The sequence below is a fragment of the Trichosurus vulpecula genome, chromosome 8 (assembly GCF_011100635.1).
Source record: "Trichosurus vulpecula isolate mTriVul1 chromosome 8, mTriVul1.pri, whole genome shotgun sequence".
Classification (NCBI taxonomy): domain Eukaryota; kingdom Metazoa; phylum Chordata; class Mammalia; order Diprotodontia; family Phalangeridae; genus Trichosurus; species Trichosurus vulpecula.
In genome coordinates this window covers 168,416,671-168,488,759 of record NC_050580.1, presented here as the reverse complement: position 1 = coordinate 168,488,759, position 72,089 = coordinate 168,416,671, and the positions used below count along the sequence as shown (strand labels likewise).

The following is a 72,089-nucleotide window of genomic DNA, read 5'->3' as shown; positions in this document are numbered from 1 at the left end:
TACATATGAAATAAACTGGAGGTGATCTCAGAGGGAAGGAGCTAAGATTAAGGAGTTGGAAAGACTTCTTACAGAATTCCTAAGTTGAGGTCCAGAGCTCTAGACACTGTACCACCTATTGGTGAGAGACTTGAGATAGAGACTACAGCCACAATGCAGATGTCCTTGTCTTAGGTAGTGGGGTGGAACTACAGTAGCCAAGAGCAACAGTCCATTCCAACCACCCATTTCTTCTCAGGGATTTGAATATGGGTGAGTCAGAGGGTTCTAGTTGCATCAATACCTCTGTTTTAATCTCCATCCAAAGCATGGACTGTGCCATTTCTATATTCCAGACTGTTAGGCCAAAGCCTGCCATTGCACTCTGCTCCCGTATGTGCTTCTCCAGAAACTGAAACTGAATCTCCTGGTGTCTTAAGTTCTTTGCTGTTGAAGTAGACTTACTCGTTTTGGGCTATAATTGCTATGTTGAATTGGAGTTATTGGTTTTGATATTTGATCCTCTGGTGTCTGAATAAATGTTTTACTTCTTCTGCCTTCTATATGGAGAGTCTCTTATATTCTGTGATACAGAACTATATAGGTATATTCATGGTCACCATCGCTATTGTGACACTTGCCTTACTGATATACCACACTGGTGAAGGTCATATGCTGTATAAAAATAGGTTAAAGGAACTGGTGGTAGGTAGCCTGGAGAAGAGAACATTTGATTGAGCTTGGCGTTGGCAGTAAGAGGGCCTTGACATCTGTCTTCAAGCATTAAAAGGGCTTTTCAGTGGAATAAGGAATAGACTTATTTGGATTGGTCCCAGAGGGCAGAATTAGGAAAAAATGAGTAGAAGGTATAAAGAACCAAGTATAGATTTGATTTAAGGACATTTTCCAAACAATCAGAACTATCTCAAAGTGTGTTAGGTTGCCTAGTTAGGAACTAGTTCCTAGTTAGGAACCAGAGGCAGCCGGTTCCCTCTTACGGGAGCAAATGCTGAAGGACCAGTTGTCAGATGTGTTGTGAATCAGACTCTTGTTCAGGTGTGGTTTGAATTAGTTGGCCTCTGAGGTCCTTTATGAATCTGAGATTTTTTTGAATCTGTAAATATAGAGGGATGTGTAGGAGATTAATGGAACACAAGACTAGAAAAGAAAAAAACAAGGCAGCTTTAATGGAAATGGGAGAGGCAAAGCCATAATTTTTTATTTGTTGATAGTTCATTACATTGGTCAAAATACATTCACAGAAAAGATAATGGTCATGTACACTGATAGTCACTGAATTCCAAAGAATGGCATTGGGATTTTTAACACACCAAAACTACCATTTCTTTCACTCTAAATTCAAACATTTTCACAACACCTGATCATAAAAGCGCAGTAACAACAGTAGAACACCATATTTTTAGGTAATTGAATACATACCTATCCTAAAACTTCAAAACACTTTTTAACCATTTGTAAACTACTTAGAGGACCAAGAGAATAGCATTTTTTTTTAAAAAAAGGAAACAATTTGAGACTGACTTTTATTGTACAGATTATTGTACAGATTGGGTATGTCTATACATCAACCCACCCCATGGACATGGGGTGATATTGAAATGAAGAAGAAATGTCAGCAGTCCATGATATTGTGAACCTCTTTGATCTTGCTGCCTGTGTAGATATAGCCTTGGACCCAAAATTTTTTTTCACAAGTTTTTATTTGGCACAAATTGCCTTTATGGTAAAGCACCAGGTACAGAATAACACTATCAAAATACCAAGAGAAACATGGGTCTGATCTAGCTACCTACCATAGCTAGGCCAGTTTCTCACCCAATTAACCAGGAAGTAATCCATTTTCAGGAAGAAATGAAAGATCTTGGTTATGTAGGAACAAAGGAAACTTTGATGACATTAAATGCATTTTCAATAGGTATTTTCATGATTTACTTATTTATGGCAAGAACTCAAATTCCAGCTTCTTCAGAAAAATAAAGTGAAAGAAACTGATTTGAGGACCATCCCTGGAACACATTCATTCAAACAAGGGTGAAAGAAACACTAGACAATTGTCTAGAGCAGTGGTTCTAAAAGAATAGTCTAGGGACCCCGAGAGTCCTTGTGACCCTTTCAAGGGGTCCACAAGGTCAAAACTGTTTTCATAATAGTAATAAGATATTTTAATTTCTAACATGGCAAAAATAGCTAGATATAACCCACACAAACAAAAGGTCTCATGGGAGGAGGGCCTCAAAAATTGTTGAGTGTAAAGGAGTGCTGAGACCAAAAAGTTTGAGAATCACTGGTCCACAGAATTTAAATATTGTACCTGGATGATTCTGACCATAAAACTCACATCTTTTGTGTATTTTAATGTCCATCTGTTTGGGGTTTGACATTGATTTGCATGTCTGATCGTGCACATGTGATTGAGCAAACAAAATAATGACATGGCCCAGAATGTGCAACATGTATTGATACAGAAGCCAAGACCCTGAATAACCAGGTAGCTAGGACAGAGACATTGAGGGTAGAAGAACTTCAAGACACTGCTCCAGAAGCCACCTCCCAACCTCCTTACCCCTCCTGCCATTTTCCTTTCACCTTCCGAGGGGGCAGCTAGGTGCTGCAGTGGTTAGAGTGCCAGGAAGACTTGTCTTCCTGAGTTCAAATCCAGCCTCAGGCATTTACTAGCTCTGTGACCCTGGACAAATCACTCAACCCTGTTTTCCTCAGTTTCCTCATCTGCCGAAGGAGCTGGAGAAAGAAATGGCAAACCTCTCCAGTGTCTCTACCAAGAAAACCCCAAATGGGGTCATGAAGAGTCAGACCTAACTGAACAACAACAAACTAGTTCCAGCCCCTTGACTTTGCCTTTTCTAATCACATATTTCCTTTCCTTCCTGTCTAGTCTGGAGGCAGCTCTGCTGTCAGATGACATACAGGAGAAGAAGCTCTAAGTTAGGCACAGGTGACATGAAAGGAGATGGCAGGGCACTGAGAGAGAAGGGAGAAGTCTAAATGAGTAGGAGACCAAGGAAACGAAAGACTCCCTATACACACACATATCAGAGGAATGGGTTATTTTATGACTGATTTCAAAACTAGGATTTCCTGCCCTTATTTGTGTCTGATGAGTTCTTCTGGTTACAGTGCTTATGTCTGAACTAGTTAAGGTCTTATGGGTCCACAAGCTACTGGTATCTATAAATATGCCAATAGACCACTTTTCCTAATCTCTTCCTAAAAGAATAAAAAAAGTCCTAACAATGTGATTTCATTGGTTTAGGAAGGTCCTGGTGACTGTGGAAATTCTAACAAATGTAGCTGGAGGCCTACTGGCCTTGGGGTGCTGACATTGTTAAACCACATGTCCAGATTCAATTAGCCAATATTTGTTAGAGACAGGACTCAAATCCAGGTCTTCCTGATGCTGAGGTGGTTGGCTATCCATTCCAGGAGTGGGGAACCTGCGGCTGCAAGGCCACAAGTGACCCTCTAGGTCCTCAAGTGCAGCATTTTGACTGAATCCAAACTTCATAGAACAAATCCCCTTAACAGAAGGATTTGTTCTGTAAAACTTGGACTCAGTCAAAAGGCCGCACCCAGGGACCTAGAAGGTCACATATGGCTTTGAGGCCACAAGTTCCCCACCCCTGCATTATACCACACTGCCTCTCAACAACAGGGTATTTTTATTGGAATATTTTGACTGTCCCAACTTTTGAATTGACTTTGCGTGGGTAGATACAAATTAAAATGGATTCTTTTAGGCCATCTATTATTTAAAAAAAGATATATTTTAGCTAGATGAGATAATATTCATTTCTTGAATGATCTTTCTAGTCTCAATTTCCCTATCTGCAAAATGAGAGGGCTGAACTAGATAGTCTATCCTATCAGGTCCCTTCTCATGTTGGTTCTATGATCCCATGACCTACTTTCTAAGAAATCACACAATACTTTAGGCCTCTTTAGGTACATCTGGAAAAAACATCTCCATTCCAGGTGTTGGTTCAACTCTCTGAGTCCCTGTCTGTTCTGTATACCAGTCTGGGGTAGCAATGGTTGTGGGAAAGGCCATCTTAAAAAAACCAGATGTGTTTGAAGCTTCAAGATGTCTTGATTAAAAGTGCTGTGGAAGACTATCTATGCCATTAGATCTGAGGAAACCTGCAGAGGAAGACTGTGTGTTAGGTATAGTGGAGACAATGAAACCAGTAACTTATCACAATGGTTTTTTTTTGGTAGGAAAAAAATTGCCTTGGCTATTGGGCTTACTCTGCTCTTTGTTCCTATGGGGTTCTGTAGAAACAAAGGAGGAAAGTTAGGCATGGAGGTATCAGCAAAACCTTTGCACCTATAATAAAAGAAAGAGGCAAGTGGAAAAGACCCTAGAGACCACTGGTGAGCATTAATGGGAGTGAAACTTTACTTTAGTTCCCAGATCTTCCAGGTTAGGTAGACTTATCCTTGCCTCCATTGTTCCCTTCTTTCCTTTCCTCTTCTTTTCTTTCCCTTCTCCTACCCTCCCCTTCTCTTCTCTCTTCCTCCATCCTTCCTCTTCTTATCTTTTCTTTCTTCCTCATTTTATACTTCTCTCCTTTCCTTCTTTTCTTTCAGACACTCCTTTGGTTCACTGATAATCTGAAGAGAAATTATGGTAATGGATCTATTGAAAACAGGTTCAGTTTTTTATCTGGCAAAAACTCACTTAGTTCCCTTCCCCAAAAGCCTGAGTAATGCCACAGTAGTTCTCCTCTTGTAGATGTAGAAGATACACACACACACACACACACACACACACACACACACACACACATATGAATTGAAAGGCAGAGGTGAAGCAATAATACAAAGATAACTCAGCAAAATCACCAGCTACTGAGGAAAAGGGTGACTAGGGAGGGGGCAAGTCTTGAATTATCTAGACTAGATATCAATAGCAATGGAATCCATCAGAAGAAAACTCAGATCTCTATTTCCCTTTTCCTCTTAAACAAAGATTATGATCATATCTCTATGTTGGAAATTTTTTTATGAACCAACTGGAGAATATTGATTGCATCTCTAGTTCATCATTATTTCACTACATGGTTTAGCTATGGAAATTACTATAACCATATCAGTTCCAGTACAATCAATAGCAATTATTCAGAAACTCAAGGATAAATGAAAAGTGCTGTTAAATCCTTGTTCACTATTTTTTTCCATTGTGAAAGGAAGTGGTTACATGCACTTATGTACTATATACACATACATAAAAATAAACTGAGAAACTAAAGTAGTATTAACTAGAACCTTCATATGCTAAATCTAGACATAAATGGTACTCTCCAATGAAATGGAGAACTGAAGCAATTAGTTGAGTAATTCAGGGGTACGGTGAAGTAAGAGACCAGTGTCTTTTCTTTCTCTTTATTTTGACTCGCTAGACAGTGTAAAATGTTGATTCTCCTATCTGGGCTCTGAAAGCTGTTAACTCTGTCATTCTGGGCCCAGAAGGATAAGAAGCTACCGTTTAAAAAAAAATCTGTGATTTAATTGATATAAGAAATTCCCAGGTATGGAAACTCCCTCCATTCATGTAGGTTGGCACCTTCTCTGTAACCTCTAGCCTTAGAGAATGGCTTTGGGGAGCCAAGATGGCGGCTGGAAAGTAGGGACTTGCATGAGCTCCCCACCACGTCCCTCCAAAAACCTTTAAAAATTGGCTCTGAACAAATTCTGGAACAGCAGAACCCACAAAATAGCAGAGGGAAGCAGGGATCCAGCCCAGGACAGCCTGGATGGTCACTGGATGAGGTCTATCCCGCACAGAGTGGAGGGGAATGGAGCTCAGCGTGGGAGGCAGCAGCACCAGCCAGACCAGGAGCCGGGCAGAACAGGCCCTAGCACCCTGAATTAGTGAGCTGTGGCAGTTACCAGACTTCTCAACCCACAAACACCAAAGACAACAGAGAAGGTTAGTGGGAAAAGCTGCGGGGGACAGAGTTCATGGTTCGGCCACTGCCCCAGGGGCAGTGGGGGAGGTGCAGCTACAGAACTACAGCTGCAGTTACTTCCGGTCCCAGGCCTATGTGGTGGGAGGAATTAAATGGCAGATCAGAGCAGGCGTGAAGAGCCTGCTGAAGATTTGTGTCAGGTCCGGGTTGGTGGTTCTTGAAGAAGGAGGAGTGCTGGGGTGGAAGAGCTGGCTATGTAGAAATAGCTCTGAAATCAACGGCGCATCCCCTCAAGCTTGGAACAAAGTACTCTTTGCTCTACAAGCAGTCATACCCCGACGAAAAACTCAAGGGTCAAGTAAGTTGGCTGGGAACATGGCCAGGCAGCAAAAACACACCCAGATTCAGTCTCAGACTTTGGAATCTTTCTTTGGTGACAAAGAAGACCAAAACATATGGCCTGAAGAAGTCAACAAAGTGCAAGAGCCTACACCAAAAGCCTCCAAGAAAAACATGAACTGGTCTCAGGCCATGGAAGAGCTCAAAAAGGAGTTGGAAAGCAAGTGAGAGAAGTAGAGTAAAAATTGGGAAGAGAAATGAGAATGATGCAAGAAAACCATGAAAAACAAGTCAATGATTTGCTAAAGGAGACCCAAAAAAATACTGAAAAAAATATTGAAGAAATCAACACTTTAAAAAATAGACTAACTCAAATGGCAAAAGAGCTCCAAAAAGCCAATGAGGAGAAGAATGCCTTGAAAGGCAGAATTAGCCAAATGGAAAAGGAGGTCCAAAAGACCACTGAAGAAAATACTACCTTAAAAATGAGATTGGAGCAAGTGGAAGCTAGTGACTTGATGAGAATGGCTTTGAACACTGAGGGGTTAAATACCTTTCCCAAGGTCACATAGCCAATATGTGTCAGGGGTAAAAAGGTTGAAGATACAGAGATATTGTGCATATTCCCTACCAGTGGCTTTCTCTTATACATACCAATGCTGAAGCTGACACCAGGGCCCCACAACTGTTGGCAGCTCTAACACAGATGGAAATAAGCCAGTAATTGGTCATAATAAGAGCAAGAAAATTGGGTTCATAACCAGTTGTGTGATCTTGGACAAGTCACAACCTACATTGATAGAATATTAAAGTTGGAAGAGAGCTAGTGCAACCATCTCATTTAGGGTTAAGAAATTGAAGACCAGAGAAATTAAGACAAACATCGAGTTAATGACAAAGGAGGGTCTAAAAATCCAGTTGACTTTTATGTCCAGTGCTCTTTCTATAATAACTCACATTAATGGTTTACAAATAATTTTCCTTGCAACAACCCATGAGGTAGTAATACAAGTATCATTATCTTTATTTTATTGTTGAGGAAACTGAGGCTTAGAAAGATTACTCAGCTGGTAAATGACAAAGCCACGACTTGAACCCTGCTTGCTGTCATGATTCTAGGTCCAACATTCTATCCATTATATGTCTCCTATGTGTCATATATGTCTCCTACCAGTAATATAATATACATTATCTGAGGTTCCTTCCCAATTCTGAAATGCTAGGATTCTATATAAATATTAACCATATCATGGCAACTAAAATTTCTGAGAAAATATTGATATAAATAAGAAAAAACACACTTGTTATATTCTATTCTTGTTATATTGTTATGCCATATTTCATGACTTAAAAATGAATTTATTTTGGAGGTGGAAGTTGAAAGTTATATACATTTTAAAAATTTATCTTCATTGATGTCACCTTTTAAAATTACTAGACCTAGTTTACTGTTTTTGCTGGGTATTTTATTGAGTTGGGAATAAATATCATAACACACTATAACTTTTCAGAAAAAATAAGCATTGATGATTCTTCTCTATGACACAGAATAAAAAGCAAAATGCTCCATAAGTGATTAATTTCAGTCTGGCATTATTTAATGTAAAATCAGATTGTTCCCTGGTACCGAATGGCATGAGAGCTTTGACATGCTCCATCTCCAGCCTGGGCTAGTTTGCCTCTCCTTAGCCACCCCAGTGCCCTGTCCTCTACCCATTCCAGGGAGTGACTGTATTAATGTCAAGCTTCATGCAGAAACCCCTCACTGTAGTTCAGAGCTCCCAAACTCAAAAGATCCTCCAGCTGCAGCCTCCTGGTGACCAGGATTATAGCCACAACCCACCGTACCCAGCTATTAACCATTTTTACCCTTAGGTAGAAACAACTGTTATTTGTAGAATGCTTTAACGTTTGCAAGTCACATTTGAGGTAGGTAATGACAGTATTATTATTCCCATTATATAGATGAGAAAACTGAGGCTCCCAGTAGACCTTTACAGCTTCGGTAAAGGTTAGGTGACATCTATATGACTTGGCTGAATCAACCCAAAAGATCTAGTGGGTCTAATTTTCTCAGTCTCATTAAACCAACTATTCTATATGATTCCAGAAAATTCTGACCCTGTGCCTTGTAGGATCTCAGTAACAGCCTTCAAGGGTTTAGAGGGATTTAGTCTGTGTAATAACAGGGCAAAAAGAAACCAAAGATGATATGTTTCAGTTTAGGAGATTCACCTTTGAATATTAATTGTTAGAAAAGAATTCCCAGTTCTAAGCACTGTGGAACGAACATTTGAGTGCAACATTCAGGAAATCTGTAAAATCTCTTGTCTGTGGAGGTTTTAAAGGTGACATGGCTATTTACAGTTATAAGACAAGAAGAGTATGGGACTATGAGAAGCAAAGGAAATGACTGGATCTCTTAGTCCTCTAGTTGCGGTTTGGATCATGGTGAAAGGAAGAGCGTAATGTTGCCATATTGGATTCTGCTTATTTCAGACACTGCTTTGGACGCTGAGGCCAACTCTCTGCGGCACCCAGTGAAGGGGAGGACTGGTAATTACACTAACCAACTAGGAAATCCAAGCTGGAAATCCTATTTCACCCCCCTCAGTTATCTAGGTGACTGGAAGAAAGATTTTGTTAATTTCTCCCTCAAATCACACGAGCAACTGTGGTTCATACTCATTGTGTCAACGTGAGTTAAACCTATTTTAATAACTCCAAGCACTCAGATAACAGCTAAATCATCAGAGGTTAATGTATTGTTGAGAAAAGTATTTGAGGTCTAGAAAGTAAGGAGATAGAACCATGGCTCCCAACCTGGGATATGTTTACCCCTAAGAGGCATGAGAGACTTGTCAAGGGAGCACAGAGAACCTTTGGTAAATAATGATAGTATCCTATTGAAACTTTTCCAAAGCAATGGGGTTAGTGAAAAATGCCATGTGCCCAAATGCACTTTTCTTTATGAAAAACATGTCTATTTTATTTCCTATGTGCAGATGCGTGGCAAACTCTAGAATTTATTTCTTTTCATAATGAATGGGGGTATGGGAAGGTTTACTGAAAGATAAGGGGAACAGGGACTGTAAAATATTGGGAACCCTTGCCATAATTACCTCTGATAAAATTTGGATTGAGTAGAATCTCTGCAAAATTTCCACTATCCTGTAATAATCAAAGGGAAGGAGGCAATATAATAATAATGATGATGATAGTTAGCATTTTATAGCATCTACTATGTGCCAGGCCCTGTGCTAAGCACTTTACAAATATGATCTCATTTGATACTGTTGGGTCAGCACAAAAGCAGGGATAAAAGACCAGCAGGGTCTATCTAAAACACTCTAAGGAAACCACTTCGTGTTATAAGAAAGACTGGTACAGTAACAGCAACATTGTGCAATGACTAACTTCGATAGACTTAACTCTTCTCAGCAATGCAAGGATCTAAGACAACTCCAAAAGACACGTGATGGAAAATGCCATCCACATTCAGAAAACGAAACATGGAGTCTGAATGCATATCAAAGCATACTGTTCGTTCTCTCTTTTGTTTTGTTTTGTTTCTTCTTTCTCATGGTTCCTCCCATTGGTTCTAATTCTTCTTTACAATATGACTAATGTGAAAATGTGTCTAATATGAATGCATATATAGAACCTATATCAGATTGCACACCATCTTGGGGAGGGGGGAAGGGAGGGAAGGAGAGAAAATTTAGAACTAAAAATCTTATGGAAGTGAATGTTGAAAATTAAAAATAAATTTAAAAAAGAAAGAATGGTAAATAGGGACTTCTGGGAAGAAATAGAGAAAGGTCTTAGATTTATAGCTCCAAAAGGGCTAAAGAGGTCAATCTCCTCTCTTTATAGATGAAGAAACTGAGGCCCAGATGGGTTAAGTGTCTAAGGTGATAGGTGATATATGTAATAGCATAAGGATAGTTTTAATCTAGCTCCTCTGACTCCAAAACCAACGTTCTTCATTGTATGCACCACACTGTCCTCCACAGAAAAGGCAGATTTCATGAAGTGAAAAAAAATGACAGAAGGTGGCTAGGTCTGAATGATAGGCACAACAAGAAAACATTAGGGAGATGACAACTCTCGTTAAGGAAAGGATACAGAACATTCCTGCTTCAGAGGAAAGAACTATATCTGAGATGATATAGTTCATTCATTGAACAAACATTTATTAAGCATCCACTATATGCTGTTTTAGAGTGAGATCAAAATTGAAGGGAGAAGGGTAAAGACCAAAGATGAGGATGACAACAATCTCATAAGAAGAACCCAAGAAAACTTATAGGAAGTAGAAATGTAGTAGGGGGGCAGTCAAATCAATAAGTATTTATTAAGCACTGACTATGTGCCAGGTACTGTGCTTGGTGCTGGAGTAGGTTAGGCATAAAGACAAAAGGAAGGAGAGAGAAAGGTATTTTAAGGAAGTTTTGAAGAACTAATGATATACAGCACAAATAGAAATAATAATAAGTAATATGAATAGCATGAGAATGGAGATCTATATTTTTTAGGGAAGAACATAGTGGACAAAAGTTTGGCCTTAGAGACAGGAATATCTGGGTTCAAGACTTGTGCCTGACACGTACTAGTTGTGTGACCATGGGCAAGTCACTTAAACTTCTCAGTGCCTCCCAATCTACTCTAGAAGACTTCAAATTACCTGGGAATCATCGAGCTACATCTTGGTAGAGGGGTTTCCATAACGGAGGTTTCCTAAATTGGATAAAATCATGGATCTAGAACTCCTCCAAATATATACATACACACACACACACATCCTATCCAATTAAAAAAAAGCCTGTGAAGCTCATGTGCATGTGGAAGTACTTTGAAAAATGTAAAATACCATATAAATGTCAGTCAATTAGTTAAAAAGCATTTATTAAGTGCTTACTATGTGCCAGGCACTGTAAGGGATAATTACTATGACAGCATGTCTACTAAAAGATGGCACTAGGATCAGATATCTAGCAGGAGGTGCATATGTGGAAGCCAAAAAAAATGGTTGAATAGTCTGATCATAGAGTATTGACATGTGGTCATTAAGATAGCCAAACCTAGGAAGTCAGTGTTTATATTTAGATTCGGCTCAAAGTGATGCCAGCTGACAAAGCCAGATTGTCTCTCTCCACCCCCTTACCAAGAACAGCTGATCTTGAGACTCTTTAGCATGGATGAACAAATATGACTAGCTTAGCACTTACCTCTCTCCTACGTACTGACATAGGTCACTATTAACTGGTGGTTAAGAAAGCTGGAGCCTTAGTTCATTATATTTAATAGGACCATGGTATTTAAAACTGGAAGGAACTTTTGGAGATCATCTTCTCCAGCCTTCTCATTTCACAAATGAGGAAACTGAGGCACAGAGAGGTTTAAGTGACTTGTCCAAGGTTACACAGGATTTTAAACTCCATCCTCTCACTACAGACTTTGTCCACTATGTCACAGTTGATGTTTTCATATAAGGTTGACAAACCTGACTGAAGATAGGAGCCAGAATTCATCAGTCTCTTCAGCAGGGGGTTGCAGTCATACATCTTCAAAATTTTAATTCTGATTCATTATGCTAAGTAGAACAGACAAATGTTTCTCAGGGAACTGCCAATCATAGTGTGATATATGAAGAGGTAGAAGGGGACTCAGAAGCCATATTGTACAACCTCCTCATTTTACAGACAAGGAAACCGAGATCTAGAGAAGTAAAAATGGCTTCCCAAAGAACACAAAGGTAGGAAGTTGGGGAGTCGGGATTTGAACCCAAGTACTCGTTCTACTTTACTATGTTTTTAAACATAGCATCGCAACAATTGAAAATGGCATTTGTTTTCTGTTTGAACTTGCTCAGGGATATTCTACCCAATGCCAGGGCTATGGTTCAGCCATCCCTGTTGTCTTGGCTTTTCTCCTTGAAGTCATGGCTTTTTTCCCCCATTGTGTGTGAGTTTCAGTGTTTTTGAAGAGTCTGTAAGCATCTGCTCTAGAAGCAGGAAGGATGGTGCTGAGGTGAAAATATCAAGAGGCAGGGGAACATACCAGTGCCAGCAGAGAGAGGTGAGACTCATATCTTAGTGACTTAACTGGTTTGGCCATGGAAGTGAGGGTCATTTGTATCGGTCCTCATTTGCTGCAGATGAATTCAATCTATATTTTTGCCCCATACCTTCCTCCTTCCCCATTTCCCTTGCAGCTGGGCACAAAAGAATCATTTCTGAAGTACCATTTGAAATGTCTTATGTTGTGTATCCATAGCCAAGCATCACCCTACCATAGCAAGTTAAGAGATCTAGAGAGCTGTATACTTCAGGTCAGTAGGGTGCCATCTGAAAGCTATTATGGAATAGTGACTCACGTGCTGCCTTTGGGTCAGGAAGGCCTGAACTCAAATCTTGCCTGATACTTACCAGCTGTGTGACTATAGACGAGTCATTTAATCTTTCTCAATTTCCTCATCAATAAGATGGGGGTAATCATACCTGTGGTATCTACCTCATGCGACTATTATGAAGCTCAGATGAAAATGCTGACTATAAAGTACTGCGTAAACTTTAAAGCATTTTATAAATGTTAGTTATTGTTATTACTTGGTACCATTTGGCCCAAATCAGCAACTTGGTGAGCAAATGACACCTTCTATGGAAAAAGTTAATGTGTCCCCTTTTATGACTAAATTCCTACCAAAGTAAACTTAGATATGGCAAAAAAATTTATCCATGTTTCTAAGGAGATAAAGTAGGCTATGTAATGCTGATATTAATGACTAGAAAGGAATTATAGTATGCCCCTGTGAATTAAAGCACCAAACCCTGTAGCTTTGAGAGAATCATTACTCTAACTTCCAGACTTAGAATCAGAGAATACGAGATAATCTAGTCTAACTCAGAAATAAGCCAGAATTTCCTCAATAATATTTTTAAACAAGTGGTCATCCAGTCCCTACTTGAAGACTCCTGGTGACAGATTGCTCAGTACTTGCCTAGGCATCCCCTAGGGAATTCCACTTTTTGCTAGCTAACTGTTAGGACAATTGTCTTTATATTTAGCTAATACCTGCCCCATCTAGAGCTTTCACCCTTTGCTCTTACTCTGCCCTTGGCTGCCAAACAGACAAGCAAAATTTCTCTTCCACATGACAGTCCTTCCAAGACTTGAAAACATCTAACCTGTTCCTGGTATTTTCCTTTCACCGTCCCAGTTGATTTTACTGTGGGCAACCTCCAGCTTGTCAGTCGCTATGCTTCCTGATGTATGGCGGCCTGAGCTGAACATAATAACCAGGGAAGAATACAGTGTGTTTAAAACTTCTCTCTTTTTCTGGACATTATTGAATGCAGCCTAAGATCACATTAGCTTTCGTGGCTGCCATATCTCACTGAACTTAGAATTGAATATTGAATTCAATAAGAATATTAAACTTAGAATCTACTAAAATCCTCAAAGTTTTTTGTTTTTATGTGAACTGTGTCTTGAACAATTGATTTTTTTGAACCCAAAGATGGGAGGGGAAACCCTTATAGGAGAGGTAATACATTATTTGTACTTCAGCGTCAACGACATTTTTAATTAGTTTATTGAGTGCTGCTCTTGATAAGAGGGAGAGAAAAGCAGCCTTGGTCATGTGAGGGGATAAAGGGTTATCTACAAGGGGGAACAATGAGCAAAGAAATGATTTGTAAAGAGTGCAAAACGCAACTTTCCCAGTTTTCGTCTAAGACCTGAAACAAACATCTTGGCCTAATTTTCCGGCTTACTAGTAATAAAATGCTGCATATGGGAGATAAATAAATTTATAACCAGCCAACAAGCACTTATTAAGTGCCAGCCACTCTGCTAGCTGTTAGAGATACAAAATACAAAGAGTGAAATAATCCCTACTCAGCTGCCCATGCTCTTTTAATTTATTAATGTGTGCAAAAGCTCAAGGAATGGGTGTATAGAGAGAAGTGATTTCAACATAGTTACAATTTTACAGAAATAAAAAGTATGTATCTGGTTTTATTTACCCAATGACAAATACATGGGTAACTGGGAAATCTGTTGGATTAAAAAAGTTGAACATATCAGGTTTTACGAGGATGTTTGGTGTCCTGGTAAAATAAAGCGATGGTGCCACTGTTGATCCAGTTATCTTGGCTACATTAGTCACTTGGTGTGATGGATTGCTGCAGTCACTGGGGCTAAAATTAAGGAAATGCACTGTCTTGTGTCCTGGTTTGCAGACTGGATGTTGGGATATTGAAAGTACTGTTTTTTTCTGTATTATGATTGCCAAAAATCATTAACAATTGGGAATGTCTCTACTGGTTAGGTTGTAGCTGAACTGAAACTGATGGTTCACTCTTGAAGACAGGTGTTCTCAAATTAATAAAACTACTCCCATTTTGATAGCATTTTGACAAATGTGATTTTATTTGAGATTCTTTGAGCCTCACAATGACTCTGTGTAGTGGCAAAATACTATTATCTCTGTTTTACATATGACACCTTAAGGTCAAAAAGCTAGTAAGTTTCAGAGCTGGAATTAAAATTTGGGTTTCTGAACTCTTAATTCAGGGGTAAAAAAAACCTTTTGGGGATTGATCAGAATGTGCCATATATCAATCAGATTGTTGGTAAAGAAACTTTATCTGCTCACAATACATATGAAAGCTTTTGACAAACATGAGGGAGTTGGGATAAGGATACTATTTGATTTTCATCTATTTAGACATTGATTGGGTTTCTTCGAAGTAAATCTAACTAAAAGTGCCATGTCAAAATCAAGCAATTCATTATTCATATCAAATCTAATTTGGAGGTGCTCTCTGGAAACAAAAATGTGGTTGCTATGGGATACCATAGACTTACGATGCAGGTACAGCAGAAAGATTGCTAACTCTGGAGGAAGGGGACGTAGGCTTAAATTCTGGCTCTGCCATTTATTACTTTTCACCTCTCTGGGCCTCAGTTTCCACATTTGTGATATGAGAGTACAGAACTAGAAGACCTCTCAGGTCCATGCCACCTCTAAGTCTGTGATCTGATACTGGATAAGGAGAGCCCATTTAGCATCTCCACATCATAGATAGCAAAGGCAGTGAGGAAGAGCCTTGAACTAGCTGTCAGAAGACCTGGGTTCAACTAGCTATGTGACCATGGGCAAGTCACTATTTCACAGGCTTGTTGTGCCCTTTAAGCACTACGTACCTTTTAATGTGCTATAGATATGCACATGCACTGTATTCTTACAAGTGGACCAATCCTGTGTGCTAGATAACAGGGCCATGAAATATAAAGGCTATTTCTTAGAAAGTGCTGGCAGGGATTTTACTTGAGTATTTTCTTCTGCGTAGAGAAACATGGGAATGGCCTACTGGGAGGATTTCTAGTAAACTCTTAAGTGGGAGGTGAAATTGTTGCCTACATATGTCATATTGCACAACAGAATGAATGCATCTACCAACACCCTAGCCTTAGTGGACAAGACCTGATGCAGAATAAAGCAAAACTCTGGCTATTCTGTAAGAGTCTCACCAGCTCATCTTCTCTCTGTGATCAGTGACACATTGTGGGTTCCCAGTTATGCTGGGTGCTAGTGGCAGCAGGAGCTTAGAGGGGTGTGTGCGTGTGTGTGTGTGCGTGTGCGTGTGTGTATGTGCACGTGTGTGCGCGCGCACATATGTGTGGTCTTCACATCAGTCCTTACTGTTGTGGAATACAGGCAAAAGGAAAGCCTCTTCTTCCGCTGTGCCAAGGAGATAGCTTTTTCTACACTTTCCTTAGCTTGAGAATGAAGCTCCTTGAGTGCCAATATGGAAACACATGATGGAAGATTTATGGTATGCTCAGGGAGACCTGACTTGGCCATAGAGAAAGCCCTTAGTGCATGCATTTCATTGATACTATACACATTCGGATACTTATGATAAAATATAGTTCACAGTAAATTCAAAAATGACCATTAAGTTCTTGAAAACACGAGGCAAAATTCTATGGAGAAAATTTAATTTTCAAGCCTTTGACTCTCAACAGTCTATTGAAAAATCAATGCTATTTCAAATACATGGGCCAGGCCAATACAATATGCAAGAACTGTATGAACAGGAAAAGTATAGCAAAAAGCTGAACAGTTATTTAGATTATTTGATTTTGACAGAGAATCAGTTTTGATAAGACAGCAACTTCATACTTTTTTCCTCAGTAGGTTTTTTGGCTGCATTATCCACTAAATTGTCTCAACTTTCCACTAAAAATGGATGTGTAAACATAAGCTCTTTCCAGATTATAGGGCACCAACACATCTGGTCCACCTGATTTAATATGACTATCCTTTAAGACTCTGCTATCAGGCAGGAAACCAGTAGTAATCTGGCTCCAAGCCTGCCTAGCTTGCACTGTGCAGATCTAAAGAGAAGCCAAAAGATGAGGGCAGTAAGCCCTAAGTGAATCTAAGCATGACAAACAATGAATAATGCAAACCTAAAATGCCAGTGCTCCTTTTTAGGGTCTGAATTGTTTAGATAACTGTGACTGTATTACTCTGGCTTCAGATATACCCATGTTTATGAAGGCATAAGTAAGTGAATGGTTGGGCAATTATCTAGTGAATCTGAATCATGTAGACAATCTAAACAATTTAAGTTAATAAAACCATCTTTTCATTAAGTAGCTGGTACCCATTCCCTGAATTCTCTAGATAATTGCCTCAACTCTGCACTTCTACTTGGCTTGTGGCATCAGTCAGTAATGCTGACTGAGTACTCATTGTGTGTAGTACTTTCCACACACTGTTCTAGATGCTGCATGAAGGATACAAAAGAAAAATACAGAACGTAGTCCCTGCCCTCTAGGAGCTTACAGTCTTTTCTCTTACATAAATTAGGACTGAACAATACCAAACTTCAGGATGAAAACTGAAAAATTCAGTCAAATATTAGTATGATTGGTCTATTTAATGCTGAATATTTTCAAATGTCTAGATAACAGTGAAATTTTCAGTTTTACATGTATGTTTGGCATTATTTAGATGTAGTCACAATGTCTGCAGGGTAGGAATTCAAGTGGATCTTTAGCAATTACTCAGTTTGATTACTGTGGACAACCATTCTACACATTCTAAGTACAAATCTTGTTTGTGGCTATACAGTGGAGAAATAAACCATGCAACTGCCAAATTCCTACTTCATTCTTTGATGTGTAGAAGACCTGAGGTAGGAAAAAAAAGACTGGAATGGCTTCCACTTTAACTCTGTTCTCCATTCATTTGCTGCCTTGGGTTTGGGGGGTATTGAGAGAAAAGATGAAGAAGCTTGGAAGAAAGCATGAGGAAAGGGAGGACAAATGATAGTAGATGAGGAGGATGGGAGGGAGATTCTGGAATGGTTTGTATCAGCTCAAGGGTCAGGGCATAGAAGAACTAGAATTCATTTCTCTCTGTCTCCCCTCCAACCTCAAGAAGTGAGTGTGTAGACATATATTAAGTGATTTCAATATACTTACAATTTTAATATTTCATAGTCAACTCTCCATCATCCATACTACTAGTGTCATAAGATTTAGATAATTTTAAAAGTCTTCATATTCAACTTTAGAATGTAATGTGTGATTTTTTCCCCCTGTAGTTGATTGACCTTCTACAATGGATAATCAAGAGTTAACTGTGTACACTTTGTGGTTGTGTACACACAAAGTCAAATGCTGCATTTTTAAGCATTTGCCTGTTAAATTTAATCTGTGCAGGAAAAAGTGGATGACTCATGCCCAAATCCCTTTTTATCCACAACAGATTTCTTTTGCCCAAATCACCTAGATAGTTGCTTGAGTTCTCCAATTCATTGTGCTTGGGTACATATAGTCTTAAATAATATCTGCAATAGCCATTCAAATGCTCTTAAAGATAGGTCATGAGAAATCCCATAACAATTTAGAATTGGGATTTCCTGGGAGTCTATCCTTCCCAAAGTACATCTGTGTAATGGGGTTCTTAAAAAAAGGCTACAGTTTTTCTATGTTAACAGTTTTCACCCCAAACAAAAAATGTCTTTTTCCCATAGTCTGTTATCCTGATTTGAAGATGACAGAATTCCAGTTTTCTGACAACCTGTAAATCCTGGGCCTGCAAAACATCATAGGCAGCTAGATATTCATCATAAGAATGATACTACCTGGAAAGGGTGGATGTTTGTCAGATGAACTACAGATGAGAAATGCTTTCAAGAAGATGCTGAATAATCATCTTTACTATTCTCGGCATTTTTCTGTATTCCTTGGTATAAAAATCATTTCCAGAAAGTCCCTAGTCTCATCTGGATGCAAAGACAAGTCATTTTTTTTCTGAATGCGTTCAAGACAACATCCTGTCAATGTCTTCACGTGGAACCTCCTCAGCAGTGTAACAAGGATGGCTTTCATCATTACCATGGCAATGTATTTTCCAGCACAGCCACGAGGGCCAAAACCAAATGGTTGAAAATAACGATGAGGAACCTGTGAGAACAAACAGACAATTAGACAAGTACATGAAAGGCAAGTGGCATCTATCTAACACTGAAAAATTGGGTTGGTCTGATTTGTTAAGGGTTATCTTAATAGCAAATAAGTGTCAAGACCAATGAGTCATCTAACCATATAGCTCTTTTCTAGTAGATGAATTACAGCGAATCAAGCAGAAAAAGTTTTTCCAGTTCAGTTTGATTTATCTAATGTAGCTTCAGTATTAAACGGCTCGTGCATTTTTTTCAAATGGATGTATTTTAAAGTAAAACAGCATAGATAATTTCTTAACAGCTAATATTAAGGAATATGGCAAGTTTATAGCAACAAGATGTAAGATGTCTCAGATTCACAACTAATTTCTAAATCACTAAGACAGAAACAATTTCTATGAGACAACAGATAACTGGATAATTCTTTAAAAATCAAATATATAGAATTTTGATTTACATGATGCCAAACCTTGAAATATTTGGAAATAACTAATTTCCCTCATTTTTTATGTAGATGATTGGCATTGTTTAGAAATCAGTTGTTCATAAAACAGAATCCAATTAATTCAAAACCCAAATATTTTTACTTTGGTTATCTGGATAGATGATATATTGGCTAAGTCTATATTCCACATATGAGGCATAAGTAATCTCATTGCCTAAGCAACTTAAATTAAGGGCATTCGTTGGCCTGAAACATGAAATAACTGAATCAGGATCTATACAAGTAAATTCAGGTGGGATGAAAAAATTTGATCTTTTCCAAATAGCACAATTTATTTACATAATAGGAACCTGCTACTCCTAAGGCCATCCTAGACATGATGAATCAAATGGGGCAAAACTTTTTGTCCCATTGGACACAAATGAACACATGAAGTCTATATTCAGGTGCATTCTTTATTTTCACTAAGATCTAATTATTTCTGCATAATACCAAAATAGCCATTTCATTTACAGAATCACTGGATTTGGGGCCTAGATTGGAACTTGGATCTTATCTACTAAAACTGTTTCATTTTACAGAAGAGGCAAGGAACTAAGATCTAGAGAGGTTTAATGACTAGTCATATACCTAGTAAGTGGAGCCAATCAATTAATTCAGTATAAAAAGATAGTCAAAATACTTGTTTGACATAGTATAAATGAAACAATACATTGATTTACTGTTCAACCACTTGTATTCATACATCAGAGGATCATATAGAGAGCCAGGAGGGACCTTTGAGGTCATCTCAGTCTAATGGTGACAAACTCAAATAGAAACAGATTCCTGCCAGCTATATAGTGACTTATAAAACCGCATATTCACATTATCCATGTCATATTGTATTTTTATTTATTTTGTTGAATATTTTCCAGTTACATTTCTAATCTGATTCCAGCAACACTTAGGAGCTTTTCTGGGCAGTGAATCTGACACATCAGATTTAGTCTAATCCCATTTTTACGGAAAATGAAACTGAGCCTCAGAGAGGTTAAATGACTTGTCCAGAGCCATGGAAGGGGATGTGGGGGTGGGGGGGGTATTAGTAAGCAACAGGGCTAAGACATAACCAGGATATCTTTCTTCCACTCCAGTTCTCTTTCCACTGCCTAGGTGGTGCCATAGTGCAAAGAGCACTGGGCCTGGCATCAGGAAGAACTGAGTTCAAACCAGGCCTCAGACATTTACTAGCTGTGTGATCTTGGGCATGTCGCTTAACCTCTGTCTGCCTCAGTTTCCTCAACTGTAAAATAAGGATAATAATAGTGCCTACCTCCCAGGATTTGTGTGAGGATCGAATGAGATATTTGTAAAGCGCTCAGTACAATACCTGGCTCATAGCTGGGGCTTAACAAACTCTTGTCCTCTCCTTCTTCTCCATCCCTCCATCCCCCTTCCCTTCTCTAATGTGTGAAAAGGTTGCTGGTTTGGGGTGGGCTGTAAGAATGGGGCAGATTAGCCTCTACTCCAAAGAAGGGAAAATGTGCATTTCTTGTGAGCAAAGGGGGAGTCAAAAAGAGTGATTTATTTGGTGTAAAAAATACCTACTCAGAATATTCAGCATTTTAATTTTTTTTCAATTTTACACTTAAAGGAGAGGTACATTTTAGTTTCTTAAATGCCCAAGGCAGATTATCTTACATTATTTGCAAAGTTTTCAAGAGTAAACTCATTCGGTTTGGGGAAAAACTCAAGTCTATGCATCCTTCCAATATTCAGGATAATGTTAGTTCCCCTTTTCACTGGATAACCGTCAATCACATCATCTCGCAAAGCCTTGCGCATGACCAAGTCCACAACAGGTTGGTATCTCAAGCTCTCATAAATGAAACTTTCAACCACTTTTAATTTCTGCACATCATCAATCTCAATGTCTCTCTCACCTGTAGGAATATTACAAAAAGAACAAAGGCATTTAATGTTATCTTCATTATAATATTGCCACATGAGTTATCACAGTTACAAAGATCAGCTTTTGAAGGGTTTAGTTAAATAATTTCAAAAGTTTATATGACCAGTGCATTGTATCTGAAACCTAGATTCCAGGGGCCATTAGTTCCATTAGAAGAACATAAACCATCAAAGAGATAGGTGCCTGCCTATCTTATTCTTAAATCTTGTGGACGTTTGGCCTTCCTGGTTTTACATGCCACCCACTTTACAGTCGGTAACTCCAATATGGTTGCTTTTTAGCATCCACATAATTTCATTCTATCTGGTGAAAAAAAACTAAGTTTCAGTAGCCAGAGATATCCTCTAAAGCGTTTGGTCATCAAGTGGCAAAAGATCATTTTATTACTTTGCTCTCTGGACAAGTTATTTAAATCTTATATTCAACGTCAAGTTTTTCAGCTATAAAAAGGGGGCCCTCCGACCAAATTGTTCTTTATTGCCACTGATATATCTGAGGCTTTCTTTTATAATCCTTACCAATAACAGTCTGGATTTCATTCATTACTGCTTCTTCGACCTTTGGGTGCTCTGCAATCAACAGTAACATGAAGTACACAGTGACAGAGAGAGTGTCGGGGGCAGCAATCAACATTTCCAGGATGCACTGGTTCACATTCTCACCTGTCAAGTCTCCACGACCCTGGAAAATGAAAAGAAGTTTAAAAAAATGACAGTAAAAATCAAAGTGCTGAGGAAAGTAGAGTGAGGTTTAACATTCAGAACAAGAATCTGTAAAGTATCTGGGAATGGTTTAAAAGACAAGGAAATTCATATTCTCATTGTAATTAAACAGTTATAAATACCCACATAAAGTTGAGGATTTTGTTGCAAATGGAAAGGTTTAGCCATCCAGTCTGTTACTTCCAAATACCTGGCTATTTGGTGTTATTCAGATATCTGAATGTCTAGCTTAAGGTTTTGGCTTTCTGTTTAGTATGGTAACAACATAATCATGTTTTCATCCCGGAATGGAAGAAGAGTGTGTGCGCGCACGCGCATGTGTGTGTGTGTGTATGTGTACGTACGTACACGTGGATATGCACACCTGAGAGCATGCAGGTCCTCATACTGGAGGAAAGGGACACTCTACTGCATGTAATAAAGAGAGGATGTGTAGCATCGCCAAGGTGACCAGGGCCTGAGAGTATGGGATTTTTCACTGAAGGCTCTTCAGCTCCCAGTACAAAACATGTCTTGATGGTGGTTGGGAATAGGACTGCAGATAATAAATTTTGTACACCCCAAAGCTTGGCTTTTAGGGGTAACTAGAAGGTAACTGAACTATTGAACAAAATATTTTCAGATCTTACCATCTAATGGGTGAAAAACACAATGGTTCTGGAGACAGATTACTTGAGCTCCGACCTTACTTCTATTGCATTATTGCCTGTGTGATAACCTAAATCAAGTCACTTAGCCTCTCTAGGCCTCAGTTTCTTCATCTGTAAAATGAGGGTATTGGCCTAGATAGATTCTACCCTCTAGATTGATGATCCTGTTAAACACATTCCACACGCACCCCATATGCACACACACATACACACACACACGCACACACAAACTGGGAAAGTTTGCCCTCTATGGGTTTATCATACATCTAGTGTGGTTTCAGATTATATCTAGATAATGCTAGAGCATACAGTCAGTTGGCCAATTCTATGAGAAGCAGTCCAATTAAATGTTTGGCATAGTCATGAAAATGAAATGGTTAAATGAAATGTTCACCTTTCGACCAGTTTTTGAGGCATTGTATAGATAGCCACAGCCTCATAATCTTGGATGTCAGTCCAAATCAAAAGTTTCTTTAACTTCAAAATTTAAACAGAAATAAAAAGCTTGAACTCAGTTTTTTTTAGTATAGTAGATAAGACTTCTATTATTCCACAAAAGACACTTCTTTAAATTTGTACCCTTCTCTCTTTTAATCTTCCTTTAACCAAACTCCTCTCCCCTCTCTTCCCAGGATAATACTAAATGTATGGCTGTGCCTATATATTTAGATCTCATTACAAATGCTTTGGCCTTTGTGTAGACCTCAGATGCGGCTAATTCTAGCCTCACAAACCCCCAGTGTGACAAACTATTATGAAAATATTAACCTAGTTAGTACATATTTAATGAAAATTGGGGGAATTGTAGAATGAACTCTCTAGCCAGCATGGACGCCTCAAGTCTCTGTTAAATATTTCAGACTATGAATGTTAGGCGGGGCCCAAAAAAGGAGTTTGGCCAATGGAGATTACGTAGGAAGGAACAGGGTCGTGGTCCTTAGTGCTCTCTCTTTACTTGGTTTCAGCTAGGCTCTGTTTACATCAAATAACTTCTTATTCCCAAAAGCCAAGTCAGTATTGGTATGTGGGATTACATATCCTCTGAGGAGAGCTATGCACTCACAGGGCACATTTTACTAATGGCGTCAATGCCCTGATGATGGGACAAAATTTCAACAGTGTCTTGTTTTAAACATTCTTATGACCACCGCTGAAACCTTACTTCTCTATGACAGCTTTTCACACCTGTATCTTGCCATTAAGCCTTGCTGGCTAAATTAACAGACAATCGGATTTCCACTTGTTTTCCTGGCCAATAGAGCCCAATTCTGCCATATAGCCATTAGACTGCAGCTGTGAAAATTATCCAAACTGTTAATTGAGAGCAATATTTGTTTAGAAAAAAGAAATCCTTCTGAAGAACCAACCAAAGACTTTTTCAGCCCAGTTGTTGAATGGGTTTAAGTCGGCTTGCACTAGCTGTGCCTTCTTACTTTGTTATTGAAACATGGAAACTTGTACTAGCTGGGGGACAATGCATTTTGAAATTTGACTTGAGAAGAGACTAGTATATAATTAAGAATTTCCAGTAAGACTGCATCCAATGTTCATAACAGTCTGCTTATTTATGAATATATGTGTATATATGTACATATACAAACATATATGTATATATATACATAGACACATATATTTCTCTATACACATATATATTCTATAAAGAAAATTAGTCATCATATTAAGGTTATTGTTTACCAAAATGTAGGGTTCATACAGTTATCTAGATAATTTAGACTAAAAAAAAGCTATTGAAGCAAAAAGTATTTTAGCTTGAATTATATAGATCATCAGCCTCCCTCTAACACACTTGTAGGATAATTATTCTATCTATCATTTCACTTTGACTAAGTAGACCCAAGTAACACAAGCAAGTATGAGAGCCCATTTCTATGCTAAATTGTTGACTGTACCTGGGCAAAAATCAATTGTGAAGCAAAATCCATACAGTCTTCCAGTTTATCATCTGTAGAAAGCCTGTGTCTTTTTTCCTCTATTAAAATTTCTAGGGCATCCTTCAAATCCTTGCTGAAATAAAAATAAATAAAATTAATCTTCTCTGGTTCATCTCAGTTCTAGGGAACATATTTGCCATTTGTTTAAATAAGGAATAAGTGAAATGGAAATTTTACAAATATATTTGAATTCCATATATTTTGCATTTTACAACAGTGACTCAGGATCAATTGACACTTTTATATGTTAAAGCTATATACAGGGTGTCCCAAATGTCTTAGCAAAACTTTAACAGCTTAAAACTTCACTAAGACTTTTGGGACACCCTGGATGTTAACACACATATGTTTGTATATGTATATATGACTACTATGATCTATCATTCATGAAGCTAACATATACACACGTATATAATGTGTATATAAGTTTATATATTTGCATATGTGGTCTTAGAGAAATCCCTAAAATAGTGCTGTCAAACTAAAATAGAAATGGGCCATTGTATTTCCCATTGTAATCTGGTTTCAGCTTTTCTTGGGAGTGTTCCACCAGTCAGCTCCCAGGGTGACACACGTCTGGCCTAGAGCAACAAGAGGCTAGTGAGATATATAGATATGTATATGCATATGTACACAATACACATGTGTATATTTATGTATATATTTAAACACGTACACACAATACACATGTACACTATATAAATACACATATATACATGACAGGCAAATAAGATGTTTATATAAATATATGCATGTGGGTAAATACACAGCCCTTCTTCCCCCCAATATCTAGTCTACAAACACACATACTTGCACATACACTGTATATGGGAGTGGTTCTGGATTCTCAATGGCTACACTAGAGGAGCACATTTTATGAAGGTTTTAAGTGCAGACCAGGTAACAGAATGTTTATCTATTAGATGAAGAGCACTTTAGCTGAATTCATAAAGACTCTTCACCAGATTAGATGGTGGGTGATTAATTTTTTATCCATAGATTATATTTATCCACAGACTATATTAAGAAAACATTTCATAGGCTCGTGGGTTCCTTTGGTCTGAAATAGAATATTATTGATTTCCCACATGAAATTGGGAGTAAAGTGGAAAAAACAGGCAGTTTCTCAGCTTCTCCTAATATAGCTATCACATTCTTTTGTTGGGAATACTGCACATCCCATGCCAATAAAGATTCCCATATTAAAATGTAAATCCTTCCAAAAATAAAATGGTAATTATTTTCCTCACATACCATTTTGGTTTATCTCTATATGAGGCAGCTAGGTGGCACAGCGGGTAGAGTGCTAGGCTTGGAAAAGGGAAAACCTGAGTTCAAAACCAGACTCAGATACTTACTAGCTGTGTGATCCTGGGTAAGTCACTTAACCTTTGCCTGTCTCAGTTTCCCTATCTATAAAATGGGAATAATGACAGCACCTACCTCACAGGGTTATTGTGAGGAACAAACGAGATAATATTTGTAAAGTACTTGACACAGTGTCTGTCACATCGCAAGGTACAAAAATGTTTGCTTCCTTCCTATCTATATATTCCTTCAACCTTCAATTTTCAATGAATCATGAGTTGGATGCTTTTTCTCTCATCTGAGTATGTGTCACATTGCCTGTGATCTGTAACTGCTCAACTTTCCAATGGGCTAGGCCAGCATAAGTGGTGGGCCATGATCAAAACTGCTAACTACATACAATTTATTAATATTTTCAATATATTTCACATATATTTCAATATATTACACATATATATTTCACATATCTATATAATATTTTCTTCATAGACAGTCACATGGTTTTGTCTATAGTTTCAGTAATTTTCTTTTAACCTGAACTATTTCAGCCTTAAAGAATATTACAAATTCCTATAAGTTGGGTTAATAAAAATTAATTCTGAAGTAACAGAACTGTAACTTGACTCAGTGGCTCCATTTTTGAAAGTTAAAAAAGTGGTGGTCTAGCACAGGGGTTATAGACCTAGGGTCCACAGATTGAGATGTTTATGATTTGGGTTTTTTATATTTTGATGATGATTTTATTTCAATATAATTGGTTTCCTTTTTAATCCTATGTATTTTATTTTTTATTCTGGCAAGGGGTACATAGGCTTCAGCAGATTGCAAAAGGAGTCTATGACAAAAAAAGGTAAAGAACCCCTGCTTTAGAGAAAAAAGGTTATTATTGAAAGATAGAAATAGGATCAGCCAACCTTTCTCTCCAGCAAAACAACAGCATTCTAACCCCAGACTCGAAGCATACAAATCATAGAGATAGTTCCACATCAAAAACGCATCTCAAGAACATTCCTCCTTTGCTTTATGATCTGCTCTAAGACAGTTAAAATGATATAACCTACTTATAGCACAGCTCTCAAAAACACCATTTAGAAGAGAAGACTTATTGGAAAGGCAAATAAAGCAGTTAGAAATTTTCAAAGTTAATGTTACTTACACAGACTTTTCATACTTCTTGTATAGCCAAGATATTTTAAAGAAGATGTCTGGTTTGAGAAGGAGAGCCTGCCAAGCATCAAAATAGCTCTGTATTTTGACCACAATGGCATTTTCTGAAAATGAAAATGAGAAACTGGTTTAGGTAATATGTGAGTCAAAGAAGGCTACTTTGAACAGAGCATGTTTGCCAAAGACTTTCAACTAGCAGGCTCTTAGCTACCTGTGATTCCCTATTAGGCAAAGCAATATCGATTTCAATAGGAGTTTTAGCCAAGTAAGGAACCCTACATGATTCAGGCTTTCAAGTTTTCAGTTTGCCTATCTATGTGTCTACACTGGCCAAAGGAACTAGATAATTGCCAGCTCCTCCACTTTGGGCTTTGTTGACACAGGCCAGTCTCATACACACCATAGGATAAGCCTCCATGGCCACACAATTCAAACCCATGCTATTCTCTAGGAGAAGAGTAGAAATCAGTGGTTATAGGAGGCAAGGTCCCAGGAATGGTACCCAAGAATAGGAAGGGCAAAGAACCACTATTCCTTCTGCTGTTGGAGAAATGAAAAATCTTCACTTCGCTTGATGCTGTTGGGCAAACACAACCACAAGGTAGCCATATCTACACAGCCCAAATTACACAATAACATGGAGAAAAAACATATTTTTTCTCAAATTACACCAGGCCTCTTCAACATAGAATGAAATGTGGAGTTGATGACTATCTGGTGAATTATCCAGGAAAACAAAGGAATGTAAATAATCTTTCTGGCATTATTTAGGCTTCCTACATTCATGAGATAACTAACAATGCTTCATTTCCTTTTAAATATCCTCTACGAAATGAAGCCTTTATCTGAATTAATTATCAGGTATTTATGAGATCTAAGGCTATTCAGAATTGGGTAATTTCTATATAGCACAGAGGTTTAGATGGGAGAATGGCATATAGACTTCAGATTCTGAGAGCTGGACAGAATCTTTGGTGTCATCCAGCCCAGCCTCTATCCATAGCTCAATCCCTTCTGGAACATCGCCAGCAGATGGACATCTGGCTCTGCTCTGAAGGCCTCCAGTGAGAGGGAACCTGAGGCAGCTTTTTCCGCATAGGATCAGCTCTAATTACCAAGAAGCTTTAGTCATATTTAGCTAAAATCTGCTTCCCTGTAAATTTCACTGGGGCAAGGCAGAACAAGTGTAATTCCTTCTCTATATTATGCCTCTTCAAATCTTTTCAAATAACTATCGACATATCTCTTCCCTTCCTTCTCTCTCTCAGGCTAAACATCCCCAGCTCCTTTAAATGATACTCTTGGGAGAGAGGTTTGAATCCCCTAACCATTCGGCCACTTGCATATACGCACACGCTCTGCCTTGTCAATATCCTTTCTAAAATGTGGTGCCATACACTGGACACAACAGTTTGGGTGTGGCACAAAATGGGCAGAGTACAATGAGATTCTCACCCTCATCATTCTGGCCCCTGCTTCTGTATTTGCAGCCTGTGATTGCTGCAGCTTTTTTGGTTTTGTTAAAACGTCATTTGCTACATAAATGTAAGCTACTCTCCATTTCATATCATATAGATATGGTTTTTATATATCTTAGAGGATGAAGGGGAATAGGTATTTGCAACACCAAAATAATGGTTGGAGATGTATAAAAGTTCAACTTGGTTGGCAGGAGGCTGTCTCAACTAACAAACTGAACTCATTTGTTTGTTTTTCGCCTTTGGCCAAAATAGTATCAGTTTGTTAACCACATAAATTGAACTTCTACTATGTATAGAGCAATATTTCAGACCTGGAGAGAGAGATAAGATAAATAGAACACACGGTTCCCATCCTAAAAGAACTCACAGTCCTATGGGAAGCAAACTTACACACTTGGAGAAACAAAACCCATACAGTCAGTTAAATATATAACCAAGAGTTGAACATGAGTACAAGAGTCTTCTCCTAGCTCTCCCTTCCCCTTGCAGAGGAAGAACTTGGCTCTCTCATCAATAAAAGGACAAAATGTAATGTGACAAGAACAAGATTTTCAATACCATCCAGAGGGATCCCCAAGAAGAGGGCATTGGAGGTATCCAACATCACGCGTCTCATGAGGTTCAGCACATTGACATAACCCAATTCATTGGTGACATCCTCCAGTTTGTCCAGATGAATTACAGTTGAGTTAACACAAACAGCCACCATGCGCACAAGGCCTGGCCCAGACAAAGCTAAAAAGCACATATACATGAAACAGTCAGTAAACCAGAATTAAAATCAAGATAATTCAGCTAGGTGAAGTCCACAGTCCAGAAGTAGAACCAAAGACTTCTAGTGACTCAATGGCTTGAGCACACACATCTAGCACTCTGGGTTTTCACCTGTGTGTTAAAGAGCTTGAAATGCTGTTTAATACAAACTTTTCCCTCACTTACAAACAGTGGTCGGGGCAGACATGGATTTAAGGGGAATGCTTAATATTTACTCCAAAAGGCTGGATCGACACAGACAGAAGGAAATTAAGAGTGGAGCAAGGAAATGGTGCATTCTATCAATGTAGACAGATATCCAGAGTCTAAGATGTTCCAGGGGAAAAATTCCTCAGAAGCAAGAATTTTGGCTCAATTTACTGAAACACTCCCTCAGCTTCACTTCATTATCACTACAGCTGATAGACCACCAAACAGCTGCAAATGAATATTCTGCTGGGGCAGAGAATAACGATGAAACTGTTGCCTTGGGGAATGAAAGATAGTTTCATCAAGAACTGCAGTTGACTCTTAGCGATCAGTTAAAAACACCAATACATCAGTTTAATTTCAATAGGCAATGTGAATTCACTTGATCTCACAGATAGGTGAGGTCTAGTTTTGTGGACTGTTAACAATCTATGCATCATCTTGTAGGCCTAAGGTAAAGATGTCAAAGGAAAGCTTGATAATTAACTTAAAATCCTATTGCTTCTTTAGTGCCAGGAAAGTTGTTGGTGAAGGCTAACTGTTCTTAATAAGTCTGAGCAAAGAGCATTGAATTTGGAATCAGAGACCTGGGTTTGAAAATCCCAGCTGTCACTTATGATAGATAAGACTTTAGGCAAGCCACTTAAATTTTCTGGGTCTCAGTTTCCTCATCTTGAAGACGAAGGCACTGGACTAGGTAACTTCTAATAGTCCCTACAACTCTAAATCTATGATCCTTTTTGACTTGGATGATCCTGGTGCAGGGGGAGGGGGTGATTATCATAAATACTCATAAGGAAAATACAGAAAATATGCCCTTTCCCCTCATAGTCTGTGCATTCACTTAGATCGGTAATGCCACCAAAGATTCATTTTCCCCAACATGTCAGGTCTGGGAGAAGGCAGGGCTGTCTTCAGGATAGCTGCAGTAATTTTATAATTCAATAGTCATGCACATGAACATCTGAGGGCTTGCTTGACACTTGCACACTTTTCTCCTACTCTAGAAGCCATGCAAATGGGGTCTCATCTGCTATGTAGTTTAGCTAAAAGGGAGACAGCTTTTGGGCACAGTACACTCCAATTATACCTACACAACATCTGAATGTGAAAATAACCATACAAACACAGATTCATGGTCCATCTAGAACAGTAGTTTCTTGGACAGAGGCATTGAGGAATGAGTTATACCAAGGCATACCTATCTTCCTCAACATTTACCTCAAAGTAATGTATTCTCAGAACATCTCAGTTTACTCTGAAACCTCATGTGGCCCAGTGGCATGAGCACTGGATTGGGAGTTCCTAGGCATGGGCTCAGGTGCTGACTCTGTGCCATGGTTGAGGTTTTTGCAGGGAAGGGAGCATGTCTATGATTTCACAGATATTGGGAGCTCTTGGTAAGGAACTTCCCTTCCAGTGCATACTTCTTCGCAACTTATAGTCTGACATTTGCCTGGGTCATTGAGATGATCAGTGTCTTGACCAGAATCACACAGCCAAGATGTCTCAGAAGCAGGATTTGAACCAAGAAGGGACACATCTCTTAACCTCTTTGCTTCTCAGTTTTGTCATATGTAATATGAGGAACTTAGGTTATATCATCTGTAATGTCTCTCAGCTCCATGACTTCTATGATCTGTCATTCATTATTCTATCACTTTCAAAACATCTGATCAATTTGATCAAGCCTGCTGTTTGGCATTGTATAGAGAAAACTTCTCAGTGGCAAACAGTTCTTGGTTCAACTAACAAAATGTGCAGAGACTTTCTCTCCTTCTGTCTCATAAAGGAGCCACTCTGATCCAAAGAGAAAACTAAAACTCAGATTGGCACCTCAGTCCACAAAATAACAGGATTGAGTAGAATTATCAAAATTCATCCACAGAGGAAAAGAAGAATGTAAGGATGTAAGCCCAGAATAATTTGATTACCTTTGGTAAAGAAAGGTCGAATAACTTTCCAGAGAGCTGGGTTGTTATTAAATATGACACCATTTTCATGCATTCCAATACACTGTAACCCAAGTTTGCTTCCAAATCTAGAAATATAGTGACTATGTTTCATTATATGGAACATACTTGAAGACCTGAAAAGAAAGAAAAAATAGAGAAAATTTTTATTATTAGGAAATTCTCTTTAACAAACATAGATAATCTTACAAATACAAACTGATTCATACGTATGCTTTCTGTCTTTTACAGAGTTGTCAAAGTGATTTTCCTTAAGCCCAAGTCTGACCATGCCACTCCCCTACTCAATAAACTCCAGTGGCTCCCTATTGCCTCAGAGATAAAGTTTAAACTCCGCTGTTTGGCACTTTACAACCCAGCCCTAACCCATCTTTTCAGGCTTATTATACATTACTTCCTTCCTGTACTTTACGGTCCAGCCAAATTAGCTTTCTCTCTCTTCCTCATTTACAGCAATCTATTTCCCATCTCTACGACTTTGTACTGTCTGTCACCTATGTCTGGAATGAATTCCTTCCTTACTTCCACATCATGGATTCCTGTCCTTCCTTCAAGGCATAGCTCAAATACTACCTTCTACACAGAGCCCTTCCTGTTCCCTTCCAGCTTCTAGTGATCTTTCTCCCTAAGTACTCTGTATTTAATTATCATGCATTTATATGGTAAATAGTTATATGTGTAGATATTATCTCCCTCTGAGAGAACAGTAATGACAGTAAGAATTGTTTCATTCTTTGTATCTGTATACCCAGCAGCTAGCACAGTACCTGGATCATAGTAGGCTCTGAATAAATGCTCTTGATTGATACTGAAGGTTCAGTTAGCTTTTTTAGAATACACCAGGAAAATGTTTAATGATGCTAGCTAACTGTAAAGAGATGTAAAGAGCTGGGGAAACAGTTTGGTGAAAAGAACAATAAGATGAAATGCAGAAGGGCCTTGAACTTATCCCAGGACATTTTAGTGAACAAAAAACCCCAAACCAAACTGAAACTTCCAAAATGCTGCTTGCTATGTGCAGGTTGGTGTCCTGCCTTCCTTTAAGCTTTCTGTGAGATTGGAGATCCATGTACTAAGACAACCCAGAAGATTCTCTATCCAGTGAGCAGACACTGGTGTGGTTGAGACCTCACTGGCTTAGTCTTATACCAAAAGTTGTCCCCCTAATACTACCTAATACTACTAATCTTCCGCTCATGATTTCTAGTCAAGTTTCGTTTCTTCTGTTCATTTTTGTGATAGATTTTAAGGGATGATAAGAGATAGGTAGAGAGTAAGAGGAGTTGCAGTGGTTGCCATCATATTTCAGCCTCTCAAGCTTGAAGGAAAGGGAGTTAGAGCATGGCCATCTCTGCATGACCGAAATAAAGTGAAGAATGGAGGTGGTGAAAAATGGATAGAGTGTGTATGTGTATGTACGTGTGTTTGCCATATGCCCTATGAGTTAACTCCTTAGCAACATCTCACATATAGATTGTTTTTTTCAGTCCTCCATTATCATTTTGGCTTTAGAGATCTGGACTGAATGTTCTGATGACAACAGTTACCAATCATGAGAAACTTACCCTACCTGAGCATTATTAGAAACAAACCGAATTTAAAGAATACAGTTAGCCCCTTATCACAGCATTCATTGCCCTTAGGACAACACCAGTTTCAACATTAATAATAATGATATTGATTATAATAGCTAGCATGTATATGATGCTTGGAGATCTGCAAAGCACTTGACATGTATTAGCTTGTCTGAACCCCAACACAATTGCGTGAGGTAGACGGTCTTGCTATTGGCATTTCACAGATGAGGCTGAGATGGGCTAAATAACATTAGATCATGTTACTTAAGTCTTTTCAGCAGCCCTCATCATACAAATGGACACATTTTTGTATGACAATGTAAACTGAGAGTTGTTTTTTAACCTAAATTATATAGTTACTTGCCTAAGCATCAACTTAAATATGTGCTATAAGGCAATTTCCTTCTGGTCAATCAACCACACTGAAATGCCTCATTTAATAAACATTTGAACTAATAGCAGAACAAATAAAGGAAAACAAGTAATTAAAGGCAAAGGTAATTTAAAGTCTAAAGACCTAAGGTCTAATGAACCAAAAATCTTTCAGAAAAAAGATTCCATCTTTGAATCAAAGCGCTCAGGGTTAAAGATACTATTCTCCTGCCTTCATCCCAAATGACCTAATTCATTAAACAATACAGAGTTTTCTAAAGCTTTTTCTCCTCTTTCACAAAAAAATAAAGATGACAAAAATTTCTTCTATTTCATTGTAGGGTCTTCCTTCAATATAGGCAGTATAGCAAATAACATAAAACTGCTGGCTCAAATGGAAAAGCTACCCTATATGGAGCCTGGACACCTCAAAACATAGAGATCAGAGATCCCAGGTTTACTTGCTACCTGCCCCAATATCACTTAGAATTATAGCAGAGATTTGGTGGTGAACTCCCTGCTCTCAAAAAAAAAAATCTGAAATGCAAAAAAAAAAAAGTTAAGCTATAGAGCAGAGCACAGCAAGAACAATTTAGGATACTTTCTGAATACGTAGCCTTTTTTTTGGCTGATGTCTCTAACTTTTGCACTTGCTTAAACTAAATTGTTCAGTGCAACTCTGTCACAGAATTGTCGATAATTTTTTTTTTGTTTTCTGTGTTTCCTTCAGTCAGTAAATTGTGCTGTTGCCTGAAAATAATGTCCAATAGAGGGAGCTAACATCTTAAAAATGCTTAAGAATCCAGAACAAAAAAGAGAGGGATTGCAGAGTTACAGATTCAGAGCTGGAGCTCTCCCTTCCTATCCAATCACCTTATTTTACAGTTAACTCGTCCAACATCACTGAGTTGTAAGCCGTGGAATCTACACTTGAACTTGGGTCTTCTAACTTCACATCCAACACTCTTTCTACTAAAAGAACTGGCGAAAAGCCTAGTGCACTGCCTCTGGAGTCAGAAGACCTGGATTTGAATCCTACCTCTATGCACACCATCTGTATGACCTTGGCAAGTCACTTGGACTCCCTCAGGCCTAGATTTCCTTAACTGTAAATGAGGGGATAAAATGAGATGGTCCCTGAGATTCCTTACAGGGCTATATCTATTACTTATAACCAGTTTCTGCTGCATACACACGCACGCGCGCGCACACACACATACACACACACACACACACATCTAACTTCTTTCAACAGAAGACCAGTAATTAACAATGTCATAGACAAAGTTCTTGAAATGAAAACATTTAACATGGTTGGATCGTATGTTTGTGGTCCCCCATCCCCCACCCCAGCCCACTCACCCAACACTCTGTGTTCTGCCTTGTGCTTCTGCACTGGCTGTTCTCTATACCTGGAATGCTCCTCTTCCTTACCTCCAGCCATTGGAATCTCTGCTCCCTACAAGGCTGGGCTCAAGCGCTACCTTCTTCAGGAGCCCCCTTTTATTCCCCCAACTTTTAGTGCTTTCTCCTCTAGGAACTGTATGTACCATTACAGACAGTCAGTATATGCATGGTCAATATGCACACAGTATATGCTGTACATACATAGTCAATAAACATCTACTAAGTACCTCCCATAAGCTGCACACATATATAAATACACACATGTTGTCTATCTACCCCGTTAGAATATAAACCCCTGGAGGTCAGGGACTGCTTTGCTTCTGGCTCTGTATTCTGTATCACCAACACTTGCGTAGAGACTGGCACAGAATAGGAACTTAAGAAGTACTTGCTAATTGATTGATTTTATATAGCCTGGAAATTTGATTGTTATGAAGACATTGGTCTGGAAAGACAACATGATATAATAGGTAGAATGTTAGACTTAGAGTCAGAAAGGCTTGGATTCAAATTCTGCCTCTGATAACTAGTTGTGTAACCTTGGGCAAGGCAGCTAGGTGGAATAGCAGAGGGACTGCTAGGCCTGGAGTCAGGAAGATCTGAGTTCAAATCCAGCCTTAGATATTTACAAACTGTGTGACCCTGGGCAAGTCACTTACCTTCTGTCTGCTTCAGTTTTTCCATGCGTAAAATAGGGATAATAGCACCTATTTCTCAGGGTTATTATGGGGCTACAATGAGATAATATTTGTAAAGCACTTTGCAAACCTCAGAGTGTTATGTAAGTGCTAGCTATCCTAGCCAACTAGGTAGTAGAGGGGATAGAGCACTGGGCCCAGAGTTAGAAAGACCTGAGTTCAAATCCAGCCTTACACACTTCCTAGCTGGGTATTACAGGGTAAATTACTTAATTTCTGCCTCAAATTTTCAACTGCAAAATGGGGATATTAGTGCCTTCCCCCCAGGGTTGTTATGAAGAACAAGTGAGAAAATATTTGTAAGGCACTTGGCATAGGGTAGGCATTTAATAAATGCTTTTTTTTCACTTAGCCTTCCAGGGCCTCAGTCAAACTATTGACTTAACTGAGTCATAGACAAGTTGCAATCTGCATTGGCAGAGGAAATTTCCACACCAGGAAGCCTTGAGCAATCTCTAAGTTCTCTGTTTGCCCAGCCCCGCTTCATTGCTCTTATAATATACAAAGCCTATGGAATTAGTCTTGCTTCTTTATAGCTTCAATACATTTCCAATGTGATGGGGAAGGAGACCCACTTAGCAATAAATGATCACATCAACCTGGTCCATTTAAGGTCATCCAAACCAATTCTGAGCCTACTTTAAGTCTCAGTGTTTGATCCATGTGTTTTCCTGTAAGGACAGAAGGGGTTTCCAGAAAGTACTTCTATTCCCACCACAATTCTATAGTAAGTTGGGACTAATCTGAACTGAGTAACTGGTTCCCTCCAAGTTTAGCCATAGCTTCCACGTAACCTTCAAACTTTTCAAAAAAGAGGGAAAAAAAACAACAAAATTTTCTTACAGAAAGAAAAAAACTCTTTAGTGTCAAAGCAGGGTCTTTCCAAGAGGTACTAGCAGCTCTGGATAAGATTTGAAGAGTCAGCAGGAAAAAAGGGAATCGAGAAAAACACTTTCTCTCCAGGAAGAGTTTCCTTCAACAACAGGGTGATGGTACCTGTGAAGTGATTAAAGGCAGCTTAGCGTGCATGTGAAAAGTTTGGGCAAAGAGGACAAGGAGAGAAATGGAGAGGTGGGGGAGGGACAAGGAAGGCTGTGAAGACATCACTGCTTGAAGAAGCTTCCCTGGCCTCATTATGGTTCACAGGAGTATAGGTTTAGAATGAGAATGGTCATCTAGTCCAGATTCCACCCTTTACCGATGGGAAAATTGGGTATCAGATAGGTTAAGTGACTTGTGTGTGTTGTTAATAAAACTCTCCTTCTGGGGATGTTGTCTAAGTTATTTCTCAAAATATTTCTTAAAAAGGAATAAAATTGTGACGCCCGCAAGTTCTTTCCTTCCAAAAGTAGGGCTGTCTGCAATCAGCTTCAATAAATACCCTAGAAGAGGAAGAACTTATTTAGGGAGTAAATGCTTGCTCTTGAATCTGCTGCTGCGCTAATACTTCCCTCAGAGACACTTCTTTATTCTATCTCTTTCCAGGGTCCACTCTCCCTCCACGACTCTATTTTTAACTAAACCATCTTAAAAGTTTGATTAAGTTTGATTGAACTCATTAATTGATTCCAGTAAGAAAGGTTCTCCGGAGTAATAGAGAAGGGCAGGTAAATTCCATGGTAGCCAGGGTTGCCTGGCAGGAAGCTCTCTTAGGCAGTCTAAATTCAGAACCTGGTACCGTTCTTTTTAGAAAGAACCTCCTCTCATGAAAGGCCTTGGGGGCTGGATCAACCAACACACCTTTGAATTGTGACTCAAACGTCCTCTAGCCCTTGGGAACTTGATAGATATCATCAACTCAGGTCAGAAATCCTGAAGTTAGTGGGATCATTTCCCCTACTTAATGAGGAAAGAAGGTGCCAGGGCAGACAGAGGCCCAGATGGGACAGACAAGGCATTGGGCAGGCAAGAGTGACTAAATGGTGAGTGGTAGAAGACTGAGCAAGCCACAGTAAGCGTCTTCATCTACCACCCAAAGTTCCAAATAGTGAAGGGGGCATTCTTAAGACGGTTGATTGCGTAAGTAGCCAAAATACTGACTTTCTAAATGAGTATAAATTGAGTGGTTCAGATGGAAAATTAGTTTTAACTTGTTGGCCAGAACTCTATCCAAGGTAAAAAAAAAAGGGCAAAGAAAAAATCAAACAATATGTTTTGGCTATTAAGGTGCTTTAGGGTGGCTATTTGCATTAAATCATATAAAGATTATCTAATGGGCATTTCTGGAAGCTCTACAATACCACCTGAATGTAAAAGAAAATAATCCAAATAGTCAAATACTTATAGACCAAGCTCAAACATCTGGATATTAATTTCACCTCCTCCCCAGTTTTCCTCCAAATGATTAGTTCAAGAAAGATATAGCTAAATTCCAGCTCTAACATTTGATAATTCTTTTAGACTATGAAGGTCTTATTTAGTACACTTAAGCAACAATTTATTAATTGATAGTCTTGACTCGAAGTAAGACAATTTGCAAAAGTGCTTTACTTACTTTTTTTTTAAAGCAGATCTATGATTTCATGGGCATAGGAAACTCTCTCTAAAAATGGGCACCAACACTTGTATTGCAACTGGTAGTCTTAGAGAGTTGCTATGGCACTAAGAGGTTAAGTGACTACCACCCTTCTTAAAATAATATTTTAAAATGCATAATAATAACAATAGCTAGCATTTATACAGCGCTTTGAGGTTTGCAAAGTGCTTTACAAATATTCTCTCATTTAACCTCACAATAATCATGGGGGGTAGGTTCTATTATTATCCCCATTTTATAGACGAGGAAACTGAGGCAAGATGCAGTTAAATTACTTGTGCCACTTAGCTGCCATGAAATTTTCAAAATACACAAAATATATTACAAAGAAAACCAATTATACTGAAATAAAGTTATCAAAATATTTTAAAAAACAAGTACATAGGCTCCAAGTTAAGAACTCATGGGGTAGATGATGTCTAAGGTCCCTTCCAGTTCTCCATCTATGTTGATTTTCATTTTTATATCACATTCATTTACCAGCCCACCTCTTCAAATTGAACCTTCCACAGAGACAAAGGAAAACAACAAAGCAAAAGTATCTGATCACAGAGATCAGGTCTGACAATATTCCGCAATATAATATTCTTCCCTGGTACTCTTTCCTCCCCAACCCCTCACGAGGGAGGAAATAAATTTCATTTCTATCTTCTATAGAACTTTCTTTGGTTTTCCTATCATCCAGGATCATCTTCCTTTGAGTGATCTTTCCATGTACATCATCATAGTCACACACACACGTACACACAAACGTTCCCATGTTTCTCTAAATTCCTCATTCATAATTTCATACTGCACAATAATATTAAATTACATTCATACACTATGGTTTTTTCAGCCCTGCCCTAGTGATGGTCACCCACTTTGTTTCCAATTCTTGGCTACCACAAAGAATACTGCTATGAATGTTTTGGTATATATTCAATCAGTTTTGCCTTTGATTTCTTTGAAGGTACGTGTCCAGAAAGAATATTGTTGGGTCAAAGAGTACGGACAGTGCAGACATTTTGTTTGTTTAGCTCTATAATGAAATCTAGAAAGGCTGGACCACTTCACAGCTCTCTCAACACCAACAACATTTTACAGATGAGGAAACTGGAGCAGACAGAAGCTAAGTGATTTGCCGGTTGTCACACAACTACTAAGTGTCTGAAGACAAATCTGAACTCGGGTCTTCCTGACTCCAGGCCCTGCTGCTCTATGCACTCTCTGACCTTTTCCCCATTTTCTGCTGCTTTCCAGGGTATGAAGTGAAACCTCAGAGTCTTAAAAATTTGCCCTTCCCTCACTATTAGTGGCTTGGAGAACATTTTCATATGGCCTTTTATAGTTTGCAATTATTTGAAAACTGTCCATATCTTTTGACCATTTATCTACTAGAGAATGACCCATTCTACTTTGAATAGTTTCAATTGCTAAGAAATTTTTCCCTAAAGGTAGCCTAAACCTACCTTTCTGCAACTTCCATTGTTCCTAGTTCTGTTCTCTGGGGTCAAGAAGAACTCGGTGCCTCTCTTAATGTAGCCTAAAATCCCATTAGCTTATTTTGGCTGCCATATCACAGCCAAAATTAGACCAGCATTAGAAAGGCAATTTGAACAATTCAGTCCCTCAAAACTTTTTTTCTCAGTAATTTATTTTTTCAAGATTTATTCAGAAATTGCTTTCTTCTGCCCATCAGGTGGACCATGTGCAATCCTGTTTTCCGCATAAGCAACCTGAGCTGAAAGATGCAGCTGGCTTGTTTTTCTGTGATCTATCTGTCCATTTGGAAGAACAGAGTAGTACAGAACTGGGAATACATTAAACTATTCCTCAAGCAAACTGGACCAGCCAGATTTGTTTTTGTTATAATCCAACAATACTGTTAATTCAGCTTTTAAAATTGGTTTTTAAAACCCTCATTAATATCTGTATTATACATCTACAAATCCTCAAGGTTTATTAAGAGAACAATTCAACTTTCCAACTATTTTGCCTATAAAGGTCTTGATTTAAGCAAAACCTAAATTATTCATTCTGTCTATACTGTTCAATTTTATCAGGTAAACTGCTCAGCTATGTACCTTATTTTACTTGTAATTACACAAGCACAGAAAACATCTTAAGATAATGAAATAACTATTATTCATAATAAAAAGCCCAAATTAAAACTTTATAATGTTATTTCTTAGAAGATTTTTAAAAATATTTACTTGCTTATAATGAGTGTCTCCTCTCCACCGATCCATACTCTCGTAAATTCACCATACATCTTATTATAATAGTTACAGGCACTGCCTATTCCCATCCATAGAAATCTGCCATGTGAAAGGAGGGGCCCAATTCCCATGCAGTAACCAGGACCTAGAAAAGATATTCAAAATATAATCACCATCTTAGCCCACCAGATGCTGTTTTTATATCATGCAAATTCTTTTACATCTGAATTCGAATGCAAATTCTTGAGTTCCCATGAAAATTTAATTAAATTAAATTTTAATTTAATTTAATTAAAATTTAATTTAATTTCAGCAGTATTACTTTGAAGAATTTTCCCCTTTCATAAATAAGGGATAATTAAGTAGATGAAGTAGTTCGATTTAATATCAGCCCTACTAAATGCCTAAATGAATTGGTGGACCGTTGATTTCTCATTTTGGATAATTTTTGTCTATTAGCTGATCATGTAATCTTAGTGGAATCTTAGTGGAAGAAAGATAGTTAAACCATTTTAATTGTCTAATAATGCTCCAAATCTGGCTTTTGTGCAAAAAAAAAAGTGACTGAATAAAGATTAAACTGAATGGTCATTTTGGAGTAGCCATTTCACAGATTATTGAATTACAAATCAAGTAAGTTCTACAACTTTGTAATGATAGTAAGGTCTATCAAAGCACATAATTTCACTCTTAAACACTGCTTTATTGGTAAAGGAGAACTTTAGGCTAAATAAAGTGGGCCAAAGAATTGAACAAATTATCCAGTGCCTGATCAATGCCAATATCAATGCCAGCCAATCTGGATAATCTGGGCCCAACAATTCATTCCCCACCCCAATACCCAAAGAACAGATGTTTTGAATTCAAATAATTGACTGAATTTCCCACTTCATATTGCTTATGCAGACACATCCAGAGAATTGCAAAGATATTTAATTCATCATACTGATAAAAAATTATATACTGTTCATTTCAAAGCACCAAAAGAAGTGATCTGAATTTAGCTAGTTGTAGTAAAGGTTTTTTTTAATTTTGAGATAGTTTTGTGGTTTTATTATAAAATAATCTTTCTAATTATCTTCCTTTTAATCTCAAACTGTCAATTATGTTACATTTAACGGGAAGGGAGTGCTATGAAACATCCTTTCCCTCACTAGCCTATAAACCCGAGGTTTATGGAATTAAATATACAAATATAGAATCATAAAACTTTGAAGCTAGATGATCATCTAGTTCTACCCCTTCATGTAGCAAATAAGGAAATAGAAACCCTGGGATGCAGAGTTCCCTGCCTAAGGTCAGAGAGCTAGCTAGTGGCAGACCTGGGATTAAAATCCAGGTTGTCCAATTCTAAGTTTGGTGCTTTTTTTTTTAACAATCTTGATAATATAAGCTTTGATCTAAATTATTTGAACTGGTTCTCTAGTTCTCAGTTCACCAAATAACTACCAATACTTAGTTTTACAATGGCTAGGTTAGAGTAGCCACAAAGAAAACCTTTCTTCCACCCCTTAAGAAGATAGCTGTCATTTTATAGCAGATAAAAAACAAGGAAACAAAATGATCATGATATATACACACAGGTGCACACACATGTATACACATACAGACATATGCAAATTTTAAAAATAAGAAAACAATATATGGTTGTTTCCCTATGGAAGATTTTCTTTTATAATATAGCACAAGTCTTTGAACTTAGCAACCAAGTTTTATATTTAAACCATCCCACACAATTCTAACAAAGAATTGATTAACCAGTTTTCATTAGTTTTTCATAAAGGTAGTTACTTTGTAACATGGACAATAACAAATTTCGAAGGCATTTTTATAATTAGATTCATGCATATATCCTAAGAGGTAAGATTTCCATGCATTTATGCTTCAGGGAATCATTTTAGGCTGTTCCTACATGGTGCTAAACATCTGCATGAAAACAAAAATCTATTCAAATATCTGGATGTTTCAACCTATATAATTTGATAACATCTGGAGATATGGAAAGAAATGAATGAAATACTAAATTTTTTACTTTTCATCCTAATATCTGGCATTGTATCAAAATAACATTAATATTTACTTAGAAAAATCACTTAAAATTTTTAAATGGAGAGATACAGCCAATAAAAGCCATAGTTTAATTCAGCAAACCAAGTAAAGCACTAGGAATTTATAGACTGTGAAACTAATAATCCCAATGAGGTTTAATTTCCTTGCTGATAATCACACAGAAATATCAGAAAGCTGATTAAGATTTTTTGCCCACTCAATTGTATGTCAACTGACCAAATTGTGCTCTTGCCAGAATCAGCTGTTAAACTAGCCCAAAGTACCAGGCTGAGGCAAGGGGAGAGGCAGGCAATTATATATTCAGGGGAAAATATTACATAATTATTTAGCTACTCTGCCAAGGCTAGGCATTTTGTTCTACCCTAACTTGCCTAGTTATCTCTGGCTGTGCAGACCAGACTTTCAAAAGCTTAATAAACATGCTTATGAACCACAATTACTGACAATATGTGACATGTTTTGAGAGTCCTGCCATGAGAAGTTTTAGCTAAAAACTAAAGACACAAATACTCACAGGAAATCACCTGGGTAATCCCCCAAACAACAGCTTTGTAGGGCTTGTAACTTGCAAAATCTGGATAATCGTCTCAATTTTCTAGTTTTCTCTCCCTATGGATTTCATTGTGGTGGTTTACAGCAGAACTTAAGATGGAAAATGGAAGGAATGGAGATAATTCCTCCCTCATTCTCTACCCCAGCACCCATCCAGCCTTGACCACTAAGCCTGACCACCCTTCTTGAGAAAGAGGAAAGGAGAGAAAGAGTAGGGTAGAGGGAAAAGAGGGAGGAAGGTTGGAGGCAAAGTGGGAGGGAAAGTTGAGAGAGCTGCTGAAGGCTGTCCAGAGTTCACCTCCCAAGAAAAAGTGGAATAAAATGAAAGCTGTCATTAAAAAAAGGAGTTGGAATTCAATTTTCAACATCCCCTCACTCTACCTCATCTCAAGCCTCAGTTCAAGAGGATACTCTTCCCAAATGTGCCTTAGGAAAGAAAGTGGAGTGTAGAACTGGGCATTTATATAGATGGTTTTAAAGGGCTGGATGAATTTTAAGAGTCCTGACAACTGACTTAAAAACAAAAATTTGGCTTGGATTGTCTAGAAGACTACTTCAATTCTACAGTTCACTAGTAGGACCCTGGCTATAGGTTTCACACTATGTTAGTGGCCTTTTATTATGCCTTGACACTACTGTGCAAGATTTTTTCCATCTCTGTTGCCCCAAAGCCCAAATAAACTTTCTGCTAAGCTACAAAAAGAAATACTTCCACCTCCATTTTACCTGGTATTAAGGAAGTGTCTTCATAACTCCAAACCATGAGGAGAAAGCAGCTGAGAAGGAGGATGGGCATAGTAGCAGCTGGCATTGCCTCAGGTACCATGCCGGTGAGGTTGTAATGCATTGGGTTGAGCATTTCCAGGATCATCTTGTCTTTCTTGCCTTCAGGGAATACTGTTTAAAAACCTACAGAATGGCAGAAATTATGGAGAAGTCCAATGTAACTTTAAGCTACAACTCACATTCCCCCTGCAAAGCACCTTATGGTACAGATATCCCCACCAAATGCAAGCTTTGATTTATATGATTGGACACTTAGACAAGACGAATTTGTGGTTTCAAGTCAAAACAAGCAATTAGAAGATAGACTCCTTGGCTTGAAATAATTTCTGACCTTGGTAGTCTTTCTCAGGTTCTTTTAGACACTTGACCTGATAAGGTTTTGATATCTTTAAAATTGCCCTTGAGTTAGAAGAGTGACGTGAACACCAGCTAGGGCACCAAATTTCTAACCAAAATAAAAGGAGATGCAGTTCATTCCAGAGATTGAATCATCTCATGAGCTCAGCTGAAGGTTCTATTTTGAAAATCTGCCTTTCAAAACAAAAACCAAATCCTTCCCCCCCAAACCCCTTGTCCAAACCCAGGTTCACAAACTGTGAGCTTCCAAGATAGATGTTGCTTCTTAGGGTGCTGGAGGGATTTTATTCAGGGCCCTCAGATGATTTAATTTGAGCTCAATTCTACAGTTCTCACTCAGAAAAATCTCTTGGCTTCACTGAGGTCCAAAATCTTTAGGACATTACTGAATCTTAAGCAATACCAATGGGAGCCACTAGTAGGCCCAAGTCACAGATAAAAGAGAAAAGAGAAAAAAAAGGAGAAAAAAGAGGGGAAGGAGAGGAGAAGAGGGGGATGAGAATATTCTAGGATTATATTCTAGGAAATGGTAGGATGCTAACAACTAACTGTCTTATAGGCCACTCAGTGAAATCAATGCCACATGCCCTCTCTAATAGAGCAACCACATTTTATTTTTACTTTCTGGTTATCCTGTGTTATTCATAGGTATACTACTCAATCTGTCTTTTTCAATATAGAAGCTTTCAATAGAGGCTTATGCCATCTGGGCTGTGAGAATATAATGTTACAGGCCCTGGTCTAAGAGGCTCAGCTGCTTAGATAGATCAATGTACTGAGGAAAGACACAAAATTAAAGTCTGTGGTTTTCTCAATGGGATAGGCATATGCTACAATGTTTGACCGCATTTAGGAATTGTCCCAGCTTGGGTGATTAAGAGGAACTCTGCAGTAGACTTAGGCAAAATCTATGAAATACCAAAAAACATTCATGAAATCTCAATAATCCATGTGTTGTGAATACACCAGCTATCCAAACTGCTTGAAATATAAAGATTTTTTTTAAAAAATCAATCTGTTTTTTCATACATTCATTCTATGAACATATATTGAGTACTTATTATGAACATGGCACTATGCTGTACCCTAATCCAGGCTCACAGATTTAGTGCTGGAAAGCATCTTAGATAACTAATCTAGACTCTTCATTTTGCCAATAAGATTCTGAGGCCCAGAGAGGTTAAGATCATGCAGCTGGTAGAGCTGGCATTCAAACTCCCGTTGTTTGACTCCAAATCCAGCATTATTTCCATAGTACAAGGCAGGATACTTTCCCCGCAATAAGACCTCGCTGGAATGCATCATACATGGTATGCTGCTGTTCAGGCTTTTCAGTCATGTCTGACTCTTCATGACCCCATTTGGGGTTTTCTTGGCAAAGATATTGGAGCGGTTTGCCCTTTCCTTCTCCAGCTCATCTGATGGATGAGGAAACTGAGGCAAACAGGGTGAAGTGCCTTGCCCAGGGTCACATGGATAGAAAGTGTCTGAGGCCAGATTCAAACTGGGGAATCTTGACTTCAGGTTTAGGACTCTATCTGCTGTTCCACTGAGCTGCCCCTTGGTTACATGGTATAGGAAATTCATCATTTGAGTGGAATAAACCTCTGGAACCATCATTAAAACTAGTTGCTTGTTTGATAGGGTTTGGTTTTTGTGGTTGTTTCATTTTGTTTTTATGTTCTAATTTCTAAGGTGAAATTGTAGCTGATTTGGAATAATTTCTTTGTGCCATTGTGATGGTGTTAGAATCTCTTTTTTAAATGCATTAAAATGCAGTAGGTTGAGGGAAAGGACAAACAGGGGGCCATAATCAATAAAGTTAGGTTCTCGCTTATGTCACTGACTTCATACAAATTTCAGTTTTAGTTCCAGGAATAGAGATAGAAGTTAGGAGCAGGAGGATTTTTTTTTCTCCTTTCTTATATTGTTTCTATATTCTATCTCACCTCATCAGGGTATCTGGGTAGTATCACTTTTAAGGCAAGACTATGAAGGAGTACAGTTTTTTTGACATCTCCCCTAACCCAAACCTTTCTCTCTTTCCATCTTTCCTGTTACTGTTGAGTGGGCCACCATCCATCCAACTAGTCACCCAGAATTGAAATCTTGGCGTTATGTTAGACTCCTCACTGGAACTCACCATCCAATCTGTTGTCAAATCTTAGTTTTATTTTCACAACATCCCCTCCCTCTGACACTGCCACCACCCTGGTAAGGCCCTCATTGCTTTAAGCCTGGACAATTGCCTTCTGATTAGCCTCTATGCCTCACGCCCTTTGCCTCTCTAATCCATTCCCCCCACTCAGCTGCCAAAGTGACTCTCCTAAACTCAGGTCTGACCATATCAATCCACCTCACCCTCCTCAGTAAATGCCAATGGTTCCCTATTACCTCTAGAAGCAAACAAGCCCCTCACAACCTGGCTCCTTCTAGTCTTCTTACACTTGACTCCTTTCCAATGGGGGAGTACCCCCCAACCTGTCTAAACTAGTCTATTTTCTGTTCCTCACATGCGACACTCCATCTTACACGAATATACATTTTCACTGGTTCTCTCCCATGCCTGGAATGCTCTCCATCCTTACCTCCAACTCCTAGCTTCCCTGACTTGCTCAAAACTCAGCTCAAATCCCACTTTCAGCAGGAGGCCTTCCCTACCCCCAGTCTCTTCACTTGAAGAATACCTTCCATTTATACTGTACATGTACATCCATGGTTGTTTGCGTGTTGTCTCCCCTACTAGAAAGTGAGTTCCTTGAGAACAAGAACCAAGTTTTGCCCTTTCTTGTGTGTTCAGTGCTTATATGTTTGACACACAGTAAGTCCTTAATAAATTCTTCCTGACATCTCTCCTTTTGGCTCAATTTCTCCTACCTAGCAGGCCCAGGCCTATTTTGCATGTCACTCCTTGAGGCCTGCATTTTAGTTTTTAAAGTAATTCCAAATACAATGCTAGCTGCTAAGTAAGGGCTAAAAGTGTTACATTTCCCCAAAATAGTTGCATTTAGACTAGGAAGTGTTAAAGGCAGAAAAGCCTTCCCAAAAGGAATACAAATGATAAGGAAGGGGGAATATTTGAGGACAAAGAAGAGCTTCCATGGCGCCTACAATCCCATCATGTAAATGACTAAAGCCGTCTCTGTGCCTGGACACCACATAGGCAGATGTTTGTGTGTAGCTGAGTGTAATGGTAATGTAAATTTGAAGACCTTTCCCACCCATTAATAGGCCCATGCAACCTGCTTATGTCATAGGAAGCCTAAGTCACATGTGATGGTAGAAGCTTGCTGAATGTGAGGAATTAAAAGGGTGGAGCAGGAAATGCTCAGAGTTGTTAGAGCTGGGGGAGAGAACAGATGTGTGTTAGCTGTGCTGTGAGTGATTGTTGGTGGCAAGGCCCCAGCATGGGGTGGGAATGGTTTTGAGATGGAGTTGTTCTCTCCTGTGACAATGTGTATTTATTTCTTTTCTGCTATGATGGATTGGACTTATTGGGTTTCAGATCTAGTTCTCTGGTGTCTGAATAAAAAGTTTACTTCTTCTTCCTTTTATATGGACAGTCTCTTATATTTTGCAATACAGAACTACATAGGTATATTTACAATTACTGTCTATATGGTGATTATTGCCTTGCTAATACACTGAACATTCAATATCTCTCTGGTGTCTCCCAAATATTGACTAATAAAGAGAGTCACCTACCTATCTTACGTGTAAGTACTGATCAGCTACTGCCAAAGTTGTTCATTAACATAATATAAGTGAAAGGCAATATATAAATTCAAATTGTCATTACTATCACCTATGTGGGTAAAAGACAACAGATACCAGAATCCCAATAAAAGTAGCATAAATTCTAAGTTCACACGGCAGGGGTGGGGGGGGAATGGGGGGGTAAAAGACACAGATGGAAAGGAACTTCTAGGCCATCCTCATTTTAGAGATGAGAAACTGAGGCCCAGTAAGAGGTTTAGAGACTTGTCCAAGGTCACACAGCTAATAAGTCAGTGGAGCTGGGATTTGAACCTAGACCTTCTTAGTCCAAATATTGTGTTCTTTCCATGGTGCTGTGCTGCTTGCCAATTCCCAAGATGAAAATACTGAATTTGATGAAAAGGCCCCAACCATCCAGATAAGAGGTGAAAAATTATAGAAAAAAATTTTTGTCTCTCCCCACCTTATCTTCCCAGTGAAATGAGTGGAACAGTGGAAAGAGTGCTCGATTTAGAGTCAGGAGTCCTGGATTCAAATCCTGGACTTGCTATTCACTATCTGAGTTTGGGTTAGTCATGCCACTTTTCTGGATCTCATTTTCTCACCTATAAATTGAGAGGGTTAGACTACGTAGCCTTTAAGGTCCCTTCTGATTCAAGATACACTAAAAATAAAATAATCTGAATCATTATATCTCAAATTCAATTCAACGAATAATTAGGTGCCCACTAAGTTGAAAGACTTTGAGCACCTAAGAAGTCTCAACCTGTGATTATACCTCAACCTGTATGCTGTGAGGAATTAAACTCCCTCCACCAATGTAGATCAGAAACCATCATGTAACTAATAGTCTTATACTCCTGGGCCACTGAGAATCTGAATGACTTGCCCATGGTCACATAGTCTTGTGTCACATCTAGGACTTGAACTTAAGTCTTCTAGATTCCAAGGCCAAACCTCTCAAGATGTTTATAATCTTTTATGTTAGGGTCTCTTCCCTTGTCACTCAAGCTAGACTTTAATTTTGTTGTTTTTTTTAAACTCCACACTTGGAAAAGAATCAGGAAAACCTGTGTTCAAGTCTCACCCCTGACATATATTGGCTTGTGTCACTTAATCTCTCAGTGCACCAGACAACTCTCTAAGACAATAAATTGCAAAGAAGGTTCTCATTTGCATTGATACATGGTTTCATATACCAACGGAATCTTTCAATCAATATTTATTAAACACCTACTATGTGCTAGACTCTATGCTATGCACTGAGTGTAGTTTTAAAATCATGGGTCTAATTAAAAACAAGTGTGTGGCTGAGATCCTTTTTAGTGTCTATACATGTTGGGGAAGCATTGATCTCAGTGGGCTATATGTGGGGACTGGGTTTCTGGATGCCTGGTAAGATTTAACTACTTGAAACTTTACCTCCCTCTGTGTGTGTGTGTGGGCACACTGAGATCCTGTGTCTGGGTGTGACTGAGACCTTGTTAGTGTGTGTGTGTATTGAGACCCTGATAGTGTATGTATATATCTGGATGTGATTCAGACCTTATCAGAGTGTGTGTGTGTGTGTACTGAAACCCTGCTACTGTATGTGTGTTTAATTAAGACCTTGTTAGTGTGTGTACGTTTCTGTACTGTACTGCATATGTCTGAGTATGACTAAGACCCTGTTAGTGTGAGTGTGTGTGTGTACTGAGACCTTGTTACTTTATGTATGTCTAGGTGTGACTGAGACCCTGTTAATGTGTATATATATGTACATGTACTGAAACCTTGTTATTGAATGTGTATCTGGGTATGCCTACAATCCTGTTGTGTGTATGTGTGTATGCTGAGACCCTGATAGTGTATGTATGTGTCCGAGTATGGGTTTGTGTGGGTTTGTGTCTGTCTGTCTATACTGAGACTCTGTTACTGTATGTATGTCTGAGAGTGTGTGTGTCTTTACTGAGACCCTGATAGTTTATGTATGTGTCTGAGTATGACTAAGACTTTGTTGGTGTGTGTCTCTGTCTGTACTGAGACCCTATTATTGCATGTGTGTCTGAGACTGTTAGTGTGCATGTGTGTGTCTTTAATGAGACTCTGATAGTTTATGTGTCCGAGTATGACCAAGAGCCTGTTTATGTGTGTATGTGTGTGTGTGCCTGTTTGTATTGAGACCCTTTTGCTTTACATGTGTCTGGGTATGACTGAGATCCGGGTATGTGTGTGTCTGTACTGAGACCCCAATAGTATGTATATATTTGTATCTGGGTGTAAGACCTTGATTGAGACCCTGACGGTGTATGTGTGTGTGGATGTGACTGAGCCCCGTTAGTGTGTGTGCGTTTTACTGGGTGTGTGTGTGTGTGTGTCCTCGTACTGAGGCCCTGATGGTGTGTGTGTGTGTCTGGGTGTGACTGAGCCCCGTTGGTGCGCGCGCACGTGCACGGGGGGGGGGGGGGGGGGGCAGGGTCGGGTTGGGCAGGCCCAGGGGCTCGGGACCCCGACCAGACTTAACTGCTGGAAGCTGCAGTAGCCCCGGTCCCTCTCGGGGCCGCAGGCCTCGAGGCCCCGCTGGCCCGGCTCACAAGCGCCTTCTGAAACGGTCCTGAAGGCTGGAGGCCGGAGGCCGCCGCGGGGCAGGGGCATCTTGGCCAGGCCCCGGGGAGACCCCGAGTCGGGAGCTCCTGGTGCCCATGCTGTGTGAGCGAGGGCAGGGGCCCGTCAGTCCATGTGGGCCCCGTCCGGCAGGGCAGCCCCAGGTCGGTCCCCTCTCGGGTCCCCCGGCAGCGGGGAAACGGCGCCTCGCCACGTGGGTTCTCCCTCCTACGGCTGCCCTCACGTGGGTGCCTCCCCTCTGCAGCCCCCTGGGGCCGCTGGCCTAGAACGAGAAGGGGTCTTAAGAGGCTGGCAAGCCCTCGTTTTACTGGTGAGCCATTAAAGGACTGTCCCAGGACCACCCACCCAGCTAGTTAAATGGCAGAGTCAGGATTCAAACCCGGGTCCTTCCCGTTCAGCCCTCTTTCCGGTTTGTCCTCGGGTCCTCGGATTCAGTGTTCAGAGCTCTTTCCACCGTGGCCCCAGGCCAGCTTCCTTGGGATCGCAGGATTTAGCGCCGCAAGGGCCCGAAGGGACATTGCGCAATCCCTTCCCCTCCCCCCACTGCTTTGCAGATGTGGAAACTGCCATCCAGGAACGTTCGTTCGGCAACTTGAACAAAATCCTGAAGCTGGAAGAATTTGAAATCAGGACCATGGGTACGAAACATTGCATATCCTGCCATACTGAATTGGTTAGTTCTGCTGAATTGCTTTCTTCTTTGTTTTTCTTTTCTTGTTCCTGGATTACTGCTTATTGTGGACAGGAGCGAGGAAGGATATATTTACTCCCCTCCCCCCCCCAATCAAGATATTGATAAAAAAAAATTGTTTTTGGAAGGAAAACACACACACACACACACACACACACACACACACAGAGCCAGAGACAGTGACAGACAACAGCTCTTCTAGTCTGACCGTTTTAGAGAAGTTTTAGTATGTTTCTGTAGTATGAAAGTGATTGAGGCACCAAGCTGGGTGTCTGGGTGGGCATACGCTGGTGCTCCGTCTTTCTACCAAAAACCAAGGCAGCTGATACATGTGGTTCACCTTACCACACCTTCATCTTTCAAAAACTAAACAAAGTGACAACATCAGATCTGGCCCTGGTTCTGACCAACAAAGAGGAACTGTCAACCTTGTGCTGTTTCAAGGTTCGGAAACAACAGGACTAGTGGCTACCCCATTAGAGTATTTGTGAAAGAGAAGAGAAAAGCAGTGTATGCTTTGACTTGTACCCTAGGTTTGGAAAAAACAGATTTTAAACGGTTCAGAGAAAAAATAGGTAGGATCCAACGGTTTAATGTTTTGAAATGGAAGTTGGCTAAAGGGGGATGGGAAGTTTGCAAGAAAGAAATGAAGGTGCGCAGAGAGATGTTTCTGATGAGAAGAGAGGGGGTGCCTACAAAGACAATGTGGCTGCATAGAGAACTCATTTTTTTAAAAGCTCAGATTTTTGAAAAGATTTGTGTAGGAGAGGGAAGCAAGGGCAAGATTTATAGAGCATGAATACAAAAGAGTCGTACGGTCCTAGAGGCATTTTGTCAGGTGTGTGGAAGCACAGGATGGTCTGATACTAATGATGAGTGATAAGAATGGAATGAAATGGATGAATGAATAGATAAATAAGCTTTGTTTGGGGGCACAAGAAGGATCAAAGAAAGAATAAGACTGTTGCTTGGGGAAGACGGGATGATGATGATAGCAGATGATGGTTGCAAGACTAATCTACTTTACTTTTGTTTTGCTTTTCCAAGGAGAATGATCTTTGTACTGAGGAGGATAGAGCAAAAAGGGCTAATAGGGAATAGAAACCAAAGATAAGAGAGTTTAATTCACAACATCCTGTTGAACACTACTGTAGAAAACTGAAAGAACTGGCAGAAATGATAGCTAAGCTATTGTTGGAAATCATTGAACAATACTAGGAGAATAATAGAGGTGCTGTATGACTGAAGAAGGTCAAATGTTTCAACTTTTTTTTAATGTTTTTTTTTTTGGCGTGGCGGGAGAGGGAGGCAGGGCAATTGGGTTAAGTGACTTGCCCAAGGTCACACAGCTAGTGTGTCAAGTGTCTGAGGTCACATTTGAACTCAGGTCCTCCCGACTCCAGGGCTGGTGCTCTACTCCCTGTACCACCTAGCTGCCCCAAATGTCTCAACTTTTAAAAAAAGAAGAGTGTAGATTTTTTGAATTATGGCATATTTTATTTCCTGACAAATATCTAAAACATGTTATTGAGAGGATTTTTTTTGTGAACACTTAGAAAGGAAAGAAGTGATCGCTGAAACCCAGTGTGCATTCATCAAGAACAGATCATGCTAAAGTAACCTCATTTCCTTTGTTTTTTGACAATGTAGTTAGATTGGCACATAGATTGGAAGAATACTGTAGATATGGCTTTCTTATATGCTGGTACTATTCTCCCAACCCCCACTAGTACTTATCATCATCATTTTCATCATTGTTAATATTGTTATTATTATAGGCAATTTGGGCCACTAGAAAGGCCACTCTCCTTAGGGTTCCAGGGATGGTCCTGAGGGGTTGAGGGTAGTTTCTTATTTTTTTTTTTATGATTTTCACCACTGTGTAATGATTATAAGTTGATATCAATTAGCCAGCCAGACTTAATTATCTTTTAGAAAAGTGTACTCATTAAGGTGCTATGCTGTGTGAAAAATTGAATGAAATGAAATTCTATAGAGACAAATGTAACATTCCATAGCTGGATTTTTTTAAATGTAAACGTCACAATACAGAATGGGAGAGATGTGATCAGGCGATAATTCCCATGATTAAGGTCTTTGGATTCTTCAGAGAGTTCAAACTCAATATAAGCCAACAGTATGATATGGCATCAAAGCTAATCCTGTTTTCGTTAAGATGGGAATAATGTCTCAAACAAGGGGGATGGTAGTCCTGCTGTCTTCTCTCTGGTCAGGCCACATATGGAACACTGTGTTCAGTTCTTGGGACCTCATTTTATGAAAGAAATGAAATATATACAAAAGTGGGCAACCAGAATGGTGAGAGGACTAGAAAATATGTCAGAATTCACTTGAAAGAATTCAGAGTTTTAGCTTGGGGAAAAGAACTAAAGGGTGTATAATAGCTGTTTTCAATAATTCTGTGAGCTGTCATGTGGAAGGATGATACAATTTTTTTCATTTCTTTTCTTTTCTTTCCAGGAGTAGGAGTAATAATAGGTAGAAGTTACAGAAAAGCAGATTTAGGCTTGATATAATGACAACTGGAGAGCTACCCCAAAGTAGAAAGGACTGCTTTGTGGGTCCCCCTCATTGGAATGGTCAAACCCAGGCTAAATGATCACTTGTGGCTACAGGTGGATCTTATTACTTAATTAAAAAGCAAAGCAAGCTGTACCTAATAGAGACTTGTAGTTTCATGTGCAATCCTCTTTTTGCTGCACCCCCCACCCCGTTTTATGTATATACAAATGCCTGTTCTTTTTGGTCTCTTTGTTAAGTTCAAAATAAAAATAAAAATAATATGCATTTCTTAGGAATATTGTAGAATTGATTGTTAACCCAAGTACAAGTTGGGTTAGTTTGGTGGTCCTTCTCTGGTTTTATGAAAGTGCATATTGCATCTTTAAGAATAACTTAAAGCTTCTCTCTCTCTGGAGAGCTTACTGGCTAACCACCCCAGGAAGAAGTTTCTATTTACTACCTCTCTCCTCACCCATTTATTCTTTTAGCTTTTTCTCCCTATTTCTGGTGCCTTTCCCTTCCTCCAAGTGTCATTATACAGGTCAAGAAATGGATGAAGAGGGATTAAGAGATTTGCTCAGTCACATAGCTGAAAGGTAACTTAAAAGTCCAACCCCCTCCTTTTACACAGGAGAATTAGCTGAGGCCTGGACAGGCAACGTGAATTATCCAAACTCACAAGGTAGTAAACGACAAAGCACATATTTGAATACAGTTCCTCTATCTCTGAATCTTTGCACCTCATACTTCCCCACTGTCCCCTTTGTTCAGTGGCCAATAACTTTGCATTGGTCATCTTCCATTCCGGGAATGTTCTTCTTGCTCAATTCTGCCTCTTATAATCCCTGGCTTCCTTCAATATTCAGCTCAAATTTCACCTTCTGTAGGAAGCCTTTCTTAGCCCCCTAGCTATTAGCACCTTCTATTCTGAAGTCCAACTATTTTAAATGTATCTTGTATATAGCTATTCACAAGTAAATGTAAGCTCCTTGAGGGCTTCATTTTTTTGTATCCCCAGCCTCAGTACCTGGCACAAAATGTTTAATCAATACTTAATTAATTGTAATGGGTACAGGAATCCCAGTTATACTATTAAGGGTAAATTTTGGCCCAACTTACCTTTCTGCAATAATTAGGTTATTATTACTATTATTATTATAGGATTTTGTTAATTTAAAAAATACACATGTGTATGTGTGTATATATATGTATGTATAAATGTCTTTACATATATGTACATATATATGTGTAATAGTTCTAAAATGCTAGGATTTAGCACTTCAAATTATAGTTTCTCTAGTTAGTAAAGAGTAATACAGGCACATACCCTCAGACAAATGTTTCCCGTTCTATCTGACATTATGAATCCTGAGTCCTAGAAACACAATAGCCACCACCCAAACAGCCAGATAAAATTGCAAATGTTTCTAGCCTTTCCTTTCTGGTTTATCTCTTGTTTAATGAACAGTGTGAGGCCGGATAGAAGTATTGTGGCAGGGAGCAGGCAGACAACCCATGGCATACATTGGCTGAAGAGATAATGCAAGTGTTCAGGGCACCTTACCATTTACCACATTTATCTCTCTTCTCTCTATTTCTGTATCTCTGTCTCTGTTATCTCTTTATTTCTGTCTCTTTCCCGCAGTGAGAGACAGTGTGGCATAGTGGATAGAGCCAAGAAGACCTGGGTTCAAGTCCTTCCTGCTCATACTGGCTATATGAACCAGAGTACATAGTACATACCTTAACTTCTCACTGCTCTGGGCAGCTCACCGAAGACCAAGTTGCAGAGAAGTTTCCAATCATGCAGGACTTCTCCAAATCAATTAAGCCACGTCTCCAGTCCTCTTTCCTCCTCTCCTTTCCGTTCTTGCTACTATCTACATTTGCCTTTCTCCTGTCTTCTTTTCTTTTTACCTGCTCCCATTCCTATGCTTTCTATCTCTCAGTAGCCCCCATGGGCATTTTTAGACCAGGGAAGGAAACATAATATTAAGCACTTAGTATGTGCCAGACACTTTAAAAACATTATCTAGTTTGATCCTCACAATAACCTATTATTATCCCATTTTATAACTGAGGAAAATGAGGCAAATCTATGTCTTGCCCAAGGTTACACAGCTAATAGGTATCTGAGAGCAGATTTGAACTCAGATCTTCCTGACTCTAAGACCAGGATTCTATCCACTGCACCACCTGGATGTTTCTAAAGGCAACTAAATTAATTATTAAATAAACAAGATTTAACTTTATACTCCCAGTTCTTCCCATTATTGACTACTTCCCTTCAAGTGTTCAGAGATCTCAGGCTTTCTTTAAAAAAAAAATCTATCCAAAAGGGGATCTGAAATTTGAATGCAATCTACAGGACTGATAATAGGTTAATAAATTCCCCAAGGAAAATTTATGTTTTAATAGGGATCAAAGCCTAACACTAAGAGGAAGAAGTCCCTGTATTCAAATTTAGGTGTAATCTAGCAGGTGGAGAATAGATTTAAAGCCCTCTGAAGTTAGACCTGGAAGCCTACAAACGTTGGCCCAGAGCCATTGTTCCAGATCTGATGGTAGCACACATCAGAAATAAAAGAATTGCCTCTTGTGATAAGAGCAGATAGGTGGTGCGAGGAAGACTCATCTTCCTGAGTTCAATCTGGCCTCAGACACTTACTAGCTGTGTGACCCTGGGTGAGTCACTTAACTCTGTTTGCCTCAGTTTCCTCATCTGTAAAAGGAACCAGAGAAGGAAATGACAAACCACTCTAATATCCTTGCCAAGAGAACCCCAAATTGGGTCATGAAAAGTCAGACACGACTGATACATTCTTCTAAATTAAAACTTTAGCACTCTTGAGGTCACCAGTCAAATCTATTACTATCATCTAGCAGGGATGGGGAACCTAGGGCCTCAAGGCTACATGTGGTGCTCTAGGTCCTCAAGTGCTGCCCGTTGACTAAATCCAAACTTTGCAGAACAAATCCCGTTAATAAAAGGATTTGTTCAGTAAAACTTGGACTCAGTCAAAAGGCCATGGCCAAGGACCTAGAAGGCCACATGTGGCTTTGAGGACACAGATTCCCCACTGTTGGCTCTAGAGAGACTATACTACGCTAACCTCCTAACCATTCTCTCCACCTCCATCTTTTCCCCCCTTCAATCCAACGCACAAATGACAGACAAATCTTTGTGGTGTACAAATCCGATCATGTTACTTCTTTGATCAAGCCTTTCAGTGTATCCCTATTGTATATTTTAAAAAGTTCCAATTCCTTTACCTGGCATTAATAACTGTCAGTAATTTGATTCCAACCTGACTTTTCAGGCTTTTCTCTGTTATATCCCCATGGGCTCCAGTTTACCTGGACTACTCCCAGAATACAAACAATATTTCCTTACTATTAACCTTTGCTCCTACAGTCTTCTAGATTGAAATACCCCTCCTCTTACTGTCTGTGCAACTGACATTCCACATCTGTCAAGGCCCAGCTCAAATCTCACTTTCCCTGTAAAACTGAGGGTCCAAGTGATTTCTCTCATTCCTCTGAGTACTTAGTAGCATTGATCACAGGGTCATAGATATAGAGATTACCTGGGTCAACCCTATCATTTTATAGGTGAGGAAACTGGGATCCAGCAAGGAAAAATCATCTTCTCATAGACATACTGATAGTGAGTGGCAAAAGTGAACTCAAACTCCAAACCCAGCATTCTTTCCACTGTACCATGCTGCATTCCACATATATAAAATAGAGCGAAGCAGTGAGGTAAATCGCAGAGAGAGTATTAGATGAGGAGTTGGGAGACCTGGGCTCTAGTTCTACCTCTAACTAGTTGAGGCCAAGTCACTTAACCTGTTTGCCTCAGTTTCCTCATCTACAACATAGGGGAGAACATCTCTAAGGTCTAAGTGAATTATAATTTTCTAACATTCAACTTCATTTCCACTCCTACTTTCTATTAGTTTATAACAAAAGAAATATGTTTGAAGAGATGCCTATAAAGATGGTATGATGGTAAGTGTTTAACAGCCAGATCTCTAGGTAGGGAAGTGTACCCCTGACACTCTTTTAAGTTTAATTTGCACTATTAACATCACTTTCTTAAGTCTAGGCAATCAACAAAACAATGTCAAACACAGACCTGGAGTGTTTATGATTTCTGAGATACAAATGCTCACTGAAAATTTTAAAATTGGCTCTTGAGAGCTCAGTATACCTGTGCCTATATGTAAAGGGTGGTTTTGAGCCTTTAGGGAAAGATAACAAAAGGAAGTACGACTTTAAGAACTCTTACTAAGTCACTTTCCTACCAATAAAGTTTTTATTATCTTGTTTATCATAGGAACTTAAAAATTTTCTTACAAAGTACATGATAAAAGATCATTAGAATAAATATATCATTTAACATTCACATCTGAAAAGGACTAGCTTTATAAGGAACAGCATGAGCAAAAGCAAGGAGCAGGAATGAACATGTCATGTGGACTGACTACAACAAGGGACTGGGATGGAAGAATAATGAGGGAAAAGTTTGGGAAGATTGGTAGTGTGGGACCAGATGGTAGAATTTCAGTCACTGTGAAACATCAGGATGATAGAAAATTTGAGGGGTTTAATAAGGTAATCACAACATATCATATATGTAGGTGATCCCTTGCCCTATAGAAAAATTGGAATTTTAATAGGCATTTAGGGTATTCCAGTAAGGTCTTCATATGTAAATTTTGGCAATTGAGATACACATGTGTACACACACATATATGAACTTGTATATAACACAATCTGTATTTTAAAGAATATAAATAATTTGCATTATAAGTTTGTTAATATACATACTCTTTCCTTCCTAAAAACCCTGAAGAAATGACTATTAGACCTGAACTTAATTATTTAATGCTATGTGTGGCATAGTGGCAAAAGCTATGGATATGGAATAAGAAGATCTGGGTTTAAATCCTGGTTCTGTTAATCACTACTCCTGTGACCTTAGGAAAGTCACTTGATAGTTCTTAGTTTCTTCCCTTGGAAAATGAAAGGGCCGTCTGTACCAGTTAAAGTAATTTATGCTCAATCATAGTACTTGAAAGAAACAAAACTTCCTATCTTTAATAATGATACAGGATCATAGATCTTCATCTAGAAGGGACCTCAGAGCTTTATCTGGTCCAACCCCCTCATTTTGTAGTTGAGGCATCTGAAACCCAGGGAGGTTGGGACTTGCCTGGACTCACAGGTAGTAAGCCTCTGAGGTATGTTTTGAACTCTTGTTTTTTGTCTCCAGAGCCAGTGCACCATATCACTCCAAAGTGGAATGCACAATCCTTGTGCATGGGAGCCCTTGCCCACAATGCAAAAAAGAAAGAGGTCTTTTATGGTTTTTATTGGGACTTGTAGAAGATTCATTGTTTCAGATCCAAGATCCTGAACAGGCATTTCTCTTTCTGAACATAACATCCTGTTATCTCCCTAATGAACCTGATGTTCAACCTCATTGGAAGCTCCAGTCTCTTTATTTACTCTACATTCTCATACGTTGTCCCTCCTGCACTTTATTCAATTCTCTTCCTTCAGAAGGTTGACTATTTAGTCAGGCATTTCTATAGGGTATTGTCCTCCTTCCCCCTTCTCAAATTCCCTTGCACCTCCAATATTCCTACTTTGCTAAACCCCAATCTGGAGCCAAATTGACATCTGCTAAGCCTTAGATTGCTAGGGGAGGAAGTCACAAAACTCAACCTATTAGGTTCACCAGAAATTCATCCTGCCTAACCTCAACTGGGCCCTCACCAATATACAGAAATTCTTTTATTTTTCTCTTACTCAGTACTGTATTCCTCACAATGTCTATTCCAGAACTCCCACCTCAAGCCCCACAATCCCACTCCCGAACCCCTTCTCCTATCATATGACCTTGTTGCCAGAAAGGTAACAGAGAAATAGTGGATAGAGTGTTCAGCTTAGAGCCAGAAAGACCCAGTTGGAAATCTGTCTCTCACACTTATTTTCCATGTGATTTTGGACAAGTCCCTTAACTTCTACGTACCTCAGGAAATTCTCTAGAACTTGTAATAGAAAGATTATTGGATTTGGAGTGAGAGGATCTGAATTCAAATCCCAACTCTACTACTTACTATCTGCACGACCTTGGGAAAGTCACTTCAGTTTTCTCTTATGTAAAATGAAGGGGATGAACCACATGATTTCTGAAGTCTCTACCAACTCTGATCCTATGATCTTTTGACTGCTTATATTACTGAGAAAATTGAAGCTATTGGTCTCGAGCACCTTCATTTCTCCTTCATCATACCTCAGAGCCTCCTTGCATCATTGTTTTCTCATCCTTCCGGCCTCAGAGGATTGACCTTGCCAAGGTTAATCCTTATGATTTTGCCCTCAACTCTCTCTTCTTTTTTTTCCGGTATTTTGCTACAGTGAGCCCTCTCATCTTTAGTCTTGCACTGGCTCATTTCCTTTGGCCTATAAACATACTCAGGTCTTTCTACCCTATCTGAAGAGATCTCTGTTGACCTTGCTTTCCTGTTAATCTATTGTTATATCTTCCTCCTCCCATTCCCAGTTAAATTTAAGAAAATATATGCTATCCTGGTTACCTCCATTTTCTTACATTCATTTTTCAATCTTTTGCTTATATCCAAGTGAGTTATTATTATTATTACTGTTGTTGTTGTTAACTGTACCCTCCTTCACACTCCTTCTTCCTTCCACTACGAGGAGGAACTCCTCTTCCACACGGCCCTAGTCCCGGCTCTCCTCCCATCTGTCTAACTGTTCTTTCTTACCTTCCTTTCCTGGTTTCTTACACTCGTAACAGCTCCTTGGTACGGGCATACCCCCACCCACCCAGGATTTCTATCCTTAGCCTTCCCTTCTCTTTAGACTTTTGCCCTTGGTGATCTTGGTAACATGCATTCAACAATCATCTCTATGTATAAATTTCATATCTCAATATTCAGGTCCAACTTATTCCCTGAAGCCCTGGGTTTTTCACTGCTGTCGTCACCTTTATGTGTAAGTAGCAACTGAAATTCAGCATGTCCAAAAATGGACCCAGTGTCTTCCTGCCTAAACTCTTTTACTTCCTGACTTCTAATGAAAATGCTACTTTCCTCCTAGTCACCCAGGCTCAGAACCTTACTTAATCTTCCTTTTCCCACATCTTGTATATGCAAGAAAATGCCAAATCCTATTCATCACTTGGCAGAGTAAGTGGCACAGAGGAAAGTACTTAATAAGGCTTGTTGACTCGATGTCTACTCCCCTAATATCTCTTGAGATCATCTTCTCTATCGCCATACTGCTGTCATTCTGGTTCAGATTTCTTTGTTCTCCACAGCTTTCAAAAGTAAGCTAAACATAGATATAACTATGTCATACCCTGCCCCCAACCTTCTGTGGCTCCCTATTGTTTCTAGCATAGAATATAGACTTAGCTTAGCATTTAAGGCCTTCCGAAATCTGACTCCAGCCTACTTCTCCTGCTGCATTTCAGACTGTTCTTCTTCATATATTCTCTGTTCCAGCCAGACTAGACTACCTTGACCTTGTCCTGCCCTCTTTGATTCAATACAATCTCTGCCCTCTGCCTGTTGAAATTCTTCTCTTCCTTAAATGCCTTAGCTTAGGTGTCATCTAATCCATTGAAGAATCCATCCCTTTGAAAATCATAGCTCTCTTCTCATTCATTAAAATACTTTGCCTAGATCATACTTTTGCCCCCATCCCGCATACTTTTATCTTTAGAGAACAAATATACAACTTCAGAAACAACTATTAAGCACCTGCCATACAATGTATATACTTTGTGAGAGGCATCATGGTAAAATGATTAGTGAGCCTCAAATTCTGGATGAAATGACTTCAGATCTTGCCTCTTATACATATTGGCGATGTAACCATCAGAAAATCATTCAACCCAGTGTTTCAGACATCCCTTTAAGACTATAAATTGAAAAATGCTTATCAGTCTATATTGGTAAAGAGCGTTTCTTTATGGGTAGTTCTTTATGTCAATGAAATTACAGGTTGAACCCTGCCAAATCCACCCAAAAAAATTTCAGTGCACTATGTCATACTTATTTGTATATGTGTCATGCTCCTTATTAGATTGTAAGCACTGTGAGGGCAGAAACTAGGGTATTTTTTTCATCTCTGTATCCCTAGTCCCTAACACTGTGGCTTACACTTAGTAAACACTTTTCAAAATTTGTGGATTAGAATAGAATATAGTACAATATAATAACCCGGTAGTCTTGTTCATGGGGAAGCAATATGGTAAATGTAGTTACCTATATGATATGAGTTCATAGAACAATAGAATGTCAGAATTGGAAGATGTCTTAGAGATCATCTAGTTCCCCTCTCATCATTTTACATATGAGGAAACTGAGGCCCAAAGTGGTTAAGTGAGGTAGTGACTGACCTAGGTCCCAACCCAAGATTCCTGACTCCCAATTAAATATTCCTTCCAATACACCACAATGTCCCTTTAGCCCACATAGCCCCTTCCGACTGACCTGTCAGAGCAAATATTTTCACCATTGGATGTGTGTCTTGGGTAGATGCAAAAAATAAAAAAAAGAAAGGTTGGGGGTGCACCAGAAGACCAAATTCAGGCTTTTGCCCAGGGCCAACCCTTGTCTTCCCTTTGTGGCTGTGATTGTTCCCTTGCTTTCAGACACACTTGGGTCAGGGTTGGACCTAGAAGGTCACAGGCCAGGAGTATATGCTACCAGGAAGTGATTTTTAAGTGTGTTAGGCTGAAATCTGATTTATCGGCTCTTCACAAAAATCTGAAAGCAAACTTCAGCCTTACAACTGAGTAATGCTTACTTCCTGAAAGCAGAGGAACTGGGTCAGAACTTTTCTCTCCTCCATTTCCAGGACTCTGGAATGAGCAGAGGCTTTGGAGACTATGAAGCCTGAGCCGGAGAGCAAAGTTCCAAACCCAAAGATAAGCCAAAAAAAAAAAAAAATCACTGGTTTTGGTATGATTCAGAAAACTTTGCTTATTTCCACTGGGGGGCAGGCAGAAGAATAGAGGTTAGCGGTTTGTATCCCCACTTCTAAAAGGTAGCCTAACCTGTGGTATAGAACCATCATCCAACGTCAGCTTTGGCCAGAGAAAAGTTCCGACTTGCCTGTCCCAGTCACATCAATTCCTAAATTGTATCTTCATAAGAAGTCGGAGAGAGTCATTCAGGAAAACAGAGGGTTAACCCGCGGTTTGCTGAGATGGGACATCGGTAATGGTTTCGTAGCAAAGTACCCTGGAAGCAAAATTCTATTTAATGAGCAGCTGTGTGATTACCAGGGAGCTCTCTATTCACACACATAGATTTTCTGGGAAATAGTTATTTTTTTCACTGCAGGACCTATCCTATTGAAAATTATGGTCCTAGGGATGACAAAACAATGCTCTCCATAAAGGTTGGTTTTTATGTTGACCCTATCTTAGCTTTTGAGGTTTCTCCTCTTCCTTCCCCCTTCCTTCTTCTCCCTTCAGAATTATTCTCAGTCTGTTTTGTCAATGGACAGAAGCAGATGGTTGCAAGGGTGCACAGAACACTAGATTTGGAGTGAAGAAGCCTGGATTTCCAATCTTATTTCAGACACTTAACATCTATGTGGTCCTGAGCAAGCCACAACTTCTCTCAGTATCCTTATCTGTAAAATGGGGATAATAACAGCTGCTTCTTCTCACAATTGTGGGGGGGATCAAATGAGATAATGCATTTGGTGTGCTTTGTAAACCTTCAAGTGTGATATAAATGTTAGCTAATATTACAGATCAAATATTTAGTACTACCCATTAAGTCAAGAACTAGTATCTTGATGACTTTGGTCAATCAAAACTGACTGCACAAGCTGCTTGTTCCAATTCTGTGTAGCTTACTACAGAGTAGCCCTCTGAGGTGCATACCGTGGACACAGACATTCTAATCCTGCCGCTCACAGCTTTAGGGCAAATTGGATTCTGATCCAGTATTCTTTCTATCCAGCCATCATTCCTCCTCTGGCTTCACTTTCTTCCCTTCACAGTCTTGACCCTATAATTAGTCATTCTCCTAAGGCATATCCTCCATCCTCAAATCCCTGGTTGCCTGGAATTCCATTGTTTCCACCTTGCTAAGCCTCAAATTGAGATTGCCCTGATCCTCTGTTTTCTCTGCTTCTATTCCACAGCCATCATAGCTACTGGAGAAGTCATGAACTGGGCCCACTAACCTATCTCATCTCCACAAATTTTCATGGAGCGCATTGGATCTTTCCTTTGCCCTTATCATAGCCTATTTTTTATACTTATTTGTGTGAATGTCATTGCCTCTTATTAGAGTGGAAGCCCCTAGCAGGCAGGGACTCTGTTTTTCATCATTGTATCCCCATTGCTAAGAACAGTCACATAGTAAGTGCTAAATAAATTGAATTGAGTTGAGTTCTGTTGGAGGCTTATAGACCAGCATTTCTATTGTATGGAAAACCACTGAATTACACTGGATCTCATCTAAAAACTGAAGTCAGGGTCAACTCATACCACTCTCGTTCTGCAGAAGAAATCACGCATGTACCACAAGTAATTACAGTACAGAACAGTATGTAATGAGTGAGTGTCATAGGAAAAAAAAGAGCAGGCAAGGTGAACACAAAGAGGATCTCAAGGTGTTATGAACCTCCCATTTCTGAGGGTTCAGATTTTCAAAATCCATTTACTTCTTTCAGCCCAATTCTCTGTGAACACAGAGAGAATTTGCATTGATGCTCCTACCTAACAGGCTGCAGGACTATCTCTAGATGGGTGGGCTGGGGATGGAGGGGACCTCTGTCAAAATCATACTATGTACCACACGTTAACATTTTGATGTTGTTGAAATCAGGGGAAAGGAAATATCCAGGTTAGGAGCCTTGAAGGGGAAAAAAATCACAAAGCAAAAACAAACAAACAAAACAAACAAAAACCAAACCCAACATTCAACCTGAGGGGAATGTGTGTGGAAGGGCCCGGTCAGTCTTTCAGTTTGCTGATGGGTTGTTTCTTTTTTTATGGTGTTAGGAAATAATGTTATGTTTGTGAACCACAGGTCTTTTTCTTTTTTCTTTTTTTCAAAAACTACATCTTCCTCACATGTTGCCTCCCAGAATCATTGCTCTGACACTCCCCTCCCCAAAACAGTTAGCTTACTTTGCTTCAGGGATGGCTCAGTAGCAGGTTTCTATACACCCACTCTGAACAATGAATTGGTCACAGAAGGCATACCCCTGGAAATCTTCATAAGAGGTATCCAATAATGTCTCATTTTATAAATGAAGACTCTGAGGTCCAGAGAGCTCCAGTGAGTTACTGAAAGTCACAGAATAAGGGGCATGGCTGGCATTAGAATATTGGTCCTTTGATTTTAGCTCCAACTCTCTGTCCACTGTATCACTACTAATCAACTGCTGTCCATTACAGAAATGTAAAAATCCAAGTACAGCTATCACCAGAAACTTGCCCTAATCTGTGAGATTGACTTGTAAGGAACACAAGGAATGTGAAGCTAAGTTGGGCAGTCTCCCCCCTTTGTGACTCTGAATTGCTCTATTAAGGCAGTAAATCTAACAATATTTTAATAGTCGCGCCAATGCTATGGTGACTCTCTATGTCCACGTCTTCACTCTACCATCAGGACCTGCTCAAACTTAACAGAACTGGGTGAAGCCTGCTTCCAGAGACCCCCACTTCCTTTGCTGTTCCATCAGATAGCCTTGGCCTTTCTAAATTGAAGCCTTTCCCAAGTCTCAGTTTGTCTGAGGCAATGCCCATTCAATGACTAAGGGCTATGATTCAGAAGAGAAAGTGAGGCTGATGACTTTGTGCAGCTAGGCCTCGCTCAAATCCAATTCACATATAGAATCTAGACATCGCCCTGGAATGTCATTGGTTCTCTTCAGTCAAGACATCACCCTCATGATGTCATTGGTCCTCTTCAAGAACAACGTATAGACTACCTCTCCTCCTAATCCCAGCTTTTCAAATGACCCCATGGTTAAAGTAATTTATCTAGTTAAATTTATCAAATCAATTTACCTGGTTAAAGTAATAAATAATTCATGACTCGCTGTCCCATCAATTTATCTGACCTTCCTCTCCTCCTCTCCTAAGCGTACTCCTGTACTGTGCAGTGAGGTGTCCCAGCTTACAACTTTCTTGGCCTTAATTAAAGATACCTTTTCCTTTATATGTGAATTTTGATCTATTTTCAGATTTGACAGACACATAAGTAAATTAACCTTTCCTTTGCAAGAAAATTGTAATAGTGTTTTTTTTTTACAAATAAAGGCTTCATAAAGTAATTTTGATGCCCAATGCCAAAAATATGATATAATTCATACCCTAGAAATTCAAAGCCTTTCCATGAAGATGGAAAGATGAAAAGAATCAGTGATAAAGCAGTGACATAGGATCTCTCACCCCCACCCCCACCCCCATTCTTTGACTTTGTATGCTTTGTTGTTGTGTTTGTATTTATGCGTGTATGTTACTTTCACATAATGGATTAATCTTGGAGATCAGGATAGGAAGTTGGAAAAACACTAAAGACACCTTACATGGGGTCATTTTTCTTCATTTATTTTTCTTATGTTTCATTAGCAAAATCCTAGCCATCTTTCAAGATCCAGTTCAAGTCCTTCTTCCATGAAATTTTCCAAGATCATTCCAAACTAAAGTGATCTCTTCTTTCATTCTCAGAGAAGTCATTGATTCTACCACTCACCTTAAAATTCACAATGTACTGATTTGTCCTCCACTTATGTTATTGTCTTCATTGTTCAAATTAGACAAATTCATATTTGTTTAATGGTTTGAAATAAAACCATATACAGAATAGGCACTTAATAGAATTTTGCTGTGTAGCCGGGGGTGAATTGGAGTGTACTCTCAAGGAATTATGAAGGAAAAGTGGTGAAAAAGATTTCTTCAGGCTAAATCATGACCAAAAGAGATTAGCTGGTACGTGGCAAGATAGAAAAATAACCAATGTATAATCCATAGCTTCCATTGGTATCTTTGGGATGTTAAGATAATTTAAGGAAGCCTCTTTGCCTTCTGGATGGACACTGTGGTGAATTTATAAGAGGAACTTGACAGAAGCCACATAGGATATGTGGACATAGATAGTTTGTGATTTGTATTACTCAAGAGAGATGCGCATTGACAAAATCATAGATCCAATGGAGTATGAGAATATTGCAGGATATCACACAAAGATGAAATCTGTCCTAAGCAACTTAATATGCTACTGGTTGGGGGAGTGGAATGCAGATACTGCATGTATATAAATAAAATTAATATAAGGTAGGGACTAATAGGGAATGTACTGCCTCTTCACTGCTACCTCATAAAATTTGTCTTTTCCTTCAAGAGGCAGTGCAATTTCCAAGTTCTACGTGAAGTCTTTCCTCATCCTACCTACCTCCAAATGTTAGTGCCCTCTCTCCCAAACGGCCTACATTTCACTACTCTTTATTTTGTAGCCATGCTCTGGGTTTACTCTTCCTGAACAAGGCTACATCTCCCCTTCAAGGTTCTAGGGGTACCCCTAAGGGTCTAGAGGTGTCTTTTTCAAATGCTATCAGCTTTTCAATATCAATTGTCAGTAATTAGTACTCTGGTATCATTTAACCAACTAATAGCAAGAGCTTTTACAAAGAGATATTTACTGAGAAGATATAGCAAGAAGAAAAGTTAAAATATTTCTCCCCAACACCTGGGGACACACTCTCCCTTAGGGAGAATGGGCTCAAACTGGAAGTGGTTGCTACAGGGCATTTGCCCCACCAAGTTTACTTCCAAATGAGGTATAACCAATGAATAAATCATTATAGCTCTTTCTTAGCTGCTTACCAACTATGCTGAATTAAAAAGTTTACGCAGGGCTTGTCTTCTTTTGACTGGCTGCAAAATCTGGACTAGACTTTGGCTCCTGGATCTCTGGTGACTTGCCATTCCAACCATTCAAAGCTCACAAGGTTGTAACTGTCTAAAATACTCCTTTGCCTAAAAGTAGGAATGAACAAATGCCAAGAGACAAAAAACAGAAATTCATATTCACTGGCCACATAAATGCCCTGGGAATGGAGGGTTCAAATCTTCTCTCTATTTGGAGAGTTATAGCATATCTCTCTCCTTTAAATGCAGTCAAGAAGGAAAGGGAAAGAGGCTTGGTGTGGCTGATTAGTGCCTTTTCAATGCTTTCCAGTTCTGTTCAGCAGCCAATCAAAATTTTCTCTCTCCGCCATGTGGTTAGTGGACCAGAACAAGTTAAAAATATGTGCCCATCCTCAAAATCCATGTACACCGTGAACACTTGTTAAGGTTGGACTTGGTCACTCCCTATTACACTTGTAACCCTGTATCACCATTGTCATGAAGATGGAGATGCATTTCCAAAGATCTGCAAGCCACTGACTAGGCGATCTGAAAGTGTTCATAGAGAATTCTGGAAGAAAGAAGAAGTGAAATTGAGAAGTGGAGATTTGGGAATTTGTCCACCATCTTGATGCCGTGTAGACTTCCCAAAGTTGTGTATGTGTGCTTCTCTGCTTCTCCCTAGAGCTGCTGTTCAGTGCTGCCATTGCAGTTGCTTTTAAAATGTCAGGAAGGGTCACTGTATGAAGAGAGACTATTAAAGACTGCTAATTGATGAGATCTGCCTCTCGTCCCCATCCCCTTCTTTTCTTTGCACCTTTGCATCTGAATTGGGAAGGATGTAATGCCTTTGAGAAGGGAGATGAGGAGGGAAAAAGTTAAGCAGAGAGAGCCATTCCTGCTTCTACAGTGAAGAGTATCTGACTTTGGCCACTGTTAAAGCCAGTGAATTAAACCTATCCATCCTTTCACTTTCATTCTACATTTTATTGCATTGGCTCTTCTCCTTTATGTGAAAGAAATCAGTGACCACTAAAAAGCGTTCTGAGAATTTGGGGAAGGAAAAGAACACTTTCTGCTTCTATTTAACTTTGTCTTTTCTGTATTCTAAATCATATTATTTCAAAGTTGGGCTTCCTGAGGTCATCTGGTTACATGATATTAACTGTTTGGAAGAAAACAGAAAATCCAAGTTGGACAGAAAATGTTTTATAGCCCTGGGCCACTGGGCATTCAACTAAAGATATTATTCCTGAATGACATCAATCACTACATTTTGTTTTTTAACATTTGACCGATTCCAAATCTATGTGACTCTATTCAGTCCTTCTTAAACTGTGGATTGAGAGTAGAAGAAGTTTAAGAAGGCCCGATTCAAACTTAGATCTCTCTGGGGCAACTAGGTGTTGTGGTGGATAGAGGTTTAGGCCTGGAATTAGGAAGACCTGAGCTCAAATCTGGCCTCACTTACTAGCTGTGTGACCCAGGGCAAGCCACTTAACCCTGTTGGCCTCAGTTTTCTCATCTGTAAAATGAGCTAGAGAAGAAAAGGGCAAACCACTCTATTATCTTTGACAAGAAAACCCCAATTGGGGTCATTAAGAGTCAGATACAACTGAACAGCAACAATATACATCTCTCTATCTTGTCCTTGGGATGTGATAAGACACTTTGTTACGTAAAAAAAAAAACAAAAACAAAAAAAAACTTGCTGAAATCTCCTTTATTTCTGGATTTTTCCTAGTCAATCAAATGAGATAGTATTTGTAAAACACTTAGCCTTACAAGGCCTGGTACATAGTAGGCACTTAATACATGCTTGTTCCCTTCTTCCCCATTACCTGACATACCAGTCTAGTATCTCTGTGAAAAAAAGGAAATAAGTTTAATCTGGAATGATCTGTTCTTAATGAACCCATTGTGGTTCTTACTGATTACCACTTTGTAAATATCTTTTGAAACTATCCCTTTAACAGTTAGTTGTCAACAACAACAACATCATCAAAATTTTGCAAAGAATCAAAGTTGGGGATATTGTGCAGAGGATTCTTTCCCATTCAGCATTAATTGGATTGGATAGCTTCTGAGGTCCTTTCCAATTCTCAGTTTCTGTGATCTCAGGCATTTTCCTTCACTGAGTTTTCTCATCTACAATACCTGTACTTCTTACTTCACAGAGCCATCCTTAAGAGGCTATCCAAATGTGAGCTATACATAAAGAAGATTTATGCAAAACTGTTAAGGAAAATGTAATCAAGTGTCAAAAAATATACAGCAGGTAATCAGGACTGCAGAGGACAGCAGAAGATGTGCGTAGTTTGAATAAATGGAGAAGAGGAGAGAAAGCATTTCAGATGCGAGGGAAGGCATACCAGGCATAGAAATAGCAAGAGCAAAATTACAAATATGCCTATGAATATGACACAGTGAAGTATTTTGGGGTTGATTGGTTGGGAGATATTGTAGGTAACTGAGTAGAAAAGTGACAAGAGAGAGTCAGTGATTTGAAATCAGTTTGGTATGCATGTAGGATGACTTAAAGGTAAGAGAGATGAGCTAGGAAGGCCAATTAGGAGACTTATTAAATAGTACAGAAGCATAGGGGCCTGGATTGGTGGTGGCATCAGAAAAGAAAGAGTCAAATTTTAGGGATATTGTGATGAAAGAATCAATAGAACTTGGAGATGAATTGGATATAACACACTACCGAGAGCCAAGAATTGGACCCAACTTCTTTAGTTTGAGTGATTATAAGAATGACAGTGTAACTGACAAAATTGGAAAAATTAAGATGGGGAGGGATTGGCTTGCTTATATGGGAAAACACTGAGTTTTTTTTTTACACCTATTAAGTGAGATGATAGAAGGATACCCAAATGGAAATGCCCCAGAGGACATTGGAGACAGAGAGATGCGGGGAAAAGTCAGGACTATAAAAAAAAATAGATTGGCCTTTGAGGTAGAGATAGTGGTTGAAATTGTAAGCCTAGATTAGCCCACCAAAGGAGAGCACATCAAAGTATAAAGGCATAGGACTGAAGACTGAGATGTGGGAGATAGGTGGAGGGATAAGAACCAGAGGAGTAGAAGGAAAACTAGGACCAGAAACAACATTTTATAATTGTTAGCCAAACAAGGAGAGCATTTCAAGAAGGCAATGGTCAATAGTGTCATATTCCCTAAAGGACAAGAAAATTGAAGATAAAGAAGAGATTGTCAGATTTGGCAAGAAGGGTATTGGTGACATTCAAAAGAGTTTCAGTAGAGAGATAGAATCAGAAGCCAATTTCAGGGGACTGAATCTCAGACTGGTAAGTTATTTCCTGTGGCTCAAGGTGTACTCGTTCCTTTGATAAGGCTCTCCACCAAAGGTTATTGAAAAAATTGAGTCACTGTGGCATTAAGGAACTCTTTTGTCATGGATTTAAGCTGGCCTGAAGAAAGGAAACAAAGAAGAACAGGTATAAAAGGATTATTTGAATGGAGAAGTGATAGATGCTAAAATCTAGTCTTATTTAAAATTTTTATAAATGGTCTGAAAGAGGTAGTACACAGTGAAATCTCCAAGTTTGCTAATGATGATAAGCTCTTTAGGATATTGAAATTGGGGCTAAACTGCAGGAAGCTTTTGAGAATAGGCAGAAAAGTGGTGTCTGCAGGTGTCAGGGCCTGACTTTCTGGTCTCCCATGATGATAGAAATCAGACAATAGAACCTCCCATAGATGCAGAGGAAGGGTCATATCCTGGAGCCCTAGAGAGACCCTTCTCTTTTTTTTTTTCTTTTTTTTTTTTTTTTTTTTTGCAGGGGGGAAGGCAGGGCAATTGGGGTTAAGTGACTTGCCCAAGGTCACACAGCTAGTAAGTGTGTCAAGTGTCTGAGGCCGGATTTGAACTCAGGTACTCCTGACTCCAGGGCCGGTGCTCTACTCACTGCGCCACCTAGCTGCCCCCTAGAGAGACCCTTCTCATCCTCTCTTCAGTGCAAGGGCAGTTTACTCATGTAAGAGAAATACTCAATCACTACATTAAATAGCCACAGTTTTCTACAAATCTTCATCAACACACCTTTTCCCTCCTAGAAGAACTCCCAGAAGTTGTCAACAACCTGAGAATAGTGAAGGGGTGCTGCTTATTCATTTGATGGATACCCATTGTGTTGTCCACAACTTCTTTGTTAATTCATTCAATGAGGAGAGAGGCCCTAAGATACCAGCCCCCACCTTCCTTTGTTTTGGACCTCTTTCTCCATTCACTGGTCCACCCAACCTAGAAGACTAGTGAGTTTTGCCCCTGTACTTTGGTCTTTATGCTAGAATTCCAAAACATAAAATCTAAGAGTTGAAATCATCCATGTCAACAGAGTTGATCAATGCCAACCTGCCATCCAGTTCAACCCTCTGTTGAGGACCCTCTCTCCCAGTATAAAGTAAGTTCCTTGAGTGAAGGGGTTGGTCATGTCATGTCTTTGTATCCCCATGTGCCCTGCACACAGTAGGTGCTTAATATGTATTGGTTAAATTGAATTGCATTCACCAGAACCAACTGGCTTGGGACATTCCCCATACTGCCTGGATCCTGCTGCAGAGGGAGCTTACTCTTCAGATATCTCTGCAGGAATGAATCTGGCTAACAACTAATTCTCTTAGCAACCTCATCCACACTCACAGCTTCCTAGTTTCCTTCAAAGGTGAGATGCTACCTCCT

General features: G+C 39.2%; 1 protein-coding gene across 1 annotated transcript; it reads right to left on the bottom strand.

Annotated features, from left to right (window-relative positions):
* Positions 1–16,256: 16,256 nt before the first annotated feature.
* Positions 16,257–50,749, bottom strand: LOC118829296 (aromatase). The gene is made up of 10 exons (XM_036736304.1): positions 50,595–50,749; positions 43,512–43,694; positions 40,158–40,308; positions 31,334–31,488; positions 28,995–29,171; positions 26,945–27,059; positions 24,439–24,553; positions 21,675–21,837; positions 20,886–21,127; positions 16,257–18,758 (listed from the first exon to the last, which is right to left on the bottom strand). Exons 2-10 carry the CDS (start codon positions 43,654–43,656, stop codon positions 18,513–18,515), a joined length of 1,509 nt encoding a protein of 502 aa, XP_036592199.1. The 5' UTR covers positions 43,657–43,694; positions 50,595–50,749; the 3' UTR covers positions 16,257–18,512.
* Positions 50,750–72,089: the final 21,340 nt, after the last annotated feature.

What these genes read in the sequence shown, in the direction of transcription:
- LOC118829296 (XM_036736304.1), bottom strand. Translation starts at nt 43,656, where the DNA reads ATGATCCTGGAAATGCTCAACCCAATGCATTACAACCTCACCGGCATG. An exon ending in GAGACACTCATTATAAGCAA is followed by an intron (nt 31,489 to 40,157) that starts GTAAATATTTTT and finishes CTTTCTTTTCAG; the next exon opens with GTCTTCAAGTATGTTCCATA. An exon ending in AAGAAGTATGAAAAGTCTGT is followed by an intron (nt 24,554 to 26,944) that starts GTAAGTAACATT and finishes TTTTTATTTCAG; the next exon opens with CAAGGATTTGAAGGATGCCC.